The sequence below is a fragment of the Neoarius graeffei genome, chromosome 16 (genome assembly GCF_027579695.1).
Source record: "Neoarius graeffei isolate fNeoGra1 chromosome 16, fNeoGra1.pri, whole genome shotgun sequence".
In the NCBI taxonomy this organism is placed as follows: domain Eukaryota; kingdom Metazoa; phylum Chordata; class Actinopteri; order Siluriformes; family Ariidae; genus Neoarius; species Neoarius graeffei.
This window is the reverse complement of record NC_083584.1, coordinates 13,022,902-13,077,402: the sequence shown is the minus strand read 5'-3', so window position 1 is coordinate 13,077,402 and position 54,501 is coordinate 13,022,902. Positions and strand designations below refer to the sequence as shown.

Genomic DNA, 54,501 nt, shown 5'->3' with positions numbered 1-54,501 from the left:
AGGCTATACTGGTCTCAATGTCCCTTGAATACAAAAGTACAAATTAAGAGTTACAGAAGAAATCAAAGAAATGTATGTCCCCTTAAAACAGTGTAAGGAGTGACTGAGACTTTCTGCTGACTGAACTTGCCAAGTCTCTGAAATGAAAAGGTTTTTGAATCATGCATTCAATGAGTCGGTTGACCCTTTTACTGACCCTGCCTGCCTATGTCCTAACCACATTCTCTGTGTCTGCTGAAGAGTGTATTTGTGTGTCAGTATCATGTCTTGAACGCATCTGAGAAACTGTGTCATGTACAGAGTCTGTTAGTTGTGACTTTGTCTCTGTGTCAGCGTTTGACTCTCCTGAATGTAACTGAGTCTCAAGGTTCATACAAAACAATCTGTTGAAGGGTCTTCTGACCCTTTTCCCCTCTGCCTCCATCAGGTAACTGTTGCTTTGTGTGGAAGGCTGTACTTTCTGTTCATCAAAGCAGGTGTAAATTGTCTGTCTGGCAGGTCAGTCAGGTTAATGTGTAAACAATTTCAATTTCTGTTGTTATGAATGATGCGCGCGAGAGTGCTGCTTGTTCTAGTCATGTGGGTGTGACGTCATCGTAAACAAATCCGTTCTACTCATCCAGACGACTTCGCAACGGCTCCGTTGCCAGATTTTTTCACTCTGGAACCCGTTCTCAAAAGATTTCGTTTTGGGGCACCCAAAACGCCGGTGCCGTGTGGACGCCAGGCCGAAACGATAAAAAATTTTATCGGATTCACCTGAATCCGTTGCCGTGTGGACAGGGCCTGAGTGTCAAGGTGCCCTGAAAGTACATCTGACAAAAGTGGCAAGTCTGCAACCATACTGTCCATGTCATTGTCACTTTTACCCCTTTTCCACCAAATCAGTTCCAGGGCTGGTTCGGGGCCAGTGCTGGTGCTGGTTCACAACTCGTTCAACTTGCGAGCTAGCTGAGAACCAGCTTGCTTTTCCATAGCTTGCAGTGCTAAGTGAAGCCACGTCATTACATCACTGTATACGTCATTACGTCGCTGTATACGTCAGTTATGTCGCTACATTTGCTTAAACCTTGGCGCGAATATCGAAGCAAAAACAACACGGAAGAAGCAGCAGCAGCAGCAACAACAACAATAATAGTAACGGATGGCTTCGTGTTTGTACAGCTGCTGCTTCTCGCCGCTTAAAAATGGTGATCTTTTGCGGTCTTGTTATTGTTGTTGGTCTTAACAACTCCGACCCCCCGCTGACGTAAGCGGTTCTTTCCTCTGGCCCAGCAGAGAGTTGGTGCTAGCCTGGAACCGGTTTTTCTGGGCCTAGAGCCAGTTCTTTGTCAGTGGAAACAGAAAACCCGGTTCCAAACTAAGCACTGGCCCCGAACCAGCCCTGGAACTGCTTTGGTGGAAAAGGGGCATGAGTGTCAAGGTGCCCTGAAAGTACATCTGACAAAAGTGGCAAGTCTGCAACCATACTGTCCATGTCATTGTCTCTTTGTGAGTGGCTGTGGTCACTTGGAGAGCACTGGATTCGGCCATTTACAGACTGCTCTTCATAGTCCAGCTCTGGGGTGCCCTAACTTGACTGATCTGCCTCAGCCCATCCTTCACTCAGAGCCTCCTGACTCTGAATGTCCCCTGTTCCACTCATTATCCAATCACTTGTTCTGCCTCCTGGGTCCTCCTCCTCCTCCAAAGAATCCAGATCCTCTGACTCAATGTCACACGGCCCTTCTCCATCCATCACCACAGGCAAAAAGCTGATGTCCAAAACCAAGTTGCAGTGTACTGTCTTTGTGTCACCTTTAATGTCTTCCAGCTTGTATGTGTGAGTCTGCAGGTTTCTGTCTTTGACTGTGTACACTGTTGCATTCCATTTGTCAGCGAGTTTTTTTCTTTCCCCTCTCATTTTTGTTTACAATGAGTACTTTGTCTCCTATGTTCAGGTGAGTGCCTTTTACTTTTCTGTTGTAGCCCTTTGCTTGTCTGTCTTGTTCTCTGACTACATGTGTTTGTGCAATCCTGGCTGTTTCATGGAGATATGACATGAGTGTTTTCAAAGAGGCTGACTAATACTTTCAGGCAGTTATCATTACAAGGGGGTCTGGATGTTGCACTACTCTCACTCAGCACAGGTGACTCTCCTGGGTGGCAGCTTTTCCCTAAATCATCAGGTGCAGGAGCTTGCACATGGGCTGTCACTGGCTTAAGACGCTTTGATTTGGAGAGAGCCTGTTCTTTCATTTCAATTTGGTAGCGATCAATGTGCTCTTGGATTTCACTGGCTGTCCATTTATCTGGTGCTTTAAACTTGAAAATAGCAGTGAGGGAGGGATCTGGGCAGTATTTAATAAACATCATGGCTGCCTCCTGACAAGGATCTTCCATATGTCTACATAACCTCTTCAAACCTTCCTCTGCTGCATCAACTACCTTGTTCAGGCGAAGCCAGTAGTCTACAGGAGTCTCTCCTGTCACTGTCTAAATACATCGGTGACACTCAGACACACGTTTATTATTGCTTTTCAGCACGACACAGTACTTTCAAGACAGGGACAGTCTCACACACACACACACACACACACACCGAGGGAATTATTGACCTGGTGACACTGGAACAGTTCATCACGCAATGATTGGCCGCGGCACCTACAACACCTTAGGGCCATCCTAAAGTTGCTGAGGCATACGTGTCTCACAGCTAACCCGAAAAAGTGCAATTGGGTGGGTGGAAGTTCAACCCCGATTCCAAAAAAGTTGGGACAAAGTACAAATTGTAAATAAAAACGGAATGCAATGATGTGGAAGTTTCAAAATTCTATATTTTATTCAGAATAGAACATAGATGACGTCTCAAATGTTTAAACTGAGAAAATGTATAATTTAAAGAGAAAAATTAGGTGATTTTAAATTTCATGACAACAACACATCTCAAAAAAGTTGGGACAAGGCCATGTTTACCACTGTGAGACATCCCCTTTTCTCTTTACAACAGTCTGTAAACGTCTGGGGACTGAGGAGACAAGTTGCTCAAGTTTAGGGATAGGAATGTTAACCCATTCTTGTCTAATGTAGGATTCTAGTTGCTCAACTGTCTTAGGTCTTTTTTGTCATATCTTTGGTTTTATGATGCGGCAAATGTTTTCTATGGGTGAAAGATCTGGACTGCAGTTCAGTACCCGGACCCTTCTTCTACGCAGCCATGATGCTGTAATTGATGCAGTATGTGGTTTGGCATTGTCATGTTGGAAAATGCAAGGTCTTCCCTGAAAGAGACGTCATCTGGATGGGAGCATATGTTGCTCTAGAACCTGGATATACCTTTCAGCATTGATGGTGTCTTTCCAGATGTGTAAGCTGCCCATGCCACACGCACTAATGCAACCCCATACCATCAGAGATGCAGGCTTCTGAACTGAGCGCTGATAACAACTTGGGTCGTCCTTCTCCTCTTTAGTCCGAATGACACAGCGTCCCTGATTTCCATAAAGAACTTCAAATTTTGATTCATCTGACCACAGAACAGTTTTCCACTTTGCCACAGTCCATTTTAAATGAGCCTTGGCCCAGAGAAGACGTCTGCGCTTCTGGATCATGTTTAGATACGGCTTCTTCTTTGAACTATAGAGTTTTAGCTGGCAATGGCGGATGGCACGGTGAATTGTGTTCACAGATAATGTTCTCTGGAAATATTCCTGAGCCCATTTTGTGATTTCCAATACAGAAGCATGCCTGTATGTGATGCAGTGCCATCTAAGGGCCTGAAGATCACGAGCACCCAGTATGGTTTTCCAGCCTTGACCCTTATACACAGAGATTCTTCCAGATTCTCTGAATCTTTTGATGATATTATGCACTGTAGATGATGATATGTTCAAACCCTTTGCAATTTTACACTGTGGAACTCCTTTCTGATATTGCTCCACTATTTGTCGGTGCAGAATTAGGGGGATTGGTGATCCTCTTCCCATCTTTTCTTCTGAGAGCCGCTGCCACTCCAAGATGCTCTTTTTATCCCCAGTCATGTTAATGACCTATTGCCAATTGACCTAATGAGTTGCAATTTGGTCCTCCAGCTGTTCCTTTTTTGTACCTTTAACTTTTCCAGCCTCTTATTGCCCCTGTCCCAACTTTTTTGAGATGTGTTGCTGTCATGAAATTTCAAATGAGCCAATATTTGGCATGAAATTTCAAAATGTCTCACCTTCGACATTTGATATGTTGTCTATGTTCTATTGTGAATACAATATCAGTTTTTGAGATTTGTAAATTATTGCATTCCGTTTTTATTTACAATTTGTACTTTGTCCAACTTTTGAAATCGGGGTTGTACTTTTTATAGTAATAACTTACATAGGTGTGGTGCAGTGATTATCACTGTCATCTCACAGAAAGAAGGTTCTGCGTTTGATGTGATGGATTGGCGACCTGTCTGGGGTCTACCCCGCCTCTCACCTGATGATGGCTGGGCTTGGCTCCTCTGACCCGCAATGGATAAGTGGGACAGAAAATGTATGGTGGATGCTCTGTATTCTGGAAAGTCAAAACTGTAAAACACAATCCCCCCCGTAATTTTATGGTTTCTGCCACAGAAAATTCTCCAGTCTTCATTACATTACATTTTCATTTCGGTCGGGCACCACCCAAAATGATGATTACATCTTCAGCTTTTCTTTGGCTAATCAGACACAAGGTACGCCACCACTCTTGCCAGTTAGGTGCCTTGCTCAAGGGCACTTCAGTCATTTCTGCTGGTCCAGGGAATCAATCCAGCAACCTTTTGATCCTCTTTAGAGTCTCTAACCAATTTCTTTTAGTGCTGTATCAGACAGAAAATGATGAATATAAATAAAATACATGTGAAAAAGCAGCTCAGCCTCTCAGAGAATACTGACTGATACAGTGGGCTGGCTGTTTATTTTATGTGGAGTTAGTCATTTGTCAGCATCTTGTGTATAAATACAGTACTGCAAATATAATCTCTATCTTAAAATGTTCGTAGTATGAGCTGCCAGGATATTACACAGACTTTCTTTGTAAAAATGTAATAATAATAATAATAATAATAATATAATATTCAAATCCAAATGATGAAATCATATTACAACTGACCACAATTTTCCACCACTTTTTTATTTTTTTTTTTATGAATTACTTTGCAATTGGAATCAGAAATGTCCTGCTGATAAAAACATTGCAGAATGTCTCTTACTTTTTATATTGAACAAGTATTCCATGAAATCGAGTCGTACATGAGCTGATAGCCGATGAGGCGCGTAGCACCGAGTAGGCTATAAGCCATGTATGATGAGATTGAGTGGAATAACTGTTTTATTCTATCCACATTCACTGGATTTTGAGAAACAGGGCATTTTTATTTTTATTTTCTGCAAATTTGATAAATAAAAACTTTATACAAAATGTCTGTCCAAATCATTTCCACTTAGAATGTAAACAAACCGGCGAAATGGCAGGAGCAATTTGTAAAACATGCGATAATAATTCTTGAAAATGTAAAAAAAACATACATTCTTGCCATCAAATACTTTTATTCCATATTTTGTTGCTTTTTTATTTTGGGGGGTTTTGTTTTTTAGTAGCATTTTTATTTCATCCTCGGTTGGTTCAGCAACACACTCCACCATTTTATTTTTCTCTACTCATGGTATATGAGCTGATATCCTAGTAGTAGAGTAGTCAATCAGAGTGCATGATTGCTCATATCCAGTGAACATGGATAGAATAAATATACAGTATATATATTTTATAACAGCTATATGTTAGCTGATAACTCAGTCACCCAATGACCTATTTATCCATCTATTTAGACTATATACAATAGTTCCACTGTACAACATTTTTGATTAGAAACTTAACTATTGTTGCCTAATTTCATCTCATCTTTCTTTGGGTTTTTCAGATTTTTTTTTTTTTAATTCAGCAAGGAAACATAAGACACAATCAAATCTTAACAGACTTCACAAATTCTTAATTTTTTTTTCACTAAACTCCAAGTCAAATCCTTTTTGGGTTTAAGTATCCTTAAAGAACCCTTAAAGAGAAACCTTTATTTGACACATGCACATTTCAAGCACAGTGAAATTCATCCTCTGCATTTAACCCATCTGAAGCAGTGAACACATGCACACACCCAGAGCAGTGGGCAGCCACACCAGAGCGCCCGGGGAGCAGTCAGGGGTTTGGTACCTTGCTCAAGGGCACCTCAGCCCAAGGCCGCCCCACGTTAACCTAACTGCATGTCTTTGGACTGTGGGGGAAACCGGAGCACCCGGAGGAAACCCACGCAGACACGGGGAGAACATGCAAACTCCACACAGAAAGGCCCTCGCCGGCCGCTGGGTTCGAACCCGGACCTTCTTGCTGTGAGGCGACAGCACTAACCACTACACCACCCTCAAAGAATCTGTTTTCCAACTGTATATCACATACTAGGACAGTTTAGTTGAATGCTGAACACCTGACAGGTTCTATGTATTAAAAAGAAAATATGATCAATAATTTAAGTTTGTTGTCGGGTTCTACATGAAACCTTTAAGGGCTTGTTCAAAGGGACAATCTTTTTTTTTTTTGATAAGGTATTAGATTTAAAGAGTATTTTTGGGAGCACAAACAGAAGCCTTTCTTCTTCTTTTTTTTTTTGAAGAACCTTTAATTATACAATGAAGCCTTAAAAACTGCAGAACACTTTTTCTAAGATCCATTTCTCTACTGGTTGATTGAAATTTTTTGTATCATTGTCTATAATGTTTATTTTATACTATTACTTTTGCTACTTTTCCCAGGAAATGTGCCATTAATTTTGGAGGACACTGCATGTGCATGCTGTGGTTATAACATGCAGTGCTTTGACTAAGTGTTTCATTTGTCCAAACAGATTTTCTACAATCTGTTACACTGATTGAAAAAAGAACATGCAAGGAATAAAACACTCAGTGTTATGCTGCTATAGGAAAATAATCAATGACATGGGTACTGTGAAAGCGCAAAATGTTATATTTTTCTATAACAGCATGTCCCAATGTGTTTTTCTTCCTATACCACAGGAATATTTTTTCTAATTTTTTGTTTTGTTTATCAGTGAACCACATATTGTACTTTTTATGTGTTTGTAGTTATGTTTAATGTTGTGGAACAGCCATGAAATGAGTTCGTTCCTGTTATATCACAGCGTGTTGCTTGTGTTAGCGTTCCTCCAGAATAACACTTCATCACACTTGTACAGTTCTGTACCACACACAGAGATAGACACAATTAAGATTTTTTTCCCTGTCTTATACACACCAGTCTTTTTTGCCTCGCAAAAAAGTTTTTGTAATACTGATCAATTCTAATGAACTTCCCATTTGAGTTTGTAATTTAGATTTTTTTTATCCAATCATCTGTGCTAATATATATAAAGTCATGCAGATACTGTACAGGTGAGGAACTTCAGTTAGCATCCACATCAAACACATGATCTCAGTGACTTTGATCATGGCATGGTTGTTGGTTCCAGATTTCTAGGAACTTCTGGGATTTACATTACAGGCATTTAGCAGGCACTCTTTTCCAAAGCAACATACAACATACCAGGGAGCAGTTGGGGGTTAGGTGCCATGTTCAAGGGCACTTCAGCCATTCCTGCTGGTCCAGGGAATTGAACCAATGACCTTTCAGTCCGGGCGGCATGGTGGTGTAGTGGTTAGCGCTGTCGCCTCACAATAAGAAGGTCCTGGGTTTGAGCCCCGTGGCCGGCGAGGGTCTTTCTGTGCGGAGTTTGCATGTTCTCCCCGTGTCCGCGTGGGTTTCCTCCGGGTGCTCCGGTTTCCCCCACAGTCCAAAGACATGCAGGTTAGGTTAACTGGTGACTCTAAATTGACCGTAGGTGTGAATGGTTGTCTGTGTCTATGTGTCAGCCCTGTGATGACCTGGCGACTTGTCCAGGGTGTACCCCGCCTTTCGCCCGTAGTCAGCTGGGATAGGCTCCAGCTTGCCTGCGACCCTGTAGAACAGGATAAAGCGGCTACAGATAACGAGATGAGACCTTTCAGTCCCAAAGCTGCTGCTTTAACCATTAGGCCATGGTTTCCCCACATACACACAGGCTCTAGAGTGTTGCTAATAAAGTGGACAGTGTGTTTATTTCAAATACTTTCTTGAATTCTCATATTGTCAGTGCTACAAGAGTTAAAAAGGTTATCATAGATAACAGCATCACCTACAAACACCTCGGTGTTAAATTATTGAAAAACTCCACATAGCTGTGTTAAGAACCACACACAATTAGATGTAACTCAACCAAAACCAGGAGATACGGATGGCACATAGGGGAAGGATTTTTCCTGCACCATACTCGCTTTATGAACACTTTCAGGGGAGAAGGAAAAGAAACCAACAGACAGTTGATGACTGGGTTGCCAGATTGGGCTAGGTTAAAATACTCTGCAGCCATCTGAATTTATAGCCAATTATATTAATTAAATGTAATAAATCCACACTAAATGGCAAACTATAAGTGCAGCTAGTGTGTCTGATGTACACCATTTCTGTTGAAGGATAATGGAGTGGATAATAAAGTACGAAGGAGACAGTCACAGAAAAAAAAGTATTTAAGTGCCAAAAATTAATTATAAAAATCCTGAATGTCACAGAATTGTATATCATTTCAGTTTTAAGTCCCAGGTATCCATAACAATTCGATCTTCACTTCCTCCTTCTTCTTAATTGCATAACAAAACACAGCACAGATTTGTATCCACAGGGTTAACAAACATGCACATGTCTAGCAATCAAGGGCGTAACCATGGTATAAATATTGGGGGGGTCCAAATTTGAGCCCGTCCCAAAATATTTTTAAGTGCATTTCGCGCAATTTTCATATGGGCCTATTGATAAAGATGTGCTTATCTAGAACATTGTTTTGATAAATACAATTCCCAATGAACATGTTAACATTTATATCTTGTTTTTTTCTTGTGTATCAGGCAAAACACAAAACAACAGAATGTGCAACTGCAAAACATGTAACGCAATACAACATACAAAAAACATGTAAAACACTGCATGAAAATCTGTCACACCAGAGCTAGTCTCACTCACACACACACACACACACACACACACACACACACACACACACACACACACTTCAAACAAATGCAGAAATGCCAAATTGCTACAAAAAAATGGCTACCAAAGCAATAGAAAGGAGCATTACCCTGGTTAATAGGTCAAAACAACATAGAACTTTGTAGAAAATATATTGACTTTATCTAAATAAATGGCCCAAAAATATGGAGGCATTCAAGAATAGAGGGCTACCGCGTGACGTCACCGTACCACGAGATTTTGTTAGGGCGCCATATTGGAAGACCTCAAGTACATACATACATACTCACAATATAAAACAAACTACGAGCGAGAGTGAAGTGACACGATGGCTGATAATTCTGGTTATGTGAGTATATTACCAGCTGCAGAAAGGGCACGGTATGTGGAGAAACTCGCTGTGATTGATGGGTTTGACCCATATGATAAGACTTGGGGAAATGGAGAATGGAAACATAAGGAGGACCGGACACCAATTCTGCCATCTGTTTGCTACCCAGACATTGTAAACTATTTGTTGTTTACACCCAGTGCCTACACTGCTGATGACTTGAAGGCCTACAAAGGGCTACAGGCTTACAATTATGTTGTTAGTGGCTTGGTTCGTGATATTACAGCTGTTGCTAAGAATAACCTACACATAGTTATGGCCAAGGTAATCTTGTTGATATTTATCTTTTAATAATATATCTTTTCAGTTGAAAAATTAATACTTTTTGTTCCTATTAAGGTATCCATAATTTAGGTTAATTTATCCAAATTATACATATGTATTTATGATATATGCCTACACAACAACTATGCTTTATTTATATAATAGGAGGGAGAGCAAGCCGCAAACCATCCTAAATTATTATTATTATTATTAAATTGTAGCAGTCTGGGAGGCTTGCTCCTCATCCAGATCAACTTGGGGCCAATTTAGCATGTTTTAAATCTGAATTTCTTGCGTTTGCTTACCTCAAAGTGTCCACAGATCATGCACAGACTTCATCTCATCTCATTATCTCTAGCCGCTTTATCCTTCTACAGGGTCGCAGGCAAGCTGGAGCCTATCCCAGCTGACTACGGGCGAAAGGCGGGGTACACCCTGGACAAGTCGCCAGGTCATCACAGGGCTGACACATAGACACAGACAACCATTCACACTCACATTCACACCTACGGTCAATTTAGAGTCACCAGTTAACCTAACCTGCATGTCTTTGGACTGTGGGGGAAACCGGAGCACCCGGAGGAAACCCACGCGGACACGGGGAGAACATGCAAACTCCACACAGAAAGGCCCTCGCCGGCCCCGGGGCTCAAACCCAGGACCTTCTTGCTGTGAGGCGACAGCGCTAACCACTACACCACCGATGCACAGACTTATCCATTATATCCACAGTTTTTTGCCAAGTCTCACACAGGTTTCTTTCAAGTCTACTGTTGGGCCAATAAATCATAAATAAAACAGCTCAGATTTGTTTGTTTAAGTCGTTTGCCACTCCACTTTATTCTCGTGGGTTCACATACCGCTGCTGTTATTTCCCCCTAATCACGAGTTTGTTGGTCTTCCAATATGGCGCAGGGTCTGTTTACTTCCGGTTTCGGGTGACGTCAGTGAGAGCCCTCTTATAGAGGGACTGACCAAAATGATAATTATGAGTGACCAAAATGATAATTTTATTTAATTTATTTACATTTAATTAAAGGATAGTATGCTCTTATTACTAGCCTACTGATGACATGCAGCCTATGATGAGGTTAAAAATAATGTAAAGTTGTTTTAAGGGCTCGTAATACAATGCTCTTTACCAGTTCATCTTCAGAGCAGGTCTCTGTCTGTTCCCTTCCTCCATCATGCCTGTGACTCTCTGTGACAGACTCATCATGTCTGTGACTCGTCTGGAAAAAAAGGCGAATGTCAGCCCGTTGGTCCTTCCTTTTCTTTGCGGCTACCGCCATTTGAATGTGTCCACCAGCAGCCTACCTGACAGTCCGACTGAGTGGATTTTCAAACCAACTAAGCCGCACTACGGCATCATGGGCTGACCCAAGTGCACAATCATAGGGGGCACTGGCGTAACGCAAGTACTTGGGGCCCCCCTGCAGCTACTAAAAGTGTGGGCCCCCTCCCCCCCCAAGGCCACCCTGCCACGGCCTCCTCTCTCTCTCCCTCTCACTCTCTCTCTGTATATCTCTCTTTTGATTGCTGAAAAGTGTGAAAAAAGTGCCAGGGCTCAGCCCCTGACAGCCCAGGCCCATTTAAACACGTATAGGACTGCCTAACCCATAGGCCTAGATGTTTTGTTAATTCATTCATATTCAGTACACCAGCAGAGTAGGCTATCCATTTATTACAAATAAATCCAACAATAAAAATGGTGTATGATGTGACAAAGCTCACAGTTCATACAGCTCAGTAAGCAGTAACGATAACAGTAACATTAATAATGATAATTACATAAGGTTCAATAAGGTTTAGGAAAATAAAAATGAAACTGTTTTAAAAGCCAGAGTATGGTTAAATAAAATACATCATAAGTTGAAGTAAAAGTTTGCATAAAGAATAAATCTGTCAAACACAGGGGTGCAAGCAACTAATATTTACTCACGTTACTGTTATGAGAAGTTTTATGAGTAATATAAAAATGAGTAATTTTAATTTTACTCAAGTAAATTTTGACCTAGGTATCTTATTCAATTACAGTGGAACCAGGCCTGAAAAGGCCTACTGAGTAAAAATGAAATGCAGCAAAATAATAAAACAATCTGGCGGAAATTAAAGAAAATTACGCTACCTTGCGTGCAGTTTTTTTTTTTTTTTAACTATTTTACATAACCAACCTATCTTGGATCAATGTGTTGGATGATGGCTGGTGGTCATGGAGAACAATATTCAAGAAAAAGAAACATTGAATTATTGAGAAGAAAGAAAATAAAAAGTAACTTTTATTCAAATCCCATTTTAAATCAGGTACTTTTTCACTCATTAGCCTCGTTTTAACTGCACTATTCCCCCCCCATGGCCCTACCTGTTAGCGCATCATGAACTGGAGGATAAGGCCTAACTCTCCCAAAAACGGATGAAATTTTGGGCAGTGTGGATGTAAATTCTTCTTTTTTCTTTTTGATTTGCCGCTTTTGAGCACCACTTTTTTCTCTGGTATGCTTCATTGTTGTGTTTATTATTTTCATGTTTCATCGGACTTTTTCGTGCATTGAATCATATCGGGCGACGGGCCCCCCCTAGCGGTCGCCCCCCCCTGCCTGGCGGGGGCTGCGGGGGTATACTTTATGCCAGTGATAGGGGGTGGTCACAAAGTTTTTTGTTTGTTTGTTTGTTTCTCTGTGCTTCCTAAATTGAAAGTAAATCGGACATAACAAATGAAGGATTCATTATATAGCCATGGTTCAGGATGGCATATTATTTGTCTCATATTGATTTAATACGCCAAATATTGGGGGGGACAGATTGGTACTTTCCCAATATTGGGGGGGGGCATGTCCCCCCCAGTGCCTATGGTGGTTACGCCCATGCTAGCAATGAAAGGAAAACAAAAAAACCAAGCACTTGGGCCGAAATATCCTGAGGGGAAAACACTTCAGCAAATCAAAAAAGCATTTTATTGAACCTTGCAGAAGGTATAGAGTCACAGGAGTGCCATGAAAAATAATAAATCTGAAAAAGAATAAGAAAATAAATGTTAAAAAAAAGAAAATGAATAAAAATAAAAAAAGAATATGAAAATAATGGCAGAAATAAAAATAAGAAATATTGAAAAATGTAACAAAATGAATAGAAATTCAAATAAAAGAACAGGAAAATAAATGCAGAAATAAAAATAAGAAAATAAATTTTGAAAAAGAATAAGAAAATGAATAAAAATGAAAATAAAAGAATAGGAATATAAATGCAAAAATAAAAATAAGGAAATAAATAAAAATAAAGGAATAAGAAAATAAATGTTGAAAAAGAAAAAGAAAATGAATAAAAAATTAAATAAAAGAACAGGAAAATAAATGCAGAAATAAATATTAAAAAAGAAATAATAAAAATAAAAGATTAAGAAAATAACATTTATATAATGCCATCATTTGATGCTTAAATACTTAAAGATTTTTTAAAAACTTAAAAAGCAAAATACTGTATTTGGATTTTTTTTTTTTAATTTTGATAGGCTTTTAGCATTGACTGTATCACATGAGAGGAATGACAATTATTAGGTCACCTTAAGCCACTACATGTAAGATATAATACAATAGAAAACTTTAATTATATCAATATAAAATAATTCTTACATTTATTTTAGAATTATCTTGATTGTGAGCAATTCCAGCGTTATGGACGTGACACTTGAACTCAAAATGGCAACAAATGACCCAGTGCATGTTTTATTGTCTCCCAGTATTTAAACAGGTGTTGCACATTTTAAGGCTGTACCATACTGGAGAAGTGATAGAACAAGAACAATTCCCATAGTACATCTAGGGCATGCCAGAAAATGCCAATAAAAGATGCGTTATGGACGTGACAGAAAAAGTATCACTTTTCTTGGGTGACTGTACATTTTTATCAAACTCTGTGAAATCGTAAACCTAATGTCGAAATGGAGATATCCATTTGATAGAGGGGTCCAAGGTGAATATTAAAAAATCTTTGTTTAAAATATTTTGTACTTCATGCAGAGTTTCGGAAGGAAAAGTCAGCGTTATGGATGTGACGAAATTCCGTTATGGATGTGACGCGTCTGAAATAGACATGGCATATGTTTAGAAAATCAGCAATTTAACCACCATAACCCTTTGAAAAACTCTCTAAATATCAGCTAAAACTATCAAAGTTCTTAAATAATATTTAGGATGGCTATTGTTTTGCTGTTTTGTGGATTTTAGCATACATTTCTGTGGCTTGTGGCAATAATATAGAATTGTACATGATCAAAGTTGATTTTAGCTTGGGTTTTACCTTATAAGAAAGAAAGACTAACAGTGACATATTAGGTTGGTTACAAATTGGTTCAACTTATTCACATCTGTAAAATACAGGCCAAGGTGATATCTCTGGGAGTGGTTTTGATGTATTACATGTTGCTTTATTTTTGCATGGTTAGGTTGACATTTACATGGAATTGCCCTCATGCAGGTCAAATTTTCTGCTAATTACTGCATAACTGCTGTTTTTCTGTTTATTACTGCATATTTTTTAGATTTCAATATTTAGAATAGAAGATTATATAAACATGTCACTGGTAGAACATCAGTATCTAGAGAACCACAGGTACAAATGTGGGAACAATCGGCTCAAACTGCTTCTGTCTGGTGCCGAGTTAAGCTTTCACACAATAAACGCTGGTTTTATAGCACTCAGCATCAGCAACATACAGAGTTTTGTCTTCAGAACTTTTTCTGGTGCCTGCAAGAAAAGAAGAGATTCAGCTTTATCTGTGAAGACTTTCATTTACTTGCAGACAATATCAAAACTGCACAGTATTAACTTGGTTTCTAAGTAATAATAAAAACGTACACAGATTTCACCCAAGAATAAATTACTATAAATTAGTATAAATTAACTTGTATGTCCCTGTTTAAAGTGAAGAACAATAAAAATATAGACATGTCAGACACTTGCTGGGCCATGAGTCCTACCAGAATTCCTTATATGATGGCAAAACAAACATTTTAAAAATATGGTGCTAAAAATAAGGTCACTAACACACAGTACATAAAGACTCCATTTCCACATTCACATCGCAAAATAACACTCGGCATGTGCCTACCTGAACGTGTCAAGCCTTGATTTTTGTGTATTCTGGCTTTAAATATACTCTGCTCTCCTTAGTTTGTGATTTTGGATTTTGCCCAGATACTGATGTTTGTTAATCAGGCAGCACGGTGGTGCAGTGGTTAGCACTGGTGCCTCACAGCAAGGATATTTCAGGTTTGAACCTCACGGCTGATAGGGACCTTTTGTGTGGAGTTTGTATGTTCTTCCCATGTCTGTGTGGGTTTCCTCCAGGTGCTCCAGTTTCCCCCACAGTTCAAAGACATGCAGTTAGGTTAACTGGGTAACTCTAAATTGCCCATAGGTATGAATGTATGTGTGAATTGTTGTATGTGTGGTAACCTATCTTTGAACTGTGGGGAAAACCAGAGCACCCAGAGGAAACACACATGTGGGCATGTGTCGTCCTTGACCACCATGCAATGGAGTAATAAGGTGTCTCCTTCCCTCCACGAGCCTGGGGTGGTGCCTTGAGCAAGCACTAGCAACCCCTCGCTCCCCTGGTCAGGGTTATGACCAAAGACTGGACTTGGCAAACTGCGTGGAGGAGACCACCACCTGGTGGTTCAATGGGTAGGAAGATGGACCTAGCAAAGCGTTTGTGGAGTGTGATCAGGTCACAGTGCAATACACAGAACATTGTTGGCCATCCACTGCATCCCAACCTAGCTTCAGCTGTCTTGATTCTGTCTTGCCCCTGGACCCAGTTAGGTCAGGATGATAGAGTGAGGCTGACGGCTGTGCAACTCTCCCTCACTTTAATCCAAGTCACATGCAAGTCATGACTTCAAATTCAAATCCTTTGGCGATAGGCAAATGGCGAAGCAGCAGGGGTGGGAACACTGGAAGCTGTAGTCATGAACCTGCACACAGGTGGCCTAGGGCATAGGGTTGCTCTCTGCTGGAACGAAGCAGCAGCAGAGTTTGGCAGCCCCCTGGGTGTCTGAGCACCTACCAAATTGAAGTCATGGTCATCTTTGACCCCAAAGGATGAACATCACATCTGGTGAAGCTGAGACAGGCCTAGCAAGATGGCGGTAGATGAAATGTGCTCAAGATAGATGCAGACAGGCAACTAACCAGCCAGTTGACCTATTAGATGTGTGAAAATAAAATAAATAAAAAAAACTTGGTTGCTAATTAGGCAACACAGTGGTGCAGTGGTTAGCACTGTTGCCTCACAAAGAATGTTCCAGGTTCAAACCTCATGGCTGACATGGGCCTTTTGTGTGGCATTTGCGTGTTCTTCCCTGTCTGTATGGGTTTCCTCCCACAGTTCAAAGACATGTGTCAGAAAGGGCATCTGGTGCAAAAAACCTACACCATATCAAATATGCGGATCATAAATTGAGAAGAATGATCTGCTGTGGCAACCTCTAACAGGAGCAGCTGAAGAAGCAGCTTGATATTTGAGTATCTAGGCTTCCACTTGGGCCATGGGCAGGTGCATCCCCAAATTGATAAATCAGCAGTGATTGCAGTCTGCCTGAGACCCAAGACCAAAAAGGGGGTGAGGCAGTTCCTGGTGCTGGCTAACCACTATTGGAAGTTTGTGCCTAATTTTTTGGATGCCATCAGCCCATTGACTGACCTCACTAAAAAGGGGGCTCCAGATGTGGTCCTGTTCAAACAGGCTTTTGCTCAGGTAAAAGCGGTTTTGTGTGGGGGCCATCTATTGCATTTGCTTGACTTTTTTTCTCCCTTTTCCTCTGTAGACTGACACATTGGACAGAGGGCTTGGGACCATTTTATCCCAGGTGGTAGAGGAGGAGGAACACCCCATGCTGTACATCAGCCAGAAGCTCTCAGTGAGAGAGACCAAGTATAGCCACATTGAGAAGGAGTATCTGGCCATCAAGTGGGTGATCCTCATCCTCCAATACTACCTCCTAGGATGTCCTTTCACCCTTTCTTCTGATCATGCCCTGCTCCAGGGTCTCCACCACATGAAAGATGCCAATGCATGGATTGCTTGATGGTATCTGGCAGTTCATTCAAGGTAGTCCACAGGCCAAGGGCACAGATGGTGGTGGCAGATTACCTTTCCCACCAGGTCAGCTGCAGGCTGGACAGCTTCCCAGACTGAGTCAGGTGGTGGGGGAATGTGGTAGAGCTTCAGTTGTGGATAGAGAAGAGGCAGGTCGAACCAACAGGTAATGTGTGATGATAATCACCTTTGGCTAATTACCGACAGTTTAGTTAGGTCTATCTCTTGTGTGCTGGCAGAGAGAAACTGGTAATCAGACAGACAGAGAGAGATGACCAGATTGATTCAAGCTGCCAGGAAGGATATAGTAACTCATATAATCACGCTTTACAACCATGGTGAGCAGAAAAGCATCTCAGCATGCAACATTGGGTTCCACTCCTGCAGCTAAGAACAAGAATCTTAGAATCAAGAACAAGTTCCTATTAAAGTGGCCAGTGAGTGTAGATTCCCTATCCAGGGGTGCTTGAAAGTTTGTGAACCCTTTAGAGTTTTCTATATTTTTGCATAAATATGACCTATATTTGCATAAATATGACCTATAAAAGTAGATAAAGAGAACCCAGTTAAACAAATGAGACAAAAATATTATACTTGGTCATTTATTTATTGAGGAAAATGATACAATATTACATATCTGTGAGTGGCAAAAGTATGTGAACCTTTGCTTTCAGTACCTGGTGTGACCCCTTTGTGCAGCAATAACTGCAACTAAGCATTTCAGGTAACTGTTGATCAGTCTTGCACACCGGCTTGGAGGAACTTTAGCCCATTCCTCCATACAGAACAGCTTCAACTCTGGGATGTTGGTGGGTTTCCTCACATGAACTGCTCACTTCAGGTCCTTCCACAATATTTTGATTGGATTAAAGTCAGGACTTTGACTTGGCCATTCCAAAACATTAACTTTATTCTTCTTTAACCATTCTTTGGTAGAACAACTTGTGTGCTTAGGGTGGTTGTCTTGGTGCATGACCCACCTTCTCTTGAGATTCAGTTCATGGACGGATGTCCTGACATTTTCCTTTAGAATTCGCTAGTATAATTCAGAATTCATTGTTCCATCAATGATGGCAAGCCATCCTGGCCCAGATGCAGCAAAACAGGCCCAAACCATGATACTACCACCACCATGTTTCACAGATGGGATAAGGTTCTTATGCTGGAATGCAGTGTTTTCCTTTCTCCAAACATAACGCTTCTCATTTAAACCAAAAAGTTATATTTTGGTCTCATCTGTCCACAAAACATTTTTCCAATAGCCTTCTGGCTTATCCACACAATCTTTAGCAAACTGCAGACGAGCAGCAATGTTCTTTTTGGAGAGCAGTGGCTTTCTCCTTGCAACCCTGCCATGCACACCATTGTTGTTCAGTGTTCTCCTGATGGTGGACTCATGAACATTAACATTAGCCAGTGTGAGAGAGGCCTTCAGTTGCTTAGAAGTTACCCTGGGGTCCTTTGTGACCTCGCCGACTATTACACGCCTTGCTCTTGGAGTGATCTTTGTTGGTTGACCACTCCTGGGGAGGGTAACAATGGTCTTGAATTTCCTCCATTTGTACACAATCTGTCTGACTGTGGATTGGTGGTGTCCAAACTCTTTAGAGATGGTTTTGTAACCTTTTCCAGCCTGTTGAGCATCAACAACACTTTCTGAGGTCCTCAGAAATCTCCTTTGTTTGTGCCATGATACACTTCCACAAACATGTGTTGTGAAGATCAGACTTCAATAGATCCCTGTTCTTTAAATAAAACAGGGTGCCCACTCATACCTGATTTTCATCCCATTGATTGAAAACAGCTGACTCTAATTTCACCTTCAAATTAACTGCTAATCCTAGAGGTTCACATACTTTTGCCACTCACAGATATGCAATATTGGATCATTTTCCTCAATAAATAAATGACCAAGTATAATATTTTTGTCTCATTTGTTTAACTGGGTTCTCTTTATCTACTTTTAGGACTTCTGTGAAAATCTGATGATGTTTTAGGTCATATTTATGCAGAGATATAGAAAATTCTAAAGGGTTCACAAACTTTCAAGCACCACTGTACATTTAAACCAATCATACAGCAGTCAAAGCAGCACAACAAACACATACCATCTCACCATTGCATGCAACTTCTTGCCTTGCAGTAAATTTTACCTGTCCTGTATTTTTCGTAAAACCTGGTTTACTCATGTAGATGGTCGTGTTCTCACCATGCCCACTGGTGTCTGGAAAAGAACAAGAGTATATGTTTGAAGGAAGTTTCAATATCCTTACCCAAAAACTGGTAAACACATTCTTAGTTTTAGCATAGTTTTATAGGCGGGAAAAAACAATATTATATAAATTAGATTATCCAGATTCATTTTAGAAGCAATGCTACAAGTCTGGAAAAGCATCCCAAAAGAAGACCGTAAAAGTTTGGTGATATCAGAGGGTCACCAGCTTGATACAGTCACTGCAAGCAAAGGAAAAACAATCTTATATTTGTTACGCCCAGCTATGCCCCCTTCAAGCCCAACACTGTCAGTGCACGGGCAGGGCTGGGTCCTGGTACCTGATTATCTAATTAGGTACACCTGTAATGTCAACTGGGGCTATAAAGGGGCTGGTGCCTATAGCCTCACTAGGCTCTTTCTCTCTCTGTCTTGACTGGTACTACCTTCTTGTTCTCTTTCTGGCTTCAGTGCGTATTCTTTTTCCTTGTGCCTCATTCTTTTTGTTATTTTAAACACAATCTTGTATACTGACCCCTTCTTTATTTGTATCCACTCACGCATAACCTCACTCCTGTATTTTATCCCTAGACATGGTTTTTGTTGTTTAAATAAATTTCTTAAAACTTACTTTTGTTGTCTCTCTCATTATATGATGGTAAATGAGCCTGCCGTTACATAATTTGGGTGCTCGTCTGGGAGTTTAATTGGTTTGGATCATAGATTCAAGTGGCTTCAGGTGAGCCCATTTGTTTGGTTTGTTTGGCTTTATTGCAGTTTCTGGTTAGGCAGAGTGCTCCAGCTGGGTATTGCCTTTCCTTCGGTGCCCTGGTTATTTTACCTTTGTTATTTTAGTTATTTGTTTTTGGGGGTAATTCTGGTCGGGAGTTATCTCTCCTGTCGGGCACGTTTCGAACAGTGCAACACTGTTGCGAGTTTAGCATTAACCAGCCGCCCCAAGGCCAGCAGGCTCCTGAAGACTAGCAAGGTTAGTTAGCTTCTGGGGCTAGGTAATTAGGTTACCAGAGGACTGTTTTATTTGCTGTAGGAATTTTGCCGGCGACCGGCTGATGGTCTCACCTGGAGTCACGTTGGGGTAAGTGGTTCATGCGGATGTGGTAAGTCTATCCTCTTTTTTTTTTTTTTTTTTTGTCAGTAGAATGTGTTCGCATTAATTGGCTACTGTTTGTGTGCGGAGTACCGCGTAGAACATTTCACGGATCTATTTTTAGATCAATTGATGCTCTGTGTTCGGGTGCTCTACATACCTGTCAACCCTCCCGTTTTTCCCGGGAAATCCCTTATTTTGACTTATTTCCCGCTGTCTTCCCGTTTTTTTTATTTTCCCGAAAATATCCCGTATTTTCACATTATATAAAAGTCCCGTATTTTCACAATATAAAAAAGTCGGAAGGTCCAGAATTCATGACGCGCCTCTGACAGGAGTTTACAGCAGGAAGTCGGGCCATCAATTCACGTCCCTGCCCTCTCAGGCATCAGTAATTACAGAACTCCGTCCGGAGGCGAGGCTGAACAAGTGATTAGGTCCAGTGTTGCCAGATTGGGCGGTTTCCTGCCCAAGTTGGGCGGTTTCAAGTGCATTTTGGTGGGTTTTGAACATATTTTGGGCTGGAAAACGTCAGCAGTATCTGGCAACACTGATTAGGTCTGAGGTGAAGATGGCGATGCTAATAGCTAAGAAAAACATTAGCCTCTCTTTCTTTGATGATTTCAACAAGTGCGTGGCTGGAATGTTCCCATACTCTTCCATCGCAAATAAATTTTCCATGGGGAAAACGAAAGCCTCCCAAATAATCAAAGGTAAGCTACACATGTTTACATTAAGTATGTCCTGGCTAAGACCTCATAAATAGCCTAGTGTAAACTAATCTGTTTTATCCACTCATTGTCTATTTTATTTTCTATCTGAAACTTACCCATTTTAAATCACTCTTGGTTTAATATCTTATATTACTCTTTATCTCTTTATTACTATCTATCAATCTATCTAGTGTTCCGAGGCCATGACTATGGTAAAATCATAATAAATTGCAATGGAATTGAATTTATTGACTGGTTATATAATGACCTTTCTTATTTTAACATAAGATACGTATTTTAGCCCTTAATTTGGGAAATAACTGGTACCACTGAAAGCAAATAAAAATAAATGTATAGGTTATTCACAAATGCACTCTATAAACCATAAGTATATTGAGTTTGGGTCTTGGCTATCACCAACATGCACCAGAGTACAGGAAATCACAAATACTAGACAGAAAATTGCCCCCCATTCAACTACACACCCACTTTTGGTGAAGGGTATGACTTTCTGAAATTTTCCCTTATTTTGAGTTAAAAATCTGGGAAATATCCCTTTTTTTCAAACCTCAAAGTTGACCGGTATGGTGCTCCGTCTCGCTGCGCTTAATTAAGCTGTTTAAGTTGCAGTTTGTGGAGGTTGGTGCCTCGTTTAGTGCATGCGCCGCGCTGTTTGCAACTTGTTAGTTTGTAGCCTTTTGTAAGGTGAGGTGTGCATGTTTAACCTTGTTTGCGTACGCTTTGATACTGCGACAAGTACGTTTGTGATTTATTCTGGTGTTTACCAGCTTTTGTGTATTTCTTGCACATTGTGTAATGGTAGTTTAATCATTATTGTGAGTGAGAAAAGCAGTAGTAGCTGAGATTTTTTTTTTTTTCTGTGCCTCGTTTATCTGATTGCTTTTGGGTTAGGCATTTGTAAATTACACTGTGTTGAATTTGCACCTATTGGTGAGTAGGGAGCTGTTCTCAGTTAGTTGTGTCCTATTATAATTTAGTCTAGTTAATAATGGGGCCTGTTGAAGATTTTTGTGCCAGTCCGTCGGAAGACTTGTTGGCAATAATGACAAAAGCACAGCTGTGTGAAGTGGCAGAATATTATGAACTTCATATTACATCACAGGAGAGAAGTTTAAAGGAGTCATTGTTTTTGTCAGTTAGAGATCAGTTACAGGAGAAGGGTGTTAGTGGTAGGTGAAATGACGACTACATTTGAACTGCAGACATAGTTAGATGAACCTAAGGTTGAGAGCGAGGACGGGACTTTCAAAGTGAAACAAGAGTTTCAGAGGGATGTGGAGCTGAGGAAACTCGAGTTTCAGGTGCAGTTGAAGCGCTTGGAGTTGGAGTGTGAAGAACGTGATAGAGCGAGAACATGCCTTGGCCATGTGAAGGCTAGTCGGAGCTTGGTTCACGTGAGCTCACATCACCCATAGGTGATTCTGTTAGTCCCCAGGAACCCAAGTTTGATGTTGCTAAAAATATACGGCTTGTTCCACCCTTCTCTGAGGAGGATGTGGATAGATACTTTGCTCACTTTGAAAGGGTAGCAACCACACATGGCTGGCCCAAAGAGGTATGGCCTCTCTTATTGCAGTGCGTCTTCATTGGTAAGGCACAGGAGGTTTTTTCTGTGTTAGTTGTTGAGCAGGCAAAGGATTACGATACGGTTAAGAAGACAATTTTGCATGCTTATGAGTTGGTCCCTGAGGCTTATCGCCAACGCTTTAGGAACACAAAGAGCAGCAGACTTTTGTAGAATTTGCACGAAAAAAAGTTTGATCGATGGTGCAGTGCGCTAAAAGTAGTGTCCAAAGAAGACCTGAGACAGATGGTTCTTTGAGGATTTTAAAAACTGTCTGCCTGACACTGGCTACTTGCCTGAATGAGCAGGAGGTGCTTAAATTAGAGGAAGCTGCTGTTCTTGCTGACAAATGCGTGACGGACAAGCGTGTTCCTGAGGGCCACTGGGGTAACCAGCCAAGTAAACACCGATATTCTTTTAGGAATAAACAGCCTGCTGGTGGGGATAATGTGCAGCATGCATCTTCCTCTGATATCACCACATCTTTTAACGTTACTCGCCCCCCCTTCCCCTAGTAAAGCGACAGTCACATGCTTTTACTGTAAGAGGGTAGGGCATAAGGCAAATGACTGTGCAGCTCGCAATAAAAAGAACAAGAGTGCCAAAGGCTTTGGCTTGGTGACTTCTAGTGGGATGGGTCAGTCTGTTGGTGCCATGAGTGTTGGGTCTACTGTTGCTACTGAAGTAGGTAAATGTATTGATGCTTACTATACCCCCCTTTGTTACTGATGGTTTGGTGTCTTTGCTGGGTGAGTCACATTGTGTGCCAGTGCGGATACTGAGAGATACTGGAGCAGCTCAATCTTTTATATTGGCTGATGTTTTGCCTTTTTCTGAAAGTAGTGCCACAGGTGCACATGTTCTAGTAAGGGGTTTTGAAACGACATTCATGCAGGTGCCTCTACACACAGTTCACTTGTCTTCTCAGCTAGTCACTGGTGATGTTGTGGTGGGAGTGCGTCAGTGTCTCCCTGTACCCGGTGTTTCATTTATTTTGGGTAATGATTTAGCTGGGGGGAAAGTTTGGGATTCTACTGATGCTGTCTCTCCACCTATCATTAAGCCTGTTTGTCTGCTTGGAAAAGTTACTAGTTATGTCTGACCCAAGTCCACTAGGTAACCTAGATTTGTTTCCAGCATGTGCTGTTACTCGCGCCATGGTAAACTGTGGTATCGATTCTGATATTGTGCCTTTAGAGAATACATTTCTTGCTTCACCTGGTGTTGTAGATGGTACTTCCTCTGACCTGCCTGTAGGGGAGCTAGCGACTACTGTTGGGAGTGATGACTGAGGAGGAAACTAAGGCTGAGAAGGTAGACCCTCCTTTAGAAGTTGCTGATGGTGAATTTGTACCTGTATCCTACATGACAAGCTCGATGTCTCTTTGCCTGATTTGTTTAAGGTTTCATGTGAGGAATTGATAAAGGAGCAGGCCATTGATTCTTCCTTAAAACCTTTGAGAGCATCTGAGCAAGCTCAGTATAATAACTCCCTTTATTTATTGCAGGACGGACTGTTGTATAGGAGATATGTGTTTAGGAAAAACATCTACTGAAACATTTTTGCAAGTGGTTGTTCCATCAATTTCGGAAGGCAATTCTAGATCTAGGCCACAGTGGTGTAGCTGGACATACTGGGGTCAGAAAGACCTATGATAGGATTATGCGTAGGTTCTTTTGGCCAAAAATGTGAAAAGATGTCTGTTTATGTAAAGTCATGCCATGTGTGTCAACTAACTGGTAAACCTAACCAACGGATTCCTGTTGCTCCATTGCAGTCTATTCCAGTAGTGTCAACTCCTTTTGAACATCTTGTTGTTGATTTGTGTTGGCCCATTACCCCGCTCTAAGGCGGGGCATAGTTTCCTTTTGACTGTGATGTGCCAATCCACTCGGTATCTGGCAGCATACCCATTGAGATCAATCACTGCCAAGTCGGTATTAAAGGCTCTGAGTAACTATGTCCACATTTGGAATTCCAAAGGTCATTCAGAGTGACCAAGGGTCCAATTTCATGTCTAAGCAGTTCAAAAGGGCATTGCAACAATTGAAAGCGAGACATAATATAGCCAGTGCTTACCATCCCCAGAGTCAGGGGGCCCTAGAATGATTCCATCAGACTCTGAAGTCCATCCTCCGGTCCTACTGTGTAGAACTTGGGTCTGATTGGGAAGAGGGTTTACCCTGGCTATTGCTAGCCATCAGGGAGGTAGTTCAAGAAAGTCTGGGCTTTAGCCCAAATGATCTGGTATTTGGACATGTGGTTAGAGGCCCAACTGCAGTTCTGGCAGATGAATGGAGTGTGGATAATGTTCAGGATTGTTAGTGGGTTTCGCTACTGCCTTTATGAGGCTAGGGCTGCTGTGAGACATAAGCTTGAGAAAGCTCAGTCAAAAATGAAGCGACTTTTTTTAATCAAGGCAGAGCAGTGTACTTTTGCTCCAGGTGATAAGGTCCTTGCACTTTTGCCTCTTTTGAGTAGCCCATTTCCAGCTAAATTTAGTGGTCCATATGAGGTTGTAAAATGTCACAGTAACTATCTCTTGAGCACACCAGATCGTTGGAAGAAGGTGCAAGTTTGCCACATTAACCTTTTGAAGCCTTATCTTAATTTGTTAGCACCTACACCTGTTAGTTTGGTTTCCACCATGCCCGTAGTGGACTCTACTGGTGTTGTACTTGGGCCTTCTATGGTGGATACTTCTATGGCTTTGTATCCTGTCAGTGAGGAGTTGGATGAGGGGGTTAGGGGCCCCTCACAGGCAATGGTGGTGGGTCGCCTACAGAATTCAGAGTTTTTAGCAGACTTGCCCTCACCTGTCTCATCTGACTGAGTTGGAAAGAGCAGATGTTATTGAGTTGATTAAGTCCTTAAGTCTTTTTTTTTTTTCTTGATGTTCCATCTCGTACCTCTGTTATTGAGCACAATATTGATGTGTGGTGTGCAGCCCATTAAACAACATGCATATCGGGTCAATCCTATGAAGGGGGGACTGCTACAAGTTGACTACCTGTTGGCACATGACCTTGCTGAGCCAAGTTTTAGTGCATGGAGCTCTCCCTGCCTGCTAGTAAACAACCCTGATGGGAGTTATCGCTTCTGCACTGACTATAGATGCCTTAATGCAGTTACTAAACCTGATTGTTACCCCTTACCACGCTGTGATGACTGTATAGACCGTGTTGGGTCTGTTAAATTTGTTAGCAAGTTTGATCTCCTAAAGGGATACTGGCAGGTCCCATTGACATCTAGGGCTAAAGAGTTATCTGCTTTTGTAACTCTGGATAATTTCCTGCAGTATTGTCATGCCCTTTGGGGTTAGGAGCGCTCCTGCTACCTTCCAACGACTCATTAATCGAGTCTTGGCAGGGATGTGTGGGTGTGACACATATTTAGATGATGTCGTTCTATACAGTAGTAATTGGTCCAGTCATATTGATCAAATCAAAGAACTTTTTTCTCAACTGGCTGTAGCTAACTTAACAGTAAATCTTGCTAAGTGCAAGTTTGGCAAGGCTAGTGTTACCTATCTTGGTAAGGTGGTGGGTGGAGGTGAAGTCTGGCCTGTAAGGGCCAAAGTTGAAGCAGTTTGTAGTTTCCCTGGGCCTGGAGACCGTCGAGCACTTCGAAGATTTCTTGGGATGACCAGGGCATTTTGTAAAAATTTTGCATCTGTAGTTTGTCAGAGGCAACACTTGCTTAGTCCCAAAGTTCCATTTCAGTGGACTGACAAGTGTCAGGATGCCTTTGACAACGTAAAGGCTTTGCTTGCGTCTGCTCCGGTGCTTTTGGCCCCAAATTTTGATTGCCCGCTTAGTGTTGCTGTTGACACCAGTGAGAGTGGGGCTGTGCTGTTACAGCTGGGTTCTGATGGCGTTGAACACCCAGAGGGGTACTTCAGTAAAAAGTTTAACCGACATCAACAGGTGTACTCCACTGTAGAGAGGGAAGCGCTGGCCTTAATTCTAGCTGTTCAGCATTTTGAAGTTTATTTAGGCTCATCCTCGAGACCCATTGAGGTATATACGGATCACAATCCCCTAGTGTTCATTGACCATATGCGTAATCAAAACCAACGCGTTATGTGTTAGTTTGATTTTACAGCAATATCCACTTAAAATTTTACATATTAGGGGAAAGGATAATGTTGTAGCAGATGTGCTATCTAGAGCCTAATGTGTGCATTTTTCTCCATTAATATAGCATTGGTGGTTTTTTTTTTTTTTTTTGTCTTGTTCACTTTACTTTTGTAGTCCTAGGGCCCAGGATCTACAAGTTGCTGTTTTGGTGATGGATTCTGGTAAGGGGTAGTTGGCCTGATGACTGGAGTTTGAGGTTTACTAGGGCAAACCTCTTTTTAGTGAGGGGAGGTGTTATGCCCAGCTATGCCCCCTTCAGGCCCAACACTGTCAGTGCACAGGCAGGGCTGGGTCCTGGTACCTGATTATCTAATTAGGTACACCTGTAATGTCAGCTGGGGCTATAAAGGGGCTGGTGCCTATAGCCTCACTAGGCTCTTTCTCTCTGTCTTGACTGGCACTACCTGCTTGTTCTCTCTCTGGCTTCAGCTCTTATTCTTTTTCCTTATGCCTCATTCTTTATTTTGAACACAATCTTATATACTGACCCCTTTATTTGTATCCACTCACGCATAACCTCACTCCTGTATTTTATCCCTAGACATGGTTTGTTTAAATAAATTTCTTAGCTAACTTTTGTTGTCATCTCCCTCATTATGTGATGGTAAATGAGCCTGCCGTTACATATTCAATCATTCAACAACTTTATTAACATGTCAAACTTGTAGCTGGCCACAAGTAGCCTACTAACTGGGGACACTAGCTATAAAAAATATATGAATACAATGTCAAATATATACTTCCATCTATACACTGTGTGCACAATTATTAGGCAAGTTGTATTCCTGATAAATTTTATCGTTGAACAAATACAGTGCTCTGTCAATCCAAATTGTTAATAAACCTAAAACCAGAATGATTAACAAAGGAAAGGGGAGTTTAGGCCTTCTCAGGGGAATATACAAGTGTGCAGAATTATTAGGCAACTAAATGAAAAGCTTAAAGTTTCCCATCTCACTTGTTTATTTTAACTTTCAGTGTAACAAACAACTCAATTAACAAATAAACACTTCTAGCATTTCAAAAATATTCAGTGACCAATATAGCCACCCTTTTCAATAACTGCCATGAGCCTTCCATCCAGTCTGTTAGTTTTTTGATTTGTTGACAACTTTTTGTGCAGGAGCAACCATGGCCTCCCAAATGCTATTCAGAGTGGTGTATTGTCTTCCCTCGCTGTAAATCTCATGCTTAAGAAGGGGCCACATGTACTCAATAGGGTTTAAGTCAGGTGAGGAAGGGGGCCATGTCATTACTTTGTCATCTTTAAGGCCTTTGTGGGCTCGCCAAGCAGTGGAGTACTTGGGTGCATGTGATGGTGCATTGTTCTGCATAACAATCATGGCCTTCTTGAATGATGCAGACTACTTCCCATACCACTGCTTGAAGAATGTATCTTTTAGAAACTGGCAGTAGGTTTGGGAGTTGATAAGTCCATCTTCAACCTGAAATGGTCAAACTAGCTCATCCTTAATAATAGCAGCCCATGCCATTACCCCTCCACCACCTTGCTGGTGTCTGAGTCAAAGTGCCCTGTGTCCATTAGTTATCCAGCTATGGGCCCATCCATCTGGTCTATCCAGAGTCACTCTCATTTCATCCGTCCATAAAACCTTTGGAAAATCTGTCTTCAGATATTTCTTGGCCCAATCTTGACATTTCAACTTGTGAGTCTTGTTTAGTGGTGGTCGTGTTTCAGCCTTCCTTACCTTGGCCATGTCTCTGAGCACCGAACACCTTGTCCTTCTGGACACTCCAGGTCGGTTGCAGTTCTAGAATATTGTGGCACTGGAGGATAATGGGTTCCTGGTAGCTTCATGTTTAATCCTTCTCAAGTCTTTTGCAGTTAATTTGTGTCTTTTCTTCTCCACACATTTTTTGCAACCCTGTTGACTATTTGCAACAAAATGTTTGATTGTTCTGTGCTCACATTTCTATAGCTTAGCTATTTCAAGTGTGCTGCATCCCTCTGATAGGCATTTTATAATTTGTCTTTTCAGTGTCTGTTAAATCTCTTTTCTTTGGCCCATTTTGCCTGAGATAAAGAAGCTGCCTAATAATTATGCACACCTTAATATAGGGTATTAATGACTTTAGGTCACACCCTCCCTCATTACACAAATAAATACCACCTGAGAATGCTTAAATCCAATTAGCATTCAAGTGTATCTAGCTTGCGGTTGGAAAACATGCCTAGAAATAATGGTAGGGTCAGAGTACTCACTTGCCTAATAATTGTGCACACAGTGTAATCTTAAATATAAACAAATGTAAATAAAATTGGCTGGCTTTTTGTGTGATTATATCCAGGGCTTTGAACCAGAATTTTTTTTCCTATTGGTTCGTTCCGAACAGAAACGGAATTTTAACGTTTCCGGTTTTGGGTTCCACCATTAAATGGACATTCCTGAACCGGTTAGAACAAAAAAAATTTCATTCCCGGAACGGTTAATTACGTTCCCTGTCAGCTGTTTAACAAATGGCTATAAAATTATGTCTCTGTCTCATCCAGCTTAAGCCAAATGTAGGCTAATTCTATTACAGCCTTCATTAAATAAGACAAGAAATAATTCAAAACAATTATTTCAAATGTTGGCGATTTGGATTCTCAGTATGTCTTCCCATCTACACAAACAAAGTGCCAAAAATGAAAGAATTCTTTTAGTGTGTTACCAAAGGCTAGTCAGGCCCTATAGAGGGCTACTGCATAACGTCACCGCGCCGCGAGATTTTGTTAGGCGCCATATTGGAAGACCAAGGTTTTTTTTGTTTCGTTTTTTTCTTTTTTTTATTGGAAGTTTCAAAGGTTTACAGAGCATTAAGGCAAATGTATGTCTTTTTTTTTACAGAACCTTGTAGGAACATAGCACACATAGTACACATCAAGAAATTATAAAACAAGAGGAAAAAAAATAATGATGAAAGAAAGGAAAAAAGACACTCGAAAGAAAGTAATGGAGGGGGGGTACATTATAACAAATTGAAGCTGTCTATTGATACAAGTTCGTTACTCCTCTTAGTTTTTAAATATCTGACGGATTTACTGTACAAACATAACTCGTTTTTAAAGGAAGGGAAAATGGGGCTTGTCTTTATGCATTTGCATTTGTGAATATAATATTTTCCTAAACACATCACCACATTTATTAAAAGCTCTGTTTTTGTCTGTGTATACACCCATACACTGTAAACCCGAATAAGTTGAGTTTACTTAAAAAAATTGAGGAAAGTGGTTGCCTTAAAAAAAAATAATTATTAATGATTGAATTGAGTACCTTAAACTTACAATCTTCTGGTAAGTTTAAGGTACTCAATTCAATCATTAATAATTACTTATTTTTTTTTAAGGCAACCACTTTCCTCAATTTTTTTTTAAGTAAACTCAACTTATTCGGGTTTACAGTGTATTTGAGTAGATTCAAGTTTAAAAAAGGAACGGTAGGAATGTTTTCACAGAGCCAGTCACATACATCGTCCCAAAAGGTGTTACTGTATAAACATAAGAAAAATAAATGATCTGTAGTTTCAACATTTTCACAACAAAATATGCAATTCTTCAGCTCTATATTAAATCTGTAGTTAATAAGCTCCCCTGAGGGATATATGTCATTAAATATTTTAAAGTGGAGTTCCTTTGTCTTGGGAGGGATAGGTAGGTTTAAAGTGAGAGTGCGTAGTTTTTTGATAGTGTGTGAATCAATATTTTTAGGATTAAAGTTTTTATATTGGTGATAAGGAAAGAGATAAGAAGTGAACAATCCTCGGATTACTTGGTTAGGTATATCTTTGTTTATGAAGTCGTCCTCACCTACTCTTAAGGCACTAGGAAGGCTAGGGGCAGAAGTGAATTGTTTTGAGTTTTTGGCCATTAATAAAAAGGCAGGAGGGATACATTTCATGAGCCTGTTGTATTGTTGTCGATCACATTGAAAGCCGTGTTTTAAACAGAAGTTATCAAATGATAAGACACTGCCATCCTCATCTAGCAGGTGCATTATCGACCACATGTCTCTCTCCATCCATTTGCTAAAATATATTGATTTGTTTTTGTGAAGAATATATCTGCAGTTCCAGATAGGCGTGTTGTGTGGAGTGAAGTTGTGTTTGTACAGAAGGTTCCAGTAGAGGAGGACTTGAGAATGGAAAGAGGATAGTTTTAAAGGCAACTTCTTTGGGATGAAATCACAGTGCAAGAGAAAAAGAATACCACCAAGTTTTCTAAAAATTTCCCTAGGGACACAATACCAAAAACTGTTGTTAACAAGGAATGATCTTAGCCACTTTATTTTTAATGTGCCGTTGATGCAATCAAAGTCAACTGCCTGCAGTCCACCATCTTCATAACTTTTTACCATGGATGCCTTTCTTAGATAGTGGACTTTCCTTCTCCAAATATAGTCAAAATTTAATTTATTTATGGTTTTAATTACTTTGTCAGAAAAGGATAGAGAACTAGCAGGGTAAATACATCTAGAAATACTTTCCATTTTGGTTATGTAGATTCCTAATAGAGATAAGTCCCTATTTAACCACCTATCCAATCTAGATTTACATTCTTCTAATTTGCTCCATAAGTTAAGAGAATCACTTAGAGTTGCATCCTTTGTAATATGCACTCCTAGATATTTAACTGAGGATTTGATGGGAATGCCATAAACCGATGAGAGGAGGGAGTTGTGTATAGCTAGAAGTTCACATTTGTTAAGGTTTAAGTGTAAACCTGAAGCATTTGAAAATTTTAGTCTATGGCTTTTGGGACTTGTTCAGGGTTTCTCAGGAATAAAGTGGTGTCGGTTAGCTGGCTTATTTGAAGTTTAGTATTGAAAACATTAATGTGTTCAATTTCTGAGTTTTTAATTAGGATGGAAAGCATTTCTGCTGCAATTAGGAACAGATAAGGTGAGATGGGGCACCCTTGTTTTATACCTCTTCTGATAGCGAAACGGGGGGATGTACCTTTTGAAAGAGAAACAGAACTGTTAGTGTCATGGTAGATGCATCTGATTATGTTCCTGAAAAAATCTCCAAACCCACATCTTTTAAGAGCCTGAAAAATGAGTGTTCGACTGTGTCAAATGCTTTATAGAAATCAAGGAAGAGAATAAAACCATCATCCTGTAGGTAGTTGTTATATTCTAGTAGGTCTAATACTAGACGTACATTGTTGTGTATTGGTCTGCCTTTCATAAACCCCGATTGTGTTTCACTGATTATTTGGTGAAGACCATTTTTTAGTCTGTTCGAGATGTGTTAATAATTTATAGTCGTTGTTAAGCAGGGTAATTGGTCGCCAGTTTTCAAGGTATTTTCCATCTTTACCAGGTTTGGGAATAAGTACTATTACACCTTGTTTCATGGTGTGTGGGAGTGACAAGTTAACAATAACTTCATTCAGAGTATAAAACAATGTGTTTGATATCCTCCCAGAAGTGTTTGTAGAAGTTTGCTGTGAGGCCGTCTGAACCTGGTGAACGGTCTGGTATTAAACATTGCATAGCCTTTTCTAATTCTTCACGTGATAGAGGTGCATCGCAACTTAATTTGAAATCTTCCGAGATAAGTGGGATGTATTCTTTTATTTTGTCAAAGTGTCGGCTGCCTCTGGTGAAAAATTGCTTGAGTATAATGAGTTAAAGAAGGTGAAGACCTCTTTTGCTATAGTTTTGGGGTCAGAACATTCAGTGCAATTTATTAATGTTTCTAAATTGTTTTTTTTCTTGTCATGCCCTTTCTAACCTGCAAAAATAAGCAGAGTTCCTCTCCCCTTCCTCTATCCATTTAGCTCTTGATCTGATATAAGCCCCTTTGGCGCTTTTGGTGTAGAAGTCATCAAGTTTAGTTTGCAAGTTAAGTAGTTTCCTTTTGTCAGAATCAGAGATAGTGGGTTTGTTGCAGCATAGATAAATTTCCCTTAACAGTTCGTTCTCCACTAGCTGAGTGGAGTGTTTTAGTTGTTTGCTGAATGATATAGAGAAGTTTCTTATCTTGAATTTGATATATTCCCATTTTGATGTAAAAGAAAAGCTATCATCCTCAGAGATGTCTTTGATAATACTCCTTATCCCCGTGCAAAATACTTCAGAATTCAAAAGATCAGCATTGAATTTCCAGTAACCCCTATTGCGTTTGGCAGTGTTGGAAGGTTTCAATAGTAAACTTATGAGACAATGGTCTGATAGAGGAGCAGCAGAGATTGAGCAATCACTAACAAGATCTTTTAAGCAGTCAGAGATGAGCCAGAAATCAATTCTGGATCTGCTTGACCCGTCTGGCTTAAACCAAGAAAAGTCTTTTTGATCTTAGAGATACGCCAAGGATCGATCAAATTGTGAAGGTTGCAGAAATTATACAGCTGAGGATTATAATGGTGGTTAACAAATTTGGTGGGACAGCGATCTAACCATTCATTACATACCATGTTAGTCACCCCCCCAGCAGTACATTGTCTGTTGGGTAAGTAAGTTTCAGTTCCTTAATATCGTTGATATCAGAGAGTAGTTCCTTGTTTTGTGTTAAGTTGTTGTGACCATAGATGTTTCCCAAAATAATAAAGGAATGTTCGATAGACAAAACACAAAAGATCCAGTGTCCATCTGAGCCTTTTCTGGTGGTGAGAATTTTCCCAGGGAAGTTGTGCAGGAGGATAGCTGTACCAGCAGAGCGATTGGTACCATGTCCAAAAATTATTTTATCTCCCCATTGGTTGGACCAGAATTTTTCATCAGTCTTTATAGAGTGAGTCTCTTGTAGTAAAACAATGTGTGATTTCTTATTTTTACAAAAAAGAAAGACAGCTTTTCTTTTGACACTGTCTCTTAGTCCCCTTGCATTAAAAGAAATTAACTTGATCTTCTTTGATAGAAAACATTAATTGGACGGAAAAAAAAGAACAGAACAGTACTAAAGAGAGAGAGTGAAACTCTGAACTTTGAAGAAAATTTCAGGGAGTAACAGGAATAAACCTCGCCTGTAGGTTCCTAGGCAAAAATGAACTGAACCCCTTACAAGTGGTCAATTTAAACATGTCCCTCTATACGTTACCAACTTCGGTGACCTCAATGGCACTCCCGTTTAGGTAGCCAATCGGACCTTTGTAGTAGGCTCGCTGACCAGCTTCTCTTGCTGCCTTGATCTTTGGCCACACAGCCTCTCTCGCCTCCTTGTCCTCCGGGAGAAGGTGTTCAGCGAACGCGATGCTGAGCTTCGAGCACACTGCAGAGCCTTTTGAGAGGTGCCACAGCTCATCCCTGAAGTGTCGCATTGTGAATTGTATGATGTGCCTGTTTTTGTTCTGCTTTTGGCCCAAGCGGTGCACCGAGTCGATGACACAGTTGATTTTTTCCTTCCATTTTGGAATGATCTGCATGATGATGTGGGACACCTGTTCACGAGTGTCTTCGTTGTCCTTTTCCTTTAGCCCGCGTAGTTTCAGATTCCAACGACACTTATAATGTGCCAACTCCAAAACCCTCTCTCGGAGGTCGGCGTTTTCTTTTGCCAAATTTGTAATCTGTTTTTGAACAGCAACGTTTTCTGCTTTGCATATTTCGATTTCTTTAGCATTAAATTCAACACTTTTAGTTACTTCTGATATCATTGTGGTGTTTTCTTTCAGTTGCAAGTTCATTTCTTTTAGCATGGCATAGAGGTTGTTTACTGCAGCCAGTATGGTAGCATTGGATACCTCGGTTTCAGTATCAACTGTGGACTCACGTATTTTCATTTTCTTCGCGTCAACTGCAGGCTTGGTTGTTGTCTCGGGTAAAGGACGGGAGTTCTTCGTGGCTGCAGACTCCATGTCTTCCACAGGTGCAGTCACGTTGCCGCAGTAGTCGTGCAGGGCTAGTGCTGAGGCACCTGCCGCCTCGGTCTTCTCAGACGTGATTTCCATGGTCAGAATGACAGCAAATAGGATAAAAGAGGAAAAAAATATGATGGGCTAAACCTTAAAGCTCAGTGGGTCTAATTTCCGTAACTAGAGGGACTTGTTTTGCTTAGGTTCGGGGCATGAATCACTCCGTGTTCGGAGTGAAGTGTGTGCTTAGTTCGCCATCTTGCCCAGCTGATTGGAAGACCAAGTACACATCTATGCAAGTACATGCATACATAAAACAAACTACACCTGAAATGTAGCCAGGGCCGGTTCTGCCCTAATCTGGACCCGAGTGCAACATCGCGCAACCCCCCCCCCCCCCAAAAGCCAGTCTAAATCAGGACAACCATCCCATAACTATAACTATAAACATTTTAGATCAACTATTTTATCTAAATGGGCTATAATAAATAAGCCTGCGGGCAGCCACGGTGGGCTGCCTCAGAAAAGTAACCATTTGTCCTACCTTAAAACTCGTTTTGCATTTTCTGCCTCCTTTTTTGTATTTTCGACCCTCTGTTTATTTTCTTTCCTTTTCTGAAAACCCGATTTGCGTCCAGACATTTTGTTCTGCTACCAACGAACTAACTCGTCAGGTCTCGTCTCTCGAGCCCGTGATGATTCCTGTGGGAAGGGCAACAACTGATACATTTTTACAAACAGCCAATAGGGAGGTTGCAACGTTCAGGCTCTTCTTTGCTCAAACACTCAGTAATGGAGACGTGATAGTAGTCCACCCTCCCGCTCTCTCCATTCAGTCAGCGAACGTCACACAGGAAGTGAACCCCAGCGGGTCATAGAAACTTGCACAGGAGAAGAATGACTTTTTTTTTTATTTTGTAGGCTATGGAAACTTTGAGGAACGAAATAAAAACCGGTATTAACCGGTTACCATTATTTTTAATAAGCATTTCTGTTCTGGAACATAAATTAAGTTTCTGGTTTCGTTTCTGTTCCATGTGAAATAGAAAGTTCCCGGTTTTCGTTCCTTGAACCGGTTCAAAGCCCTGGGTATATCAGATGTATTCCATTGAGCTAGCATGATACTGAATGAGTCGAAGAAGGGTTCAATATCATGCTAGCTCAATGGAATATATATATATATATATATATATATATATATATATATATATATATATATAAAAAAAAATTTCACGAAAAAAGCCAGCCAATATTCTCATCTCATTATCTGTAGCTGTTTTATCCTGTTCTACAGGGTCGCAGGCAAGCTGGAGCCTATCCCAGCTGACTACGGGCGAAAGGCGGGGTACACCCTGGACAAGTCACCAGGTCATCACAGGGCTGACATAGACACAGACAACCATTCACACCTACGGTCAATTTAGAGTCACCAGTTAACCTAACCTGCATGTCTTTGGACTGTGGGGAAAACCGGAGCACCCGGAGGAAACCGACACGGGGAGAACATGCAAACTCCACACAGAGAGGCCCTCGCTGGCCACAGGGCTCGAACCCGGACCTTCTTGCTGTGAGACGACAGCACAAACCACTACACCATGCCGCCATTATTATTATTATTATAATACATTCCTTTCAGGTGTTCAACGTGTCTTTCTCTTTCAAAATTCTCAATCTTCCATATTTAACAAAGTAAACCTGGTGGCCATGTTTGTTTACAAATTGTCACAGTTGCTCGCTTGGGCAGAAAAATCCATTATATACACATTCAATGGAACAATTATAGATTTTACAAAAAGTTAAGAACTGGAGGGTTACTTACCAATATCCAATACGCTTGCTAGCACTGAAGTTTTACATGTAATACGTATTTTATAGAATTTTCAGTTCACTGTGATAGTTTACTGTGGGCACCATCAGCAACCCAAGAAATGCTTCTGTGCATGCGCAGCAGGAAACTCTCTCATTGAATATTCACGTCAGCTCTGACGTGTGACATGTCTTGACAACCATGCAATATTGTAAACCATATTCAACGCTCCTTCTCCATTGGGTAGAGTGACGTAATACACATAGGATAAGTGATGCGCTAACAATATTGCATGCTATCAAACCATGAATGATTCCCACTAGAAGGGAATAGAACACGTTTTTATTCCATTGAAAATGTGTCCTGTATGTATAATTATTTACTTTAAGTAAACTTTACTGGCTATCTGTTCCTATACTTTTGCTCACATAAAAATTGGGTGGTCTGGCACCATTGGTGTCATGTTCCAAGTTGTTTAACACATCTATTTTGAAGTGGTTGGTGTTTTTGTTTTCAAATCAACTACAGGACTGTTGAATTCTCAATTCTGATTGGTCAGAAGGTGTCTTTTTTTTTTTTTTCCAATCTTTAATTTTCTCTGACAGTAGTGCAGCTGCAAGTCACAGGTTTTAGTAAGTGGGCTGTGTCCAGTGTCAGTGGTTTTGTAACAGCTGTAACATTACGTTTTCTGACATGGTAAAGACTTCAGGAGAGACGAGTTTTGCATTTTCTCCTCTTGTTAATTTAGAGAGAAAAATGAGAGGCTGGTCAAAGCATGATTGTCTGCAACTGCTATAGTGTAAGCAATAACAGTAACGTGTTTTGCAGATGTTCAACAGTATTAAATGTAACTATAAATGGATAAAATATACAATGTTATTTAATACAAAGTTGTGATTGTTGGCAAGAATAATAAGACTGAGTTGGTAACAGTAATGCTGCTTCATCACACTACTGCATCGTTGATTATTTTCCTGAAAGCAAGTTGACAAGATTTTTTTTTTCCTTAGATCTAAGCTAATGTAGTGTATACTGATTGAAGCAGTGATGTTTAATACACTAGATGCAGCTCTAAAGAGCATCCTGATGGTTTACTACCAGATTAGTCAAGACAATACTACGTTCATGAGTCTATCAGAAAAATACACAAAGGAGTCATACTGTTTGCTGCTTTTATCCCCCAAGTTCATTCACCCCCTCACCTTTGCATGTAACACTCTGGCTTGCATTAAACTGCTCCTGTCCGTTGCTGGCTACAAACCCAGAATGACATGTGCAGTAATAGGAACCAGCGATGTTACTGCAGTCAGCATTTGAGCCACAGATGGTTTTGTTCTCTCTACATTCATTAATGTCTGAGAGAAAAAGAACAGAAGCTAAGGTTCAGGTTTATCCTTAGTGCATTGTTAATACAGGAAACAAATCTGTTCATCCTACCAAGTGGGGTCCATCTGGACCCCACACCTATATATTTGTTTGTCATTTTAAAAATGACATACTGCCTCACCGTTTTATGAATTTGTCGGAATTTGTCTTAATTAAAACACTAAAGCACCGGAAGATCAGCTTTTTGCATTGTGAAGGTATAATTAATTTATTACTGGGGTCCAACCGGATCCCAGAGTAAAATTTGTCTTTCATTTTATAATTGAATAACACTAAATTTTAATTTCTTTTTGGTTGTTTCAGATTCATAATGGTTAATAGACAAAGACAAGCTAGATATACAGCAGCAGAGGCCTTAAGGCAGATTGAGCATAAACAATGACTCTGAGGACAGTGAATTTAGTGACTTATCGGGATCCGAGGCAGATCACATCTCTGAAGCCTCAGATCTAAGTGACACTGAAGTAGTACAGTAGTTCAGCAGCAAGTACATGCAGATGAAAACAGACCCATTGATCAAAATCCAGAAGAAATAGGGAACCATGATGCTGCAGCTGCTCCAAACAGAGGCCCTGGAAGAGGCCAAGGGCATGGTAGAGGCCGCGGTAGTGGCCGTGGTAGAAAGCAAGGACAAGGTAGGGGACAAGCCCAGCCACAAGGGGATGCTGAAGGGGAACATCTAGGTGATGAACCTGCTCAAGTTGCTCATCCATTGGATCAAGACCAACAGAATAACCAGCAAGGTGTACTACAAGGAAGAAATGGGACTGTATGGCAACAGGCACCTCCTCCAGGTGGACGTCGACAGGCTCAAGACATCATTAGGAACCGACCTGGTGTCACTAATGAAGCTGAATGTGCAAGTATTGAAGAGGCCTTTCTTTTGTATATGACGCCTGAGATTGATATTGTAGTTCGTGAGACAAACAGGTATGCCAGAAGATGGATTCAAGAATGGAATGAAGCACACCAAGAGAATCAAAGAGGAGAATGGAAGCTCCTCAATGATCTTGAGATGAAAGCCTTCCTGGGTCTTTAGATACTAGCAGGGGTTCAAAAATCCAGCAAAGAACTAGTGGCAGCTTTATGGTCGGAAACTGAAGGAAGACCACTGTTCATAGCTACGATGTCCAGGGGAAGGTTTACTGACATTTTGAAATTCCTCCGGTTTGATGACAAAGCCACACGTGAAGCCAGACAAGCTACTGACCAAACTTTTTTATAATACCTCAGAGAAGATGGGAAGTATAGTAACATGTTCCATAATCAAACTACCAATGATTGCTGTATTCAGTTTTGCCTTAATATAAAACTTGCAAGGCATTCCTTCTTGGGGTCCGCGTGGACCCCACTGCTGCAATAAGCACAGGCTGCAAAACAAAAGCCCTAAATTATTTTACAATTACTTTTTTGTTTTAAATTCTGTAAGAAAAGACCCAAGTTGTAATCCAGAATGTTTTACAGCTGCATGAGCTGCAAAAATCATGTATATAATGCCATTTTTTTTTTTTTGTGGCGCTATAATTTGCTACGTGTATGCTAGTTATTGCAATATTATTGCAATGTTATTGCATTTATAATACATCATTGATATTCAGCAGTAGTGGATTTTGTTCTTCAATAAAGTTATGTCTGTTTGCTGCATTGAATTGGTTCTTACTGCATTGATTTCAAGGTATTCCCTCCTGGGGTCCATACGGACCCCGCCTGGTAGTTTGTGTATGTAAAATTGGCTGGTAGGATGAAGGTTAACTTTGCGAGATTTCATCTCGTGCCCAGTTACACACTGATTTGTTGAACACCTATGTTGCTGCAAAGTGCATTCTCACTACATATTTGGTTTTCAGGTAGTTTGCAGGTACAGGCATTATCACATCTGCACATGTTTTAAAGAAATATTGGAGTAAAATAAAACTCTATAGAATCCCTATACATTTAAACCAATCATAGAGCAGAATCAAAGCAGAACAATGAACACACAGCACCTCACCATTGCATGTAAGTTCATGGCTTGCATTAAATTTTTCCCATCCTTTGCTGTTCACAAAACCTGGATTACACATGCAGTAATATGAGCCAAAGGTGTTGGTGCACTGAGCATTAACACCACAGATGTTGTTGTTCTCGCACTCATCGGTGTCTGGAAACAAGAGTAGATGTTTGAGAGAAGTTTCAGGATTATTAGCCAAAAATTGGTAAAGACATCATAGTTTTATATAATAATAATCTCCATATTCCATGAAGCATTTGCAGAAAAATTAGTGCTAAATTACAAAATAAATGCACTTGGTTGTTGTATAAACTGTTGTGTGGTAAAGGGTAATAGTTCACATGGCTGCTACTGTATTTTAAATAAAATAATCTGTAAAAACATCTGTTTCCTCATGCTCTTTCACAGTTTCAACCCCAATTTTATGCTCATGCCATCAGGGAAGGAAAATCCATCAATGTGGTGATAACCTGGTCATTCAGTACATTCAGGTCGTCAGCTGACTTCATTTTATTGCCCTATAACGTTGCTAAGCCTCGACCAGACCAACTGAAGCAATCCCAGATCTTCACACTGCCTCCAGAGGCTTGTACAGTGGACACTATACATGATGGGTACATCGCTTCATGCATTTCCCTTCTTACCCTGACACGCCCATCGCTCTGGTATCGAGAAAGTCTGGACTCATCAGACCACATGGCCTTTTTCCATTGCTCCAGAGCCCAATCTTTATGTTCCCTAGCAAACTGGAGCCTTTTCTTTGGATTAGCCTCACTAACAAGTGGTTTTCTTATGGTCACACAGCTCTTTATTCCCAGTTCTGTGAGTTTTTGTCGCATTGTAAGTGTGGAAATGCTCTTTCACAATAAAACATAGTTGTGAGGTTTACTGTCTTTTTTTTTTTTTAAACAATTTGACTTCAAGTCTTGAAGTGATCTCTGATCTTGGTCAGTAAAGATTTTTTTTCCGACCACATTTCTTCTGTGAAGCTGATGGTTCACCACTATCCTTCCAGATGTTAATAATGGGTTACAGCTCTTAACACAATTCCAGTCATTTCAGAAAATCTCCTTAGTTATTTCCTTTACTTGCTACAGGTCAATAATTTGACCTTCTGAAACACCGGAACATCTTTTCCACGACTACGGAATCTGTCTTCCGACATGTCTGTTTAAGAAATGAGAAGCTACTCACTGCATCAGTACGGGTTAAAAGAATTGTTGCCAGCTGAAACACATTAATCACTGCAGTAATTATCCAATCAAAGGCTCTTAAGTATTATTTAAATCCGAATGGTGACTTTTTTTTGGTCAAGCAATGTATACAAAAGTCTTTCACAAATATTTGCCGAACTGTCACAGTGATTCCTGTCGATTGGTTAGACATGAAAGTGAACTTAATATCTTCATTTCATATCATAAATTTACACCATACACCACTCATCTTGTTTGCTGCTTTTATCCTCCAAGTTCATTCACCCCCTCACCTTTGCATGTAACACTCTGGCTTGCATTAAACTGCTCCTTTCCGTTGCTGGCCACAAACCCAGAATGACACGTGCAGTAATAGGAACCAGCGATGTTACTGCAGTCAGCATTCGAGCCACAGATGGTTTTATTCTCTCTACATTCATTAATGTCTGAGAGAAAAAGGACAGAATCTGAGGTTCAGGTTTATCCTTAGTGCACCGTTAATACAGGAAACAAATCAGTGAATATTATAGACACACTGACCTCTGCAGGTTACACTTTCATCCGCAGTGAATTTAACTTTGCGTGAGTTTATCTGGTACCCCATTGCACACTGACAGTAGTAGCTGCCATTTGTGTTGGAGCAAATTGCATTCTCATCACATATTGGAGGTGCATAGTCACACTCATTCTCATCTGTGTTATAGGAAGTAGATCACATATGAAGAATAAATACATTCATTGTTGGATGAAGAAACTGACAAAAAAAATCCCTAGAAATTTCAGAAGCAAAAATGTAATTTATTCCTGTATTATTTCTAATATACAGAATAGAAAGTAAGTTTCAAAGAGTGTATTTAAAAAAAAAATAATGAATCAGTTGAGATTCGTCTGATTTCACGTGGGTCTGATAATAAATCAGTGAATCTAATGAAAGCTCGTGGGTGGCTGAGCACATTACTGTTTGCTGGACAAACTCTGTGTGCTAAAATTAAAAGGTAACAAATAACACAGATGACATCAGCTCAGTTTTAAAGAAGTAAAAACTGTTTAGGAAAAAAACGAATGGATGAAATTATGATGAAAAGTGAGCATTTAAAAAATCCTTCGAATATATATTAAAGGTTTGTCCATACCTACACAGTCTTCATGGTTAACCTCAAATCCTGGAGGACATTCTTTTCCAGCAGCATTGTTCAGTACGGCGAACAGAAGACCTGCAGGAAAAGATTTACCTTTAGTTCAGTTTACAACTGGGTGTCTGTGTTATTATTATTATTATTACGTCCTGGGTATGACTTTAAACTGCAACCAATGGTGAGTCTCGGATCCAGGAGGACTTGAGTATTGGGGAAAGTGGAGTTACCCCTTAATCACCATTGCTCCCAGGTCCACTCTGGCCGGGAGTGGTAGCACCTGCCTGGGTTCCAGCTGTGGGTTAAATAGTATATCACCAATGAGGCGCTGGCAGCAGGGTGCTTTTTGGTTCAATGTGGCAGATGAACCCAACAGGGTCAATGGTGCACCACCAGATGGCATGTGGAAGAGCCACTCAAATGGCCAAAGGATGGCATTACTCTGCAAGTTATTGGTCACTGTGGGGCAACTTCCATCCCCATCAGGTCTGTGGCACTTTTGTGTGCCACTTGGCATCAGGTCTGGAGGTCCAGAGAGACAACACGATGGGGGCACAACATCGTTTGTCTTACCTTACTGTGCAAGGTGCTTCATTAGGAAAGGAGAATAAGTCTGGTGCTTTCTGGTGCGGGCCTCGCAGCCCATGTGCATTTCTGCACATCCTAATGAAGCAGCTGATGATTATTATTATTATTAGTAGTAGTAGTAGTAGTAGTAGTGCCGTAGTAGCAGCCTACTCCTACTACTACTACTACTACTAATAATAATAATAATAATAATAATATCAAATTTTTTATAGAGCCCTTTTCCTACATGTATATCTCAACATATATGATAAATTAATGTAATAAAGAATAAAGAATTTCAAAATAATGAAATAAAAGTAAAATCAACTATAAATACCAAAACAGAGGAAGTATTTTTAAACGAGACTGTCAATGACGGCGTAGCTCATTCTGGCCCCATCTAGTCCAGAAGGAACGATCTAAAGTGGGCCACCTTGTGCAATAAATGTTGCGAGCTATATACACTATATACAAGCAATATATAGAAGCGATATCCACGCTAGGAATACCGACCTATTTGCCAGAAAGAATCCAAAATGGCAAGGAATTGCCCGAGAAGAAGCGATTTTTGTTGAACTGCTCATTCAGGCTTAATTAGTCCATAACTTCATTAATAATAATTGTAATGAATCAAATCTGGGTAGAAGTTATATGCACCCTAGGTACCCCTACCTTCATGCCAGAAAGAATCAAAGTCGGAGAAGAAGTGATTTGTGTGGAAACTGCTTGTTATAGTTTAATTACTCCATATCTTCATTATTAATTGCAATTATACAAATGTGGGTAGAAGCTATATGCACCCCTGGCTGACCTACATTCCTGCCAAAAAGAATACAAATCAGTGAAGAATTGAGAGAGAAGAAGCAATTTTCATAAGATGTAGACGACACCGGACGGACGACACATGATGGCATAAACTCATCGTCTGTCGGCCGGATGAGATAATAAATGACCAGAATAATCCTCCTGCAAATCTGTGCCACAGTTTTCTTTCCTGTTTTTACATCTATTTTTCCCCTCCTCCTACTACACACCAGTCTGTCACGGGTTGGGCTGAAGTGCCCTTAAGTAAGGTACCTAACCCCCAACTGTTCCCCGGGCACTGTAGCATAGCTGCCCACTGCTCTGTGTGTGTGTGTGTGTGTGTGTGTGTGTGTGTGTGTGTGTGTGCGCGCGCGCTCATTGCTCACTTGTGTGTGCATGTGTGTTCACTGCTTCAGATTGGTTAAATGCAGAGGAGACATTTCACTGTGCTTAAGTCTGTGCTTGAGTGTATGTGTGATAAATAAAAAGGCTTCTTGTTTCTTGATAGACTGGTACCAAAATTCAAAAAAGTGCTTATTTAAGGAGTTAAAGGCATTTTTGAGACAAAGTCGGCAAACAGTCTTATTTTGTCAATTTGGGTGTGCGGAATTCAAATCTGCAATATGCCGAGCTCTATCTGACCTCTGTTGACCTCTAGATGTCATTGAACTTTGGGCCTGTAAACGTCTCAGCTGAACCCAGTTTCTCAGCTTTCTAAGGAATGAAATGTACTAAAATGATTAATGAAGTTAGCAAATGGCCTTGTTTGTTAAATGTTTGGGTGCTGAATTCATTTTTCATTTGTAAAACGACATATGACCTCTGATAACCTCAAGGTCATTAAACTTGGCCTATAGGCCTATGCATTTAACGGCATTTTTAAACTGACTTTACTCCCCCAAAAAGAATATGAACAGACAAAAAACAAATAGAAAGGAACAAATACAACATTAAATGCCAGTCCATGTACATGTGACTTACTTTTCACAATGAGAATGCCTCGGCGATCACCTCACATAACATTGCATTACATTTAGCGGTTATTGTTTATACAAAGCTACTGAAAAAAGGACAGATTCAGCAGCATACAAAATGTGGGGGCGTACAGGGTATACAGGTTAATCAGGGTTAGTATATATGAGAGTTTTTTTCTTTGTTTGTTTTTTGTTTTGTTTTAAACGGGGTAAAGCCTTTACAAAAAACAAACAACAAAGAAAAAAACTCTCATATATCCTAACCCTGATTAGCCTGTATACCCTGTACGCCCCCACATTTTGTATGCTGCTGAATCTGTCCTTTTTTCAGTAGCTTTGTATAAACAATAACCGCTAAATGTAATGCAATGTTATGTAAGGTGATCGCCGAGGCATTCTCATTGTGAAAAGTAAGTCACATGTACATGGACTGGCATTTAATGTTGTATTTGTTCCTTTCTATTTGTTTTTTGTCTGTTCATATTCTTTTTGGGGGAGTAAAGTCAGTTTAAAAATGCCGTTAAATGCATATGCCTATAGGCCAAGTTTAATGACCTTGAGGTTATCAGAGGTCATATGTCGTTTTACAAATGAAAAATGAATTCAGCACCCAAACATTTAACAAACAAGGCCATTTGCTAACTTCGTTAATCATTTTAGTACATTTCATTCCTTAGAAAGCTGAGAAACTGGGTTCAGCTGAGACGTTTACAGGCCCAAAGTTCAATGACCTCTAGAGGTCAACAGAGGTCAGATAGAGCTCGGCATATTGCAGATTTGAATTCGGCACACCCAAATTGACAAAATAAGACTGTTTGCCGACTTTGTCTCAAAAATGCCTTTGGGTGTCACAATTCTGGATTTTGGTACCAGTCTATGAGTCTCCACTCAAAAATCATGAAGAGCATTTGAGTTTCTGTAAAGACCAAAAAGGTGATAAACAGAAACTTTTCTGGAGATTTTTTTTTTTGACAAGCACATAGTGAGAATTCAGACGACTCAGCTCAACTTTGTCACTCTTCCACATACACAGTATTCGGAATAATGAAATGTCGTTCTCAATGGACCAAGGTGCTTAGACAGTGCAAACAAGTTTCACAACAAAACAGTGAACATTAAACTTTAAATAATACAAGAGTTAAGCCAGGTGTGATGTGTGTGAGAATACCAGCTAATAGCCTAGTGGTTAGTGTGTCCGCCTCTCAATCGGGAGATCGGGAGTTCTACTCACGGTCGGGTCATACCAAAGACCATCATAAAAATGGTACCTACTGCTGTCTGGCAATACAGATGCGAGTGGGGAGTCAAACTCTTGCGGTTACCAGAGGACACCCCCACCCCACCCCGTAACCCTAGCTATGTAATAGGTGAGAGGCTGAGGGCTATGGAAATGGAGATTGGTGCTGCCAGATGGCATGGGAAGGATGTGTGTGTGAGAGGTAAAGTTGTAAGAATAAAAAATGCTTGTGCACAGTTGAAGTGGGTTAAATGTCTATTGTGCAGTTTGTGTATAGAATGTGTATGGTGTGGGATGGGGAGAAAGGTTGTTACGGGAGTGAGGTGTTGGGTGGCACCAGGGTGTTCAGGGCTCTGACAGTTTGAAGAAGCTGTTCTGGAACCTCGTCCCTGATGGCAGAGGGTCAAACAGACTTCACTCACTGTTAAACATCATAGTAAATGTCTCCTTACAGAAAACTTTGCCATATTTTCATCATACAGTGGTTACTATAGAAATGTTAGACCCTATTAGCAGATTATGAGCACAAGACAATAAACCTGTTATTTGCCTTGCAGCCAGGATCACTAGGCTCATCTTCTGACCAGAATCGAGAATTCAATAGTGGCATGGTATTAAAAAAAACAGGATTATTTCTGTTTTACATACAATAAGATACAATACAGTTTTGATCTGCTTTATGGAGTCAAAATTCATAAGTATTTTTTTTTTCATTCTGAGCATTGAACTCTTCAATATTTACAATTCAAACCACTTTTAGGAGAAAACTTCTCCAAAATCATAAATCAATTTCAGCAAAATCATATGATAGCAGATTCAGATGTATCGTCCAATACTGAATTGATGCTTTAAGCATCAAATTATGATTCTTATTCTGTAGAAACCTGAGATTTATACCCCTAACCCTATTATTATTATTATTATTATTATTATTCATCTCATTATCTCTAGTCGCTTTATCCTGTTCTACAGGGTCGCAGGCAAGCTGGAGCCTATCCCAGCTGACTACGGGCGAAAGGCAGGGTACACCCTGGACAAGTCGCCAGGTCATCACAGGGCCGACACATAGACACACAACCATTCACACTCACATTCACACCTACGGTCAATTTAGAGTCACCAGTTAACCTAACCTGCATGTCTTTGGACTGTGGGGGAAACCGGAGCACCCGGAGGAAACCCACGCGGACACGGAGAGAACATGCAAACTCCACACAGAAAGGCCCTCGCCGGCCACGGGGCTCGAACCCGGACCTTCTTGCTGTGAGGCGACAGCGCTAACCACTACACCACCGTGCCACCATTATTATTATTAGTAGTAGTAGTAGTGGTAGTATTGACCTTATGGGGCTCATCATGAACCAAAAAATGGTCAGCTCTTATTTAATCTTTATTTATTTATTTATTTATTTATTGTAAGTGTTTCATCATTAAGTCGTCCTCAGACTTAATGATGAAACACTTATAATAAATAAATAAGTGTTTGGTTGTTAGTAAGATCATTTAAGCTATGCTTAATTCAGGTTCGGGTAGTAATGATTTGATCAGCACTTGGTTGTAAATTTAGCCCAACATACATTTTTCTAACCTTTCACCCTTACCATAGACCTTTACACAGTGAAAGTACAATCTTTTCTTTTTAAGAAAAAAAGCACAACACATCTGACCTGTGACTTACTAATGCACTTACTCAGAGATGACAAGGCTAAAAACTACTATATAGATAAGTTCAGCTCCATGCAGATGTATTTTTAAAGAGATATACAGACTACACTGTTTACATTAGATTTTTAATGGATCGCATTAAAACTTTCATCTGATGTGTCACTTCTGCTTCTCTTCACCTCTCTTCTTTAGAAATTTACCCTTGATTAAGCCAGTAAATTTAACCAGAAACTTCACCACAACCACTTCCTCTCTTTGTGTGTGTGTGTGTGTGTGTGTGTGTGTGTGTGTGTGAGAGAGAGAAACCCCAAAAACCGAGAAGATGATATCACTTAATGTCAGTTAAACCATTTGAGTCTGTAGTACTGCAGGAGCAAAATCAAGGTTTGTTTAATACAGCTACGAGGTTTATTAGCATGACACAATCATGAGATGTTTTTTCGAATGCACTGATCCCAGAAGGAGAAAATGCATGAAAATAAACGAGGCCAAATTTTTTTATTAGAAGGAAAAAAGATAAATGCAGGTTTATTCTCCATGAAAAAGTGAGTTATGAAGGTTTGTGAAAAACACACACACAAATAAATACATGAACATTTCAGGTGTCCTCTTAATTAGATTACCTGAATGATTTAAGGGACTCAGAGCTAAATACAGAGCATCAAGACAGTGATTTTCCCCCTTTATTTAATAAAAACTGTAGTTATCTCATCTCATCATCTCTAGCCGCTTTATCCTGTTCTACAGGGTCGCAGGCAAGCTGGAGCCTATCCCAGCTGACTACGGGCGAAAGGCGGGGTACACCCTGGACAAGTCGCCAGGTCATCACAGGGCTGACACATAGACACAGACAACCATTCACACTCACATCTACGGTCAATTTAGAGTCACCAGTTAACCTAACCTGCATGTCTTTGGACTGTGGGGGAAACCGGAGCACCCGGAGGAAACCCACGTGGAGAACATGCAAACTCCGCACAGAAAGGCCCTCGCCGGCCACGGGGCTCGAACCCGGACCTTCTTGCTGTGAGGCGACAGTGCTAACCACTACACCACTGTGCCGCCAACTGTAGTTATATTGAAGTTATAATTATTTCAGGGACACGGGAAGGTATTTTTATGATGGGTGCTGGAATTTTAAGCTCCATATATGTGACATCTGCTCGGAAATTATGCGCTATACTTGGTCATTTTGGTAATTTGATAAAGCTCTTGAATTTTTATTTTATTTTCTCTTTTATGACACCATGGAGGTGATTTTGACTTGAGATTTCGATCTAATTGACTTCAACATTGCAAGTCGACCACAATATCCAATGTTAAACACGACAGGTTAATGTTGGTCTAAAACAAAAAACATAGATTGTCGAATAAATATTGTTAATATAATATACAGTACAGGCAAATTATTTTGCAGGTTAGATTTCTTGTGCCCGATTTCTATCATAATTTCTCTCGCCTGCTGTGAAACACTTTGTGAAGCTGCATTACACATATGAAAGATGTTAATATTGGTTAATAATGGAATGTCCATTGTCTATTTTGTGTATGGTGTGGGATGGGCAGGCAGGTTGTTACGGGAGTGAGGTGTTGGGTGGCACCAGGGTGTTCAGGGCTCTGACAGTTTGAAGAAACTGTTCTGGAACCTCGTCCCTGATGGCAGAGGGTCAAACAGACTGTGGGAAGGGTGAGAGGGATCCTTCACAATGGCAGAGGTTCTGCATACACAGCGTGCCTGGAAGATGACTTCGAGTGAGACCTCTATAATCCTCTCAACGCGTTAGAGGGTATTGCGTTCCAGTGTTTTGCATTTCCCAAAGCACACAGTGATGCAGGTGGCTAGGACGCTCTCCAAGGTTCCTCTGTAAAAGGTTGTGAGGATGGGCGCTGGAAGGCTGGCTCTCTTCAACCTCTGCTAGAAGTGAAGACGCTGTCGTGCCTTCTTCACAGCGGAGTTGGTGTTAATGGACCGAGTGAGGTCATCAGAAATGTGCACCCCAAGAAACTTGGTGCTTCTGACTCTCTACTACAGAGCCACTGATAAGCAAGGGAGGTGGTCAGCCAACCCTCTTTAGCAATCAACAACAATCTCTTTTGTTTTGTCTACATTAAGAAACAGATTGTTGTTGTCTATTAGAGCTTGTACAGTGCCTTGCAAAAGTATTCACACCCCACCCCGGCTTTTTACCTATTTTGTTACATTACAACCTGTAATTAAATTTTTTTTTAAAATCTGAATTTTATGTAATGAATCTGCACAAAATAGTCTAAGTTGGTGAAGTGAAATGAGAAAAAAATATATTTAAAAAAATTTTAATAAAAAACTGAAAATTGCCACGTGCATATGTATTCACCCCCTTTGCTATGAAGCCCCTAAAAAGTTCTGGTGCAACCAATTACCTTGAGAAGTCACATAATTAGTGAAATAAAGTACACCTGTGTGCAATCTAAGTGTCATATGATCTGTCAGTATATATCCACCTTTTCTGAAAGGCCCCAGAGGCTGCAACAGCACTAAGCAAGAGGCACCACTAACTAAACAACACCATGAAGACTAAGGAGTGCTCCAAACAAGTCAGGGACAAAGTTGTTGAGAAGTACAAGTCAGGGTTGGGTTATAAAAAAATATCCAAATCTTTGATGATACCCCGGAGCACCATCAAATCCATCATCATCAAATGGAAAGAACACAACAAACCTGCCAAGAGATGGCCACCCACCACAACTCACGGACCAGGCAAGGAGGGCATTAATCAGAGAGACAGCACAGAGACCAAAGGTAACCCTGAAGGAGCTGCAAAGTTCCACAGCAGAGACTGGAGTATCTGTACTTTTAATACTTAAGTATTTTTAAAAGCAAGTACTTCAGCACTTTAACTTAAGTCAAAATTTGACTGTACAACTTTCACTTGTATCGGAGTAACATTTGACTAGTGGGATCTGTACTTTGACTTAAGTAATGAAGTTGGGTACTTTGTCCACCTCTGAGCCAAAGCAACTTGCAGCTATTCAGTCAGTTAGGTTCAATGCCCAAACCAATAATCACATCATCAGTTTTTCTTTGGCTAATTAGACAAGGTACGCCACCACTCTTGCCAGAGCAGTTGGGGCTTAGGTGCCTTGCTCAAGGGCACTTAAGCCAATCCTGCTAGTCCAGGGAATCAAACCAGCAACCTTTTGGTCCCAAAGCTGTTTCTCTAACCATTAGGCCATGGCTTCCCCTAATATTTTAAAATTAAAAATAATTGCTGCAAAACGTGGCTCTACAAAGTACTGACATTAGGGGGTGAATAGTTGTGCACACTGAAGTTTTGCTATTAACCCCGCCGACAGTAGTCGGAGGGGTTATTATTTTCACCTGCGTCAGTGCGTGTGTGTGTGTGTGTGTATCTGTCTGTGTGTCTGCAAGATATCTCAAGAACCAATGGATCGATTTGGACCAAATTTTGTACGTGTTGCCAATCACCCAGGAAGGAAACCATTAAATTTTGGAGGTCAAAGGTCAAGGTCATGGCAGAACTTCGAAATTTTCGCCCAATGTATTTTAATAGGGAAAAGGCGGGGTTTGCACTCGTTAGAGTGTCCCTGTCTAGTTTTGTCCTATTTGTTGTTTGCTTCACAATAAAAAAAAATTCACATCTTTAAAGTTGTAGGAATGTTCTGTAAATGAAATGATACAAACCCTCAAACAATCCATTTTAAGGCACGCCCACCACGGCTCCTTGGGGCCATGACCACCACGGGCTCCCATGGGGTGAGGTGCCCGCAGCAGTGGTATGTTTTATTTTGTAGGTGTTTTTAGTAAAGGGGTGATCAAGAAAGCAATTACTCATACTTAAAGCTTGAAATGCTTTATTGCCAATGCTGTAAAAATGTATAATGTACAGGTGGGCAACAATGAACTTTTAAAATATAATCTAAATATATTGAGAACTTAATATCACTGTAAATGTAAGTGCATAACTGTTCTTGGTGTAGGGACTCTCTTTGTGAACCTTGGGGACATTTTTACTTGGAGAGGAAAAAAGAGAACAAAAAACAACAAAAACACAACAAACATGTATGTCTGCTTATTGAAGAATGCAGAAAACAAGAAAGCGCAAAACATTACTCCTTCCCTCAACAGTCCTGAGTTCATCAGGAACTGTTGTGTTTCTCTTGTCTGTGGAGTAGACCAGATTTAAACAGTCAACAGATTTCCCTCACTTCTTTTTCCAAGTGTACTTCTTGTTACTCCTTGCTGCACTGAGTAACTCTTTGCCTTTCAAAGCGCTGTTGCAAAACTCGGGTTTTTTGAGCAGCGCCGGTGTTAGTGTTGATATGTGTGAGACAGACGTGTATTGGACATTTATGAAAATACGGAACAAATCGCGTCCCGTATCGGTTCAATACGGGACACAAGATTTAATTGCCAAATAAAGGACGATTCTGTATTTCACGGGATGGGTGGCAACCCTAGTTGTGAGGCAACAAAACCCGAAAAATGCCAAGGGGGTTAAATATTTTTGCAAGGCACTGTAGTGCATTAGCACTGACAATTAAAAAAAAAAATATATATATATATATATATATATATATATATATATATATATATATATATATATATATATATATATATAATTAGTGCTGGGCGGCACAGTGGTGTAGTGGTTAGCGTTGTCGCCTCACAGCAAGAAGGTCCGGGTTCGAACCCCATGGCCGGCGAGGGCCTTTCTGTGCGGAGTTTGCATGTTCTCCCCGTGTCCGCGTGGGTTTCCTCCGGGTGCTCCAGTTTCCCCCACAGTCCAAAGACATGCAGGTTAGGTTAACTGGTGACTCTAAATTGACCGTAGGTGTGAATGTGAGTGTGAATGGTTGTCTGTGTCTGTGTGTCAGCCCTGTGATGACCTGGCGACTTGTCCAGGGTGTACCCCGCCTTTCGCCCGTAGTCAGCTGGGATAGGCTCCAGCTTGCCTGCGACCCTGTAGAAGGATAAAGCGGCTACAGATAATGAGATGAGATGAGATGAGATATATTAGTGCTGTCAAGCAATTAAAATATTTAATCGCAATTAATGTCGCGACTGTCATAGTTAACTCGTGATTAATCGCAATTTAATCGCACATTTTTGTCACATGAAAAACCATTGTAATTCTCTTATCAGCATAAAAAAGTGAATGGGCTTGCTTTGTACCAATGGTTTTTTTTTTTTTTTTTTTTTTTTTTTTTATTGCAGAGCATAACACTACGGAGCCGTAGAGGGGACATGGTGAATAAAAAAATAAAGCGTGGGAACGACTTATAAGGCGTGTGCACGAGATATTAATGCGCGCGCACAAGTTATAACCCGTGCGCACGTTTTGCGTTAAGGCGTGCGCTCGGGTAATTAAAAGTGAGGGGACGAGTTACTACGGCTCCGTATAACACGTCTTGTCACAGCCACTGCAAAGTCGGGCTGGAGCCGCCGATGGGAAAACGAAACCTAAGCCGAGCACCGTGGCTCTTCGTCCCGAAGCGCGGCAGCGCGAGCTGCCCACGCTGGTTCTTTGGGGGGAGGGCAGAGGACTCTGGCTGTGCGGGGCGGGGCATTACAGTCTAGCTGCTATCGTTTTTCTAAGCAAAGTCTCTGTTCTATTCAAAGTTCCTGGCAGTTTCAAAAGCTTATGAAAAACCTACATCATGTCACAGAGCGTTAATCTCACGATAAAAAAATTATTGCCATTAAAATTGAGTCAAGTTAACGCGATAATAACGCGACATTTTGACAGCACTAATATATATATATATATATATATATATATATATATATATATATATATCTCTGTCCAGATGTGGGTTCTTAATTAGTATAATCCTTGAATTCTCACATAATCTGTGCTATGAGAGTTGAAAAGTTCATTATAGATAACAGTATCACCTGCAAACATCTCATCTCATTCATTCATCTCATTATCTGTAGCCTCTTTATCCTGTTCTACAGGGTCGCAGGCAAGCTGGAGCCTATCCCAGCTGACTACAGGCGAAAGGCGGGGTACACCCTGGACAAGTCGCCAGGTCATCACAGGGCTGACACATAGACACAGACAACCATTCACACTCACATTCACACCTACGGTCAATTTAGAGTCACCAGTTAACCTAACCTGCATGTCTTTGGACTGTGGGGGAAACCGGAGCACCCGGAGGAAACCCACGCGGACACGGGGAGAACATGCAAACTCCGCACAGAAAGGCCCTCGCCGGCCCCAGGGCTCGAACCCAGGACCTTCTTGCTGTGAGGCAACAGCGCTAACCACTACACCACCGTGCCGCCCACCTGCAAACACCTCAGTGTAAAATGATTTAAAAAAAAAAAAGCTGTGATAAGACAGAAGCACAAAGAACTAGATGTGACTCACCCAAAAACAGGAAATATGAACAGCTCATGGTCTCTTTCTCGATCTTTACTGATGCCCTGTTGTAGAAACACTCAGTTTTATATAAGCACTGAAAGGTGGCCGAGTCCTGCCCCCTCGGGGGTGAAGTAATTCTACAAGGGTGTGGTGATGTGAGGCTCACAGGTAAGTAAAATGATTGAAATACAGTGTCTTGCAAAAGTATTCATCCCCCTTGGTGTTTAGATTAGATTAGGTAGAACTTTATTGATCCCTTTGGGAGGGTTCCCTCGGGGAAATTAAAATACCAGCAGCATCATTACAGGATAAACAGAGAATAGAAAATAGAGAACTTCTAGATAAATTAAAGTACTTACATATACAAATATAAAAAAGAATAAGATATGGGAAAATAAATTATATATTAGTCCAGCAGGAGAGGGATTGCACATTGCACATTGTCTAGTATTGCTTTTAGTCAGGCTAGGCTACTGCTCCTTCCCATCCTCTGTCCTCCTGTTACCCCCCCCCCCCAGAGAGGAGTTGTACAGTCTGATGGCGCGAGGGACAAAGGAGTTTCTAAGTCTGTTCGTCCTGCACTTGGGAAGGAGCATTCTGTCATTGAACAGGCTCCTCTGGTTGCTGATGACGTTGTGCAGAGGGTGACTGGCATTGTCCATGATGTTCAGTAGTTTGTCCATAGTCCTCTTCTCTGCCACCGTCACCAGAGAGTCCAGCTTCATGCCAACCACAGAGCCGGCCTGCCTGATCAGTTTGTCCAGGACACTGGTGACCATGGACTGATAGAACATCCACAGAAGTTTCCTGCAGATGTTAAAGGACCTCTGCCTCGTCAGGAAGTATAGCCTGCTCTGTCCCTTCCTGTACAAGTGGTTGGTGTTGCAAGTCCAGTCCAGCTTGCTGTCCAGCCACAGCCCGAGGTACTTGTAGGAATCCACAGCCTCCACCTCGACTCCCTCGAT

General features: G+C 40.7%; 1 protein-coding gene across 2 annotated transcripts; it reads right to left on the bottom strand.

Moving 5' to 3' along the window:
- Positions 1–13,169: 13,169 nt before the first annotated feature.
- Positions 13,170–53,598, bottom strand: LOC132900433 (adhesion G protein-coupled receptor E1-like). Of its 2 annotated transcripts, XM_060942525.1 has the most exons (8): positions 53,543–53,598; positions 41,919–41,999; positions 41,326–41,478; positions 41,079–41,231; positions 39,593–39,742; positions 37,419–37,571; positions 19,010–19,080; positions 13,170–14,500 (listed from the first exon to the last, which is right to left on the bottom strand). In XM_060942525.1, exons 1-8 carry the CDS (start codon positions 53,568–53,570, stop codon positions 14,423–14,425), a joined length of 867 nt encoding a protein of 288 aa, XP_060798508.1. In that variant the 5' UTR covers positions 53,571–53,598; the 3' UTR covers positions 13,170–14,422. The 2 variants fall into 2 exon arrangements, with proteins under 2 accessions (XP_060798508.1, XP_060798509.1); XM_060942526.1 differs by lacking the exons at positions 13,170–14,500; positions 19,010–19,080 and adding an exon at positions 31,452–34,484.
- Positions 53,599–54,501: the final 903 nt, after the last annotated feature.

Coding starts and splice junctions, on each gene's coding strand:
- LOC132900433 (XM_060942525.1), bottom strand. CDS start 53,570: ATGAGCTGTTCATATTTCCTGTTTTTGG. Junction 41,479..41,918: donor TAACCATGAAGACTGTGTAG/GTATGGACAAAC, acceptor CCTATAACACAG/ATGAGAATGAGTGTGACTAT. Junction 19,081..37,418: donor CCAGAGTGTTACATGCAAAG/GTGAGGGGGTGA, acceptor GTTCTTTTCCAG/ACACCAGTGGGCATGGTGAG.